This window comes from Pteronotus mesoamericanus, unplaced genomic scaffold (assembly GCF_021234165.1).
Source record: "Pteronotus mesoamericanus isolate MK-2021 breed Mesoamerican mustached bat unplaced genomic scaffold, CSHL_Meso_final scaffold_21, whole genome shotgun sequence".
Taxonomy (NCBI): domain Eukaryota; kingdom Metazoa; phylum Chordata; class Mammalia; order Chiroptera; family Mormoopidae; genus Pteronotus; species Pteronotus mesoamericanus.
In genome coordinates, this window is record NW_026555310.1 from 6753176 (window position 1) to 6825264 (window position 72089).

General features: G+C 41.1%; 1 protein-coding gene and 1 pseudogene across 1 annotated transcript; both read right to left on the minus strand.

Moving 5' to 3' along the window:
• Positions 1-37321: 37321 nt before the first annotated feature.
• Positions 37322-37818, minus strand: LOC129084685 (60S ribosomal protein L23a-like; annotated as a pseudogene).
• Positions 37819-41513: 3695 nt separating this feature from the next.
• On the minus strand, positions 41514-49600 carry PCED1B (PC-esterase domain containing 1B). Its single transcript, XM_054590881.1, has 2 exons — positions 49552-49600; positions 41514-43090 (listed from the first exon to the last, which is right to left on the minus strand). The coding sequence occupies exon 2, from the start codon at positions 43030-43032 to the stop codon at positions 41731-41733; it is 1302 nt and encodes a 433-aa protein (XP_054446856.1). The 5' UTR covers positions 43033-43090; positions 49552-49600; the 3' UTR covers positions 41514-41730.
• Positions 49601-72089: the final 22489 nt, after the last annotated feature.

Here is a 72089-nt window from a genome sequence, read left to right on the forward strand (position 1 = left end):
TAATAGGTAGGACCATGGTGAGAATTAAATGGGGTACATGGTAATTTATCAGAGAGGAAAGACATAGGAATGAGGGAGGATAGTCAACTTTTAGAATCATGCTTAGTTTCTTAGAATTTATCTAACATGTATCTGCTGTAATGCTTAGCCTATGTGAACTATTTAAAAAGAACCAAAAAATAAATAAATAAATAAGAACAAAAGGCATTTATTCAATATAGAACATTTCAAAATATGCTTGGTTCAAGATGTTCTAATATATTAAGATTCAGGATAATGTGAATTACTATTCAAGAGAAACATAGAGCATAAAGTTTAAATGATAGCATTAATATTTTTAGAGTGAACACGTTTTTATATTACCAATAGAAATAATTATTCTCAATGCGATAGAATCTTATTTATCTGGAACCATGAGTAAATTAAGAGTTTATACCACATAAATAAAATTTCTAAATTACTTAAACAAAACCCTTAAAGATCAAAACCTTAACAATATTTTTTAAATGTATTTTATATCTATTATTTATTATAATACACACACACACACATAACACATTTATATAACATTTTAGTTGGCCATATTTGACGATTTGCCTTATTCTTAGCATTTTCTTCTTGGCTTTGCTTCACCGGTCTGAACATCAGTTATTGCACAATGCTGGAATGGTAATTGCCCTCAGGAGCCCCTAAAGCTCGTAAGATAGAAACTCACCAATCCAAACGGCCTTGCACTAAAGAATATTTCAAAAGGGACAATTAGAATCCCTTTTTAGTATTTTAGAGGAGGAAATCCTTTTCCATGCCCCTTTTCAGTCCCTGGCTGGGCCTGAAAATTTAAACTAACAAGACAGATTAACAGGAGAAAAGCATACACATTTGTTTAATTAACATGAGTGCCATGTGCCATGGGACCCTCCGTGAGGAAATGAAGACCTGAGGAAAAGGTTAACCCTGACTGTTTTTATATTATGTTTAATGAAGAGTAGAAAGTCCTGGAAAACATGTGGTAGGACAAAAGGGTAAGAGGTCAGGGTAGGAACCTGGGGAAACTTAGCAAGACCTGTTTGTTCAGACTCCTTCTATCTTCAGAGTTGAGGATATACCTTTTCTCCAAGTACAGGGAGGGCACCTCTCACAAGAGGGCCCACAGCCTGCTTCAGAGGAGAAGGGGGAGGTCAGAGAGCCCTTCCTGAATCTGTCGCTCCTCAAATTTTTTATGCGTAAAATATCCACTGTGCCACGGTGCCGTATTTTGAGGTTGTATGTCCTGGACCCCTTCAACATCCTTATCCTCCAGCCAAAGGGGGAGAAAAATAGATTATTTTTTGACAGACAAATGGGAAAAGTGAGGTGCACAGATGCCCCGTCCCACACTGGCTGTGTTCCTCAAAGTCAGTCACACCTCTGTACAGGCCTGTGACCTCCAGAGCACCCCCAATTCTCATGTCTGAGCTTCCTCCAACCCAACTATTTAGAGTGGCCTTTTCCTATGCACAGGATTCATTAACAGGGAATGCAGCTGGCAGTGAGGGAGAATTCTAAATCTCTTTCCAAGTCTTTGCCTGTTAAAATCCTGCCTAGGTGGAAATCTGAACCGATAATCAAAGGCCAGCACATCATGGTTTCCATGGCCATAAACTACTACTACTACCATTAGCAAAGATAGAAAGTCACCAGTCAAAATGGCCTATGGCTTTTTAATGACAGTGACATAGCAGACATTCAATGTGTCTAAGTTGAGTTGAGTTCAAGTGTGATTTATTATTTTCTTTTTTAGAAAAAGAAAATATACATAACAACGTGCACACTTATGTAGCAATTATTATGTGTTAAGCAGTTTTCTGAGTGCTTCATGGATATTAACTAACTTAATCCTCACAACCTGTGAGGTCCACAGGCCTTGCCATACCCATTTTACAAATGTTTATTTATGATCATTTTAGAAAAAGAAATGTAGTAGTTTGCTCAAGGTCACTCAGGTTATGAGATGAATTCAAACAAGGCAGACTTCATTCTTTTATCGCTAATCTATACCATGCCCATTTTTATGTAGTAAAACTGATGTATATACACCAAAAATTGCATATGCAATGAAAGGTTGCATATGCCAAATGTATACAGTAAGTTCTATTAGTTCTTTCTTATCTATTTTTTTGATTAAACAAATTTTCTACTTTTTAATTGAAATATTTCATTTAGGTCTGGATGAGGTGAAATAAGAATAAACCATTCCATGTCTCCACTAAATGCAGTTATAGAATCTGCACAGAATGTGCAGTGCAGGTGGTTGATGACTGAAAAGCAAACAGTGGCTGGAGGGCGAGGAAAGTGGACCAGGATTCAAAGCCCCACCAAACAGGCAGTCAGTTTGCTGTTTTAACTCTGGTTTCTCCTTGAACTCAAGCAAGCCTGAACCTGGAAGGACATAAACAGGGAGCGCTCTAGAAACCTTCTAGCTGTGCTTGAAGAGCAAGCCTAGGAATTTCTGATCCTCAGAGAGAGTGGGAAACTTCATTTTTGTTTTTTTCCCTTTTTTCCTGCATTTTCTTGCTCTCCAATCCCCCAGCAATCCTGCAACAGCGACGGGGACAGGGACCTAAAACTGAGCAAGAGGAAACTTCTCTCCCATTGAAGAAGCTGAGATCTCAGGAAGGGTAGAACAAACCTTTCTTTCTCTCCTGAATTCCCTCCCCATCTGTGCCAAGAACAGATGTCCTCACAGGAAGTGCACAGAAGAACAGAGGCGCTAAGGGCCCAAGCTTCTGGCCTAAGGACTGAAAGGGGGAAGCCCAGGGCACTTAATAGCACCAGGGAGCATGCAAAGAGAGGAGTTTTGGAATATAACGCCATAAAATTTCTTTATGAACTCCTAGGCTTCCCTCTGAACACAGGTTTAATCCGTAACACCGTAACTAAGGGGTGGCCTCTCCGCAGACCCCAGGCTGGCCAGCCCGGGGCACAGCCACTATTATCTGAAGAGCACAGCAAAGGCTTTGATACAAGAACGGACGGTGAAGCCGCAACCAGCACAACTTGCTGCCTTAACCAACCAAAAATACCAACGTCATGCACAGGATGGAAAAAAGACCCAGTCTCGTAGCATGACATTCAAAATGTTCAGTGTACGATCCAAAATTACTCAACATACGAAGAACCAGGAAAATCTCAACTCGCATGGGAAAAAAAGAATCAACTAGGCACCAACACTGAGATGGCCTAGATGTTGAAATTATCTGACAAATGGAATTTGCTTATCTCCTGAATTTTGGTTTTCTCACCGGCACAGTAAGTGTCTGTGGTGGTGGGGGGGAGTGGGGGGGGGCTAGAAAGTGCCTTGGCTGTGAGAGAGGCCCTTCCTAGGGCCAGACCCAGGAGCATCAGCCAGCAGTCTCCTTAGCCTGTTCTCAGCTTCGAACCAAAACCCTTTCTGACTGAAAAACAGTGTCAAAAATTCGTCTTAATTACCTAAAATCTTTTTATATAAGTTCCTTAGAAGATCATTTATAGCAAAGTCATTTAATATCATTAATATTAATCCCATATGCAGTTCTTAAAAACTTATTTTAAATTCCAGTGATGGCTCAGAATGTCTTTCCTAATTTTTAGGTTTTACTTGCTTAAAACAATGGTTAAAATAAAAATTTGATTCAAAGGTCTGGTAGGAATTTTGAAAAACAAATATGGAATTATGAGTGGGTAAAAGTTTCATAACTAAATCCTAATTTATCTCAAACACAAAGCTGTGTAGGCAGCCTTCAGCAAAAGTGCACATAATAACCTCACTTTTTTTCCCCAGAGTGGAGAAAAATGACTTAAAGCTTGAATTTTTATTATGAGGACACAGTTTATTTTAAATTTAAAAAGGGTGCTCTGGCCAGGTGGCTCAGTTGGTTGGGGCATCCTCCCAGGCACCTAAAGATTGTGGTTTGATTCCCACTCAGGGCACATAGCCAGGTTGTGGATTTGTTCTCTGGTTGGGGCGCTTATGAGAGGCAACCAATCAACATTTCTCTCTCATGGATGTCTCTCCCTCCCTCTTTCTCTCTTTCTCTCTCTCCTCTCTTTCTGTCTCCCCCACCCTCTTCCTCTCTCCCCTACCCTCTTCCTCTCTCCCCCACCCTCTTCCTCTCTCCCCCACCCTCTTCCTCTCTTTCTCTCTAAAAAATCAATAAACTATCCTCAGGTGAGAATTAAAATAAAGGTTAAAAAAAAATAATAAGTTCTTACTTTGAAAGAGATCTGGGGTTTTCTAAAGTAATATGATATAATAGCTTGTTTTTGTGTTTTGTTACACATGATAAAGTTTTAAATTTGTATGTAGTAAAATGTAGAATGCTCTTCTTTGTGATTCCTTTTTATCTTTTCTGTGCCTAGAAAGTAGTTCCCCATACATTTCTCACTCATGTAATTTATCTAATTTATTTACTTAATAAATATGGAGCATCTATTATACAAAACATTGTTCTAGGTAGACATCAGAAAATAAAAGACAATATTTCCTGCTGTCATGGAGCTTAGAAGAAGAACTTCTTCTTCATGGAACTACAGAAGAAGGAGACAAAAAAGGTAATAAGTATATTAGATGATATATAGAAGGTAATAAGGGCCATGGGGCGGGGCTAGAGCAGGATTATAAAGATCAGTGGTACTGGGACCGTGGCTGAGAGGCAGGCGCTTGTTGCTTCATAAACAAGGGATCAGAGTAGAATGCATTTAAGGAAATGACATTTGAAAAATGTACTTAAAAGAGGTGACTGAGTAAGGCAGGTCGATATTTGGGGGAAGAACATTCTAGGTGATGGGAACAGCATGTGCACAGGCTCCTGGAGTGCTCAAGGAACAGCATGGAGGCCACAACTGCTGAGCAGAGGGAGCAAGGGGGAGAGTGGTCAGAGAGGCTGGGGACTCTCGTGTGACACTGCGAGAACGCCGCCATTTAGTCTGAAAAGAATGGGAGCCACTGGAAAGGTCGTGATCTCAGATTTTGACAGGATTGCTAGTGCTGTGTTGAAAATACAGTAGTCCCACCTTATCAGCACTATTGCTATCCAAGGTTTCAGTTACCCGCTGTCGACTGCAGTATGAACATATTAAATGACAAGTTCCAGAAAGAAACTATTTGTAAGTTTTACATTGTGCACCGTTCTGAGTAGAATGCGATGTGAGCTTGCTCCGTCTGGCTTCATCCTGCCCTGTTCAGGGATCATCCCTTTGTCCAGTGTATCTACTCTGTATATACCACCCCTCCTTAGTCACTTAGGAGGCCTTGTGGTTATCAGATCAACTGTGACAGTATCACAGGACTTGTATTCAAGTAATGCTTATTTTGCTGAATGGTGGCCCCAAAACTCAAGGAGAGTGATACTGACAATTCAGATATGCCAAAGAAAAGCCACAGAGTGCTTCCCTTAGGTGAAAAGGTGAAAGTTCACAATAAGGAAAGAAAAAAAAAATATGCTGAGGTTGCTGAGCTCTATGCAAACAATGAATCTTCTCTCTGTGAAATTGCCTAATTTATTAAATTAAACTTATAAGCACATTTACGTAGAAAAAAACATAATATATATAGGGTTCAGTACTGTAGGCCATTTCAGGCTTTCATTGGTGGCTTTGGAACGTATCCCTTGTCGATAAAGGGGGACTACTCTTCACTCTAGGGTGACAAGGGTAGAAGTAGAGTGACCTGTTAAGAGGCTCTCACAATAATCCTGGTGAGAGGCGGTGGTCACTTGTACCACAATGTAACAGTGGGAGTTGTAACAGGAACAGTCAGATTTTGGATAATGAGGAGGAGATATTAGGGTTTCCATTGGAAGGATGGATTTGTCATCAACTAAAGATGAAGAGTAGAGATAGAGTAGGATGGACAAGATTAGTTCAGTTTTTGACATGTTAAATTAGATGCCCATTTGACATTAAATAACAATGTTTAGTAATGTACTGGGTTAAGTAGCATCCCCCCTAAATCACGCCCAACCAGAACCTAAGGATGTAAACTTATTGGGAAGTAGGATCTTTGCAAATATAATTATTTAAATTAAGATGAGGTCATACTGGATTAGAATGAGCTCTAAATCCAATGACTAGTGCTCTGATAAGAAGGCCATGGACACACAGAGACACACAGAGAAGAGTGCCGTCTGCAGACGGGGCAGAGATTGGAGTGATGTGTCTAAAACCAGGACATGCCAAGAATTGGTACAACCATCAGAAACTAGGGGAGAGTCATAGAACACCTTCTCCCTCAAAGCTTCCAGAAGGAACCAATCCTGCTAAAATCTTGATTTTTAAATTTCTGGCCTTCTGAACTATGAGGAAATAAGTTTCTGTTTTATGCCACTCAGTTTGTGGTAGTTTGTTATGGTAGCCCCAGGAAACTGTTGGGTTGGCTAACAAGTTCATTATATTTTTGCCATACATGGCTCTAGTAGTACTTAATTGTCTAACTTCATTCAAAACAATTTTTTTATTAGATTGTATCAGTGTGCATTTTTAAAAAGTCATCAAAATTGAATTTTTGCGCAGCTATTTTAATATTGAAAGTGGAAAAATATATGCAACATTTTCAGTATATTTTTCTTTATTATTTCAAGAAAGGTAAAAACAGCACTGAAACGCAAAGAAGGATTTGTGCAGTGTATGGAGAAGGTGCAGTGACTGATCGAATGTGTTAAAAGTGTTTGCTAAGTTCCTTGGTATTATTGACATTTTGGCCAAGTAATTCTTTGCCGTGGGGCTGTCTTATGCATTGGAAGCCATTTAGCAGCACCCCTGGCCTCTACCCACTAGATGCCAACAGTGGGAGATGGCTGTCATACTCAAAATAACCAAATCAATAAAGTTATTCATGCAAATGAAGACTGTGTCTTTCATTTTACAGAAAAAAAGTAAGCAGGCAACTGAAAACATGAGAGTGTAGTTTAGGAAAAAGGTCTAGAGATACAAATTTGTGTGTTAGAACCTATAGACAGTATTCAGAACCATGAAATTGAATTTATATAAATAGAGAAGAGGACCAGGTACTGAACCCTGGGACCCTTACTGTCAAGAGTTTGGGAAGATGAGACAGTACCAGGTAAGGAGTATGACCAATGAGATACGTGGAAAAGCAGGAGGGTGATATCATTTTCCTCACGAGGACACCAATGTGCACATAAAAACAATACGTAACATTTGTATGGTTTTTTTTCCTGTTAATCTCTCTTACGTCAGTTTATTTCTCAGGCCCAGCCACAGAACCCGAAGCGGGGCGGTTTCCCGCCTGCGTGCTCTGCAACAGACTCTGCGTGTCAAGGCCATCGCTGCCCTCCCTTCCCTTTCACAAGCATCTTCCACATACTTGCTTGTTGTGACTGCAGATGAAATTTTAAGACATTATGTCAAGTTCCAAAAATTGTTCAGTAGAGATTTTGTCTGGAATTACTCTAAGGATTTAAGTTAATTTGGAAAAGAGTGACATCTCTTCAATGTCCTGTTTTGTCATTCAGTGTCTTAGCATACTTTTCCACTTATTCCAATCATTTTTCTCTCTCTGTAATTTTATAATTTCCCTTATATAGATGCCATGCATTTTTTCTTCTTTCTTGGAATTTTTGATTTGGGGCATGTTATTGCTATAACAGATGCAATACTTTTTAAAATATTTTTCCCCGTTTTTACTTGGTGAGTTCTAGTGTATTAGAAAACTCTGAAGTGTTGTATATGAAGTTTGTATTTTCTCTCTACAACTTGTAAGAGACCTACTATGTTCCAGGCCATGTGCAAGTGCTAATCTTCACAACACCATGAGGAAACTGAGATTAATTCATTATTCTAATAGTGTTTTCATTGATTCCTCAAAGTTTTCTTTATGTGCTATTATATTGTCTACACAAAATAATAACCATGTCTCTATCTTTTTGATAGTTACATTTATTTCCTTTCTTGGCCTCATTCAGGCCAAACTGAACATCATTTAGCCTCTTTTAATGACTCGGGCACATCATTATTGGGGATTAGCAATGCAAATAAATTATATTGGGATGTTTTTGTCCCTAATTGAGATTATTGCCGCTGCTATTATTTTCTTGGGTATCACATCTGTTTATTAGCCTCTAGCTACTCTACCTCACCTATTCTGTAGTTTCTAATCTGATAAATAATGAACTGTTAAGTTAGTAGACTTAATTTTAGATTAATTTCCAGTCAGTGTGGTTGGAGGGTTCCATTGGTGTTCCTGATGGCTGTTTTACATTCAGAGACCCCTTCCTGCTTGCTCTGAGCGGTTGAGGTTATCACAAACCTGCCCTTGGGACCAGGGATGCTCTTGCATGACTAAGTTCTAGTAAAAAATCACCAGCATGAGAGTTAGGAGACATGGATTCCCAGTTCTATTTACTTGCAATACTTGTCACTTCTGCCCTTTGGGCCTCACCTGTAAAATGGCTAGAAGTAAGACTACAATACTAATATTGTCCATTCCTATAAATACGTGATAGGTTTCTACACTTTTTCATACCCATTATTTTATCTGTTCCTTCTAATACCTTTTAAAAGTGATCTGCCCAGGGACTATCATTCCCATTTCACAGAAGGGGAAACTGAAGCCAAGGGGACTGGACTGTACAGACTCACAGAGGTTTCTAGAGGTTAAGCCTGAGCTAGAACCTTGGTCATGTGTTTTCTAGCTCACTGCTCTTTCCTCTACCTCGTGCCCTCTTTATGCACAGGTGCCTTACATTCTATCAGAGCATTTTCCTTTAGTGTGTCTAGTTAGTAAACCCACCATGACAGCTGATTTTCAGGCTTGCAGGGGGATATAAAGTACACTGCCCCCTGGTCCCCCACCAGCACCCTAAACTGGGGTACTCACGGTCTCAGTATGGATCCTCTCCCAAGAGCAAACCAGTTCCTTATTCCTAGGGCCTGGGGTCTGAGAGGGTGCATGTGAGGAATTGAGAGCCAATTGCAAAATTAAAGGACACAGTCTCAGGGTTGTCCTCACTCCTGACACTAAATGCAAGTTCTTGAGGTTCCCAAAACCACCCTCTGGCTTAGTATTCTCTAGAAAGAACTCACTAAAAGCAGCACATTTATAGTTATGGTTTATTACAGCTAAGTGATACAGATACCGGGAGTGAGAGAGGAGACGTTGCCTGACATCAGTGTGTGACAGTACACACAGAGCATTGCCAACCAGGGAAACTCACCCAAGCCTCTGCATTTGGTTTGTATCGGGGCTCCACTACATAGACATGATTGACTGAACAGTTGTCCACGTAGCTGATTTGGTCTCCAAGCCACCAACGCCCCTGCCTTAAGTCACATTGTAGGTCTTTTGGGTGTGGCCAGCCCCTACCCTGAACCACATTGTTAGACCATCTCCACCTGCCCCCCTCCCCCCTCCCAGTGTTTAGAAGAAAAACACTAAAGATTCCCTTCCAGAAGCTGAGGACAAAGATCAGACTTATTTCACTATGCTGTGCAGCTGACATTTCTTTGTTTCCTGTGTAGTTAGGAAGAGAGCTCAAGAGGAGTTAGGATTTCCTAACTCAGGAGATCCAGACTTTTTGAAGAGTGAGTTTGTTTTGGCTCTGCCAGAAAGGCACTGCTCTCCAATTCTCCAAGGGAAAATGAACTCACCGCGCGCTGGGAAACAGCCTTTAACCAATCCGTAACACAAACAGAATACTCCAGGAGGCCTCAGTTCACTAATCAGCAACCTGAATCATGCTGAGGAAATTGCCCTTAATGTGTCATCCGCATTTTATGTAGACCCAAATTTTCCATTTAAATGTAAAACAAAGATAACAGAGTGTGTCCTAGTGAAATGCCCCTCTCTTCCAATCACAGTGCTCTTTCCCTGGCACTCAAAATTCAAACCCTGCTGCGAAGTAACCCTACAGCAGCTTTCCAGCCAGCAAAACACTCATCAGAGGAAGCCAACTGTTTTTGAAATGTTTCTTCAGTGCATTTCAGATACAAGCTTAGTCAGTCCATGACCAAGAATCTACTTGGCTGCAGTAGTAGCCAGCACTGGAGAGTGCAGAGGGGAGTCAGCTGTGCCTCCTGCCCCCTGGGATCCAAGGGTCTAGAAAGACAAGGAACACACACACAAATAACCCAAGGGTTGAGGAAGAAATGGTACCACACGGACTTGCAGGGACAGGAAATGAGAAGTTCCTGCCTCAGAGCCTGGGACACAGGCCTATATCTTGTCCTTTCTAAGGCTGAGCAGCCTTTCTCTGTGGACTAGTCCAGAACGTCTATTTCCCTTGGAAATCAGGCTTCTTTTTGGAAAGTCTAGCTGAGAAGTCCAATATGGACCCATTCTATTTATTGGAATGCATTTCCACAGGGGTCAGGTTTTCTTAGCCATCAGCAGTGCTGGTGGTAGAGAAATCATGAGGAAATGCCAACAGCACTAGGGTTTGAAGGAAGCCCTGGAGCTTTCTCACTTGATCTGCCTCACAGCTGCAAGCTTGGGAGAGTCGTGAGAGGCAAAGGAGTTTGTGTTTCTGGAAAAATAAGGCAAAGCGTTGAGCAGTTAGCAAAGATGCTTCTTCCCTTCTGGCTTCATGGATGATAAAATTAAGTTCAAGGGTACAGGGAATTGTTCTAATTATTAAATTCTTCAGTGGAATTTGTGTAGTAGATGATCTTCTTAAAAAAAACAAGACTTTTTTTTTTTTTAAGTAATATGAAATATGGTTAGGGTGAGAGTGTGGGATGAGGCCATGGTGAGCTACTGCTAGTATTGAAAACAAGAGACCCAGAAGTCCACCTTCATCCATATGTAAGTTGTGGGAAGTCACTGAGCTGCTGCCTCAGTTTTTCCACCTATAAGAAGCAGCCCATAGCCAGGCCACTCACTCACCCCCACACTAACTGTGCAAATGGCCACATCAGCTTTCCAAAGTCTCAATTTACACTTGGGCTAGTCTTTGGTCTTAAATAGCTGATATTTTTCCTTCCTATGGCCTCAGTCTAGCTTTCAAAGCTGAGCCCACCTATGTGCTCAACCCCGTAAACTAACCCAGTTCTACCACCCAACCTCACTTCTCTACCCCCCTCAGTGTTATGCATTTTCACCAAAGTCAGTGCCCTCCAGCGACAACCACCAGGAACAGGCCTGCACAGGCCCCGCTGATTACTCCCAGTATGGAGAGCACATCCCGTGAGGAGCCGTGGGTCACTCAGCACCAGGATGCCAGAAAGACAAACAAGACTTAGGTTTGTGTTTGTCGATTTGCGGGGGGCGGGGGGTGGCATTTGAAGAAGCAGGGCTGCTTTCAGTTGGATGCTGTCAGAAACCCAGGTCATCCTACGATTGGTATCGTGAAAATGGTTAGGTATTGGCAGGACAGACTGGAGGGAGACTAAAGCTGTCATTGGACAAGAACAGCTGTCACTCATTTGACCTAGGAGAGATGTTTGATATTGCTTAGCTTGGACAAGGTTTATGTTCTGTCTGAATTCAGACATGATTACAGAATGGTCTTGTTTTTATGTTGATCCTTCAGGATCATAGAATGGCCTTGTATGATGTTGATGTTCTGTGAAATTGTTGTCCTTCAACAGGAGCCTGGTTGTTTGCGTCAGGCAGGCTCCTGAATGTCAGGGCTGCTTTATCCATTCTGTTTGGAGGGTGGACTTGGTTTCCTCTGACCAAGTTGGTTCATGCCCATCCTCTGAGCTGGGACTAGGCTGAGGCAAGTGAGGTAAGAGGTGCCCATAACTGAAGGGGGCACTTCCTCTCAGGGACCAGCCGTGCCCTGTGCCACCCTGACAGGGAGAGAGCTTCTTTAACTTTCACGCTCCGCTCCCCTCGATTGCCTCACCTCTGTCCTGCTCTGTCAAATCCTCTGCCCTTCCTTCTTCTCTCATCCCAAGTCCTATTCAAACCAGACACAGACATACAGAGACCAGCAGTGGTGTTCAGGACAGGCTACCCCTACATAGGCACCTTGGCAGGTTGAGTACTTGAAGCTGATGGAGTGTGAGAAAAGGGCAGAAACAGGACTTTCCCTCCACTTCTTCCCCTGAAACAGGTCATAAAACCCTCGTGTGAGATAAGGTGAGATGTGCCCTGCCTATAGATGGAGGAAAGGAGCATCCTTATCTCCTAAGACAAAGGGTCACCAGGAAGAATCGTAACAGGCCGTGCTAAGAGTCTCCCACTTTACTACACTTATCTCATACTCTCTGACCTACCATATTCCTCACATCTGTCCACTCTTCATCGTCCCGCATAAGATTACTCAGGTCTGACTTTTTCTTTGGGTCTTCATTTCTCCATCAAAGCTTTCATGTCATGTAAAACTCATACTAAATACATTTGTATGTTTTTCTGCTGTTAATCTGCCTGTGTCCGTTTACTTTCCTGACCCAGTCAGGGACCCTAAGAGGACCAAGGACAACTTTTTCCTCCCCTACATCAGATGGCTTCCGCGCCTCTCTGACTGTTAATGCTTTCGGGATCATCCCCAGATAGTGCAATACCTAATAGTTTGCTAATTGCTTCACATGGATTTGCTTGGTTTCTCTGATTGCACTATAGATCTTGTCCTGACGGGTCCTTTCTCATCATTCATGTCTCAGCTTAAATATGCCCCTGAGAAAGGGGCAGCCCACCCTAGCTAAAATACACCCATCCTCAGTCATTCTCTGCCTTTAGTTTTATTTTCTTCATCATTGATCACTATCTGAAATGATGTTTATATATTTTTATATTATTTTCTGTCTTCACCAGCCACCCCAGTGTTAGTTCTATGAAGGCAAGTACAATATCTTCTCTGTCTTGTCCATCCTTCTATCTCCGGGGCCTTGTCACACATGTGTTTTCAATAGTCAACATGCCTTTGTTGCAAGCTCATATATGAGGTATAGTAAGTACCCTGTGAGTATATATGTGCTGGAGGGCAAGGGAGAGATGCTGAAGTAGAACAACACAGAATCCTTGCCTTCATATGGTTTATAATCCAAGTTTAACCCATGCCTGAATGATTTTGGATTATGCAAATAGGTGTTACAGATTAGAAAGCACATGTTCCTATATAAACACTGCTAATCGATGCCCTGATTACCAATCATTTAAGAAGTCTCATGATCTTATTTCAAGTTACTACATATAATTAGTAATTAAACTACACTTTGGAAAAGAGAATTTTGAAATTCAGGATTTTCTTTTCTAAGTTTTCCAAATTCATGGAGTTTTAAATTCTAACTTGGTGAAAATTCTATGCCGTTCAATTCCTGATTCAACTCTTTTGAACAGATTTAGGCGATGAGGCTGGAATGGAAATAACACTTGTGGAGGGGGGAGGCTGACAAAATTCTCATGTGTTTGTTTAGATCCTCCTTTTCCTATGATCATGTCATGTGACTTTCTATACATGTTTGTGGTGGGAAAACTTCCATTTTCATCAGCTGATCAAGTCTGCTGTGCTTGCTTAATTCAGCTGCTATTTATTAGGCAATGTGTACAGAGTTTACAGCACAAATGTAGCAGGACCTGAGCCGAGGATCGTCTCTGCTCCTGGGATAAGGGCCTCTGTCACCTGTGTGCCTTTTTCTACTTTGGCCTAATGATTCCTTCGGCCTTTGAATTATCTGCTTAATTGTTTAGACTGTGTTGGCGTTCAATATCTGAGTGGAAATTCGTTGCAGGTATTTCTGAAATGAGAAAATCTCACCCATCTACTTCAGTTTATTGATTCCAGATTGCAAAGTACTGATGATGGCTGCTTATTTACACAAAACAATATAATGTAATTGTCTCTATAGAAATGGGTCTAAAAGGCTACCCAGAATGACCTCAGGGGAATAAGAAGAATTTGGAACACGGAGTCAAAGGTAGACTTTGGGTTTATCAGTACTGTTTGAAATGTTTACAGTGAGAATGCAGTTGGATGTTATTTCTATAATTAAGATAATTCTGAGAAGTTTAATTGACAGAAAAATACACAACAAATACTACATTTTCAGATTCTATACCAAGGCTGGAAGAGAAAAAAATCTCAACTGTCAGTAAGATTGTACATATTTTCATGAAAGTCACAACCAGAGAAAGTGTTCCTGTAAGTCTTCAGTGATTTCCTTGTAGGAAGCTGTCTCTTCAGAGCAGATGTTTAATTGATGACTCATGGTGTGCAACTCATTCTCCCAAGCACTCTCAATTCCTTATTGAAAGTCTTTCTGTCTCTTCCTAGTTCTGCCTTTCCACAGCTCTACACAGCTATCACCTTCTACCAGTGCCATTTGGGGATCTTTCCCTACTGCTGCTGACCTGGGATCGATGGGAGATCAATTTTCATTACTGTCTGCCAAGTCCCTAGCCTTTCCTAAAGGAGCTAGGTATACCCACATCCCTTCTGGGGTGGCAAGACCCCATTGGATCCCTAACTCAAGAGCAGTCATAACCTATAGGCTCATGAAATATTCTGGCATGAAAAACTCTTCCAAACAAGGCTAAGTTGGCTTCGGCAGTCTAGTTCCCATAGTTAGAATTAAGAAACACTGAGAAGATAAGGCAGTTAGCTGTGAGAGTTGTTCAGAATACATAAAAGAAAGAAACCTTGAAGTAGAGTTGGGCCCATGACAAGCCAGAGCAAGTTAAAATTAAGAGAAAGCAGCATCAACAGGCACACAGGTGCTATAAGAAAAGATTGTGAGCCCTGACCCATGTGGCTCAGTTGTTTGGGCATCATCCCACAGAGTGAAAAGTCACCAGTTCAATTCCTAGTCAGACCACATGCCTGGGTTGCAGGTTCAGTCCATGGTCAGGGCATGTATGAGAGGCAGCCAATCAATGTTTCTCTCTCACATCAATGTTTCTCTCCCTCTCTTTCTCTGTCCTTTCCCTTCTCTCTAAAAATAAATAAAATCTTTAAAAAAAGGAAAGAAAAGATTGTGAGTAAAAGGTAGGAAAGCCCATTGATAATGAAAGAGAATCAGACAACCCTAGCAAACACAGCAAACCTGCAGAGAGTGAATGGGTCATGTTAATGGTGGCTGGCCGTCCAGAAGACACAGAAGTGCCACCACCTGAACTCCCAGAATGGTCTTTGCATCTAGATGACTTTCTCATTCCTGTCTCTTTGAGACTGGCTTTGATACCATTCTACCCTTTCTGAAGTCTGGTTGTTCTGCTTTTCCTGGTTTCTCTGTGACTGAGTATGAGGCTGACATCACTATTTCCTCATTACTAAGGAATATATATAGCACATTCTTCATTACTTGGGGGGACCTGAGTCTTATTCTTAAAATCGGGAGATCCTAACTCAAAGGGCCAGCTTGCCGTGGAGGCATCCCTTCACCACAGAAGACGGCATGGACACAACTGAACACAGTGAAAAAGGCACTCTTCTGAGCTGACTGGGCTGAACTGCAGTCCAGGAGCTGCCAAGTGTGAGTCGTGAGGCTTTGGGCAAGTTCCTTTACTTCTGGGACTCGTCCTCTCTACGGTGAAGTGCCTCTGGCTTAGGATTACTGTGAGACCCCAGAATGGTTTACGTAAGCAGCTGGGTTAGCACTCACTATATGTTCACGCCTTTTTGCCTTCTCTATGAACACTTCTGTCTTTCACAGTAAAGCCCAGCCCACCTGTCCCCCTTCAGTAGCAGCAGCATGGGTAAAATTGTCTGCTTCCTGTCTTCCTGTCTTTCTGTTTAACTCTTTTGTGCTCATGTGGTTAAAGAGTAGAAGTCAATCTGGCCAAGCTATAAACATGGGTTTGGAGTCAGAGTTTGAGCCCATTTCATTTGATATCTACTGAGAGTTCATTAGAAGAAAATGGTAAGAAGCCCCCTAACAATGCAATCACTTGTGCATGGGGGTTGGTGGTTACATTTTTTATACCTACACCCAGTCAGCCTTCCATCAACAAATACTTGAGCTGCTATTCTGTGCAAAGGTACTGTCAAGATAGGAGGAGCACAACACTGCTTTCCGATGAAATTGTGGTACAAAGCAACTGAATCACAGTGTTTATTTTGGGAGTTTTACTTATTTAGGATTTGCCAACATTTACTAATATTTAAACAACATAATAAATAGCATAAGGGTATTGCTCAGCTCTCTTACCCAGGACTAACTAGGATTTAACCTAAAAGTGTCCCCTGCATATTGCCACAGTGTTTTGTGCTTAGAAAGAGCTTAATAGTTGGACAAGTGACTCAGTAGCTGCTCTAGATGCTGCAGTAATCAGCAACCATACGTAAGTCTTGCTGAACTAGGATATTACTATGTAGAAAAACATAGTGGTATTGTAATTATAATGGCGTCAAATTGTCATAAAAATCACAAGTTCAAGAGGCATCTAAACATATCTAAGAAGGTAATCTGCTTATTTTCCCTGCTTGGCCCTCATTTTCCTATAAGCTTATAGATGATAATTTTAGAAAAGGGATCTGTATAGCCTTGGCTGGTTTGGCTCAGTGGATTGAGCACTGGCCTGTGAACCAAAGAATCGCCAGTTTGATTCCCGGTCAGGGCACATGCCTGGGTTGCAGACCAGGTCCCCAGTAGGGGGTGTATGTGAGGCAACCACACAAGGATGTTTTCTCTCCCTCTCTTTCTCCCTCCCTTCCCCTCTCTAAAAAATAAATAAATAAATAAATAAAGTCTTTAAAAAAAGAAAAAAGATCCTTCCCTTTCCCTCTCTAAAACAAGTAAATAAAGCAAAGGAATCTGTACAAATCTTTCTGGAGCTGTTCACAATAAATTATTTTCTAATAGCCTTGGAGAATTTGCTTTCTGGGACCTGTTGACCTCCTTCTATCAAAACAAAACAAAACAAAACAAAACAACACAAAACAAAAAGAAAACATAGACCAGAAAACTGAGCATCTTCAATAATCTAATTGGGCAGTGTGAAATATGGACATCCCACAAGGACCACCAATTATTTTTTAGGCATAAAAGACAAATGCAAGTGACAAATTATTCCAACAACTTATAGATCTACCTTGGGAAAATACAAATCACAGCATTAGCAATTCTATAAGGACAATGAAATAAGAGAAATATTTTACGAAAAATCAATGAGAAAACTTGATAGATAATTCACTCTTCCTACCACACACAAATGCTCCTGTAAAGCATAAGTTAAGTCAGTCAGCATAAATTCCAACTTCAGTAAAGAATAATATGTGTTCTGCCGGAAGGTCACTATGGCTCTCAGCCAAGAAATCAAAAGTCAGATGAAGTAGAGACAAATCTAGAACATAAAATGAAATTCCTTTTTCTGGGAGCACTTGTCATCTGTCATGTCATATCAACAATGTGTTCTGTACCTTGTCTAGAGAGTTGGGCAGAACATGTTTAAATCAGCATAAATATTGTTAATTACAAAAATGAAATGATGAACTGGCCTTTCACATTGAAACCCTTCATTTGAAAAGTTCCACAGGAAGGAACAACCCAAAATAGCTTGCCTAGGTGCCATCAAAATGTTAGTACTCGAGGGGAGAAAATACTCCATCAAGAAAAGGTCAAGTTAAAGTAGGAGAGTAAGACATGGTATATAATTACCATTTCCTGATTTGACATTTAGTTGCTAGGTAAGTACCATCAGACAAGATAACTGAGGGAAAGGAACAACTTAAAGGCAAGAAAAATAAAAATTGCCAAAATTGTTCAAGAATGAGAATGACTAGAATATGATCTTTAGGATCCATATCTTGAATGTGGTGTCATTAGAAGGTTACATTAAATGAAATCCAGCTATTTCTCACGATTAAGGGACTTGGAATGGGAGCCAAGATACCATTTTCTTTTATTTGATTTTATTACATTTTTAAGAAGACAATGTTTCCTTTCATCATCATCTTCTTCATCATCATCATTATCAAACATTTATGAAATAACTGTGTTTCAAATAACTGTGTTTCAAAAGAGAGTGGGCCGGAGTGTTTACTTTACTTGCTAACATAGTAAGGTTCTTATCCTGTTCTCCAGTTCTTACCATTCCTTCTTTTCTTTGAAAAAAGACCCGCCTGTTCCCTTTGGCAATCCACCCTGTACTGTCATGGGTGCGGAATGCTCCATGTGACTCTCTGATGCCTGAAGCGATTCCTGGTCTTCTACTCAAGCCCTGCTTTTCTCAACTTTTCCAGGACAGCACTGAGCATATCATGGGCTTTTGACAGACATCCGTAGATGTGAAATCAGTCAAGCACTTGGGTTCTTCTCTCATCTGGGACATTTTCTGTGCAGAATTTTTGCTCTTCCTTTTCTGTGTTTCGGCAATGGTAATGCCATCGTTCCCATCCAGAATCCATACAATGAAAACCTTTTTTTTCAGGCAAGCCATCCTGAATTTTTCCTTGAAGTCCCTTTGTTTTCTTAGAATTCTTTTGTTTTGTTTCTTCAAGTAGCCTTCAATAACTGAGTGTGCATGTCTGTTTATTGTACTGTTTCTATGGCACCCACCTCTTTACCTTGGAGCTTCTTTTGAGCTAAGAGAGTCTCTATACAAAATACTGTGGTTGGACAGATACACTGCCTGGCATGATGAAAAGCTCTATGAAAGGCAAACTTTATTTTCATTCAATGAGATTAATCTGATTAATTATAATGCTATCATTTTAAAAAACAACACCTCAAGGAGACAGTAGAATGTGATAAGTAATGCTTTATGGGGTTTTAGAGTTACAAAGTATATTCACAACCTAATTATTATCTCCTGGAAATTAAAGTTCAGAAAGCCATTCTTTGCCTCCTAATTGCTGCGTTTCCCCCACATCAGACCATACAGAATATGCCCTTTGCCCCATAGAGTGGACCCTCTGTTCATTTCTCTCTGCCTAGGTGTGTTATTAACTAAATTAGCTCAATGACTCGTTAATCTGTTTATTTAATGCCTGCTCCCAAACCCCACTGCTCATCCCCAAAAGAATTTAATGTAGATTGTTATCATTCATGGGGAAAAAACAAAAGGACAATCTCATCCTTCAACATTTCTTCGCAAAGCCCGTTGTCCTCAAGCTGGGCTTCTGCTCCTTATCTCTCTTGGCTGAGATTCCAGGTCTGTGTTTTTGGAGACAACCACACCTTTTTCTTTTAAAGCAGCTTTGGAATAGCTGGTTAGAACAGGAGCAACATGTCCTTCCCTACTAGGGCTTCACTCTGAAAATAAATGGTTTATAAGTACAGCTGTGTGCTACTTAATGGTGGAAATGCCTTCTGAGAAATGCCTTGTGGGGTGATTTGTCACGTGCAAACATCACAGAGTGCACTTATACAGACCTATGTGGTCTTGTTACCGAACAATTGGACCTGTGTTGGGGGGGGTGCCCAGATGCTATTACCGAAATGACTCCCCCTTCTCCAGGGTCCCTCGGTTGTAGGTCCTTTGCCCGCTGCCCTTGGAATTATGGCTCTGAATGGCAGAATTTGGTGAAAAGGAAAGGAACTATTTATTCAAAAGTTACACAGGTTTGATTAATGGCTAAATGTCACCCATAAACCTTAAAATTCCTTTAAAACAATCACCAGCCCACACACAGTCCTGCCTCCCCCTCTTTGCCCAGTGAGGCCAGTCAGGCCTGTCAGGGGTACCGTCTTTCAGAAAAAGAACAGAAGTCCAGGGCTCGGCTAGGCAGGTCTCCCGCAGTTCTCAGTACCATCCGCTGTGTTGCCGCGATCTCCAGCTCTTAATCCATAACCATGTGGCACATTCTCATGGCCCACTAGCCAGACTCCTTTCTCCCCTCTTCCTTCCCATGTGGTCTTCACAATGTTCCCCAGAGTCTGTGTCCCTTTGTCTCTCCTGCAGGCCGCTGTTTCTCCTCCTTCCTCTCCCAGTTACAGTCTGTATTAAGTCTTTTAAACCTTCCTGATTAACCTTGGTGATATGCAAAATAACCCTCTTTGCATATGAGGAATGAAGCTATCCTGTTATTGACATGCAAAATAACTCTCAATGGCCCTGCTCAAGGCTCCCATCCCCCATGGTGACCCGCCCTGGGGTGGGGAGAATATATTTTTCTTGGACACCCCATTTTCTGGACCCTGTTACAAATACCCTTTGGGGGGCCCTGGCTGTGCCCCGTTACAGTCTAGCTCACTACACACCTAGGCCATCCGGTACAGCCTGTTGCTCCTGGGCTACAAGCCTGTACCGCATGGTACTGTACAAAACATGAGATTAAATCATGCACAAGGGAAAATGATGCACTCAGACACTTGGTAAAAAAGATGAAGGGATTAAGAAGTACAAATTGGCAATTATGAAATCGTCACAGGGATGGAAAGGACAGCATAGGGAATGCAGTCAATAATATTTTAATACCTGTGTATAGTATTGGGAGGTACTAGGCTTAAGGAGGGATCATTTTGTAACTTACATAAATGTCTAACCACTGTGCTGTACATTTAAAACCAATATAATATTGAATGTCTACTATAATTAAAATTTTTTAAAAAATTTGTAAACAGATCTGTTACACATGAGATGTAGGAGGCTGCTGCCGGTGTTCATGGCACAATGCTTTACAGCAAACTTTTTTTTATAAATAGACAGTACGCTCTAAAATATAATAAAAATACAAAATAGTAAATACATAACCAGTAACAGTCATTTATTATCAAGTATGATGTACTGTATCTGACTGTATCACACCAGCATCACCACAAACACATGAGTAATGCAGTACAATGTCACTACATGATAGGAATTTTTCAGCTTCATCATAATCTTATGAGAGCACTATCATTCATGCTCTCGATTTGACTGAAATGTCGTCATGTGACACACGACTGTAAATCCTTCGAGCTTAAAAAATTTGATTAAAAAAAAGAAATTTCAGGCAGCCTCCCAGTGGTCTTCCCTAGAGAGTGTTTGTGCATTTAACATGAATCTGTATCATAACAAATTGTGTTATGGGCTGGGCGCATGAGAGCTTGTTCACAGACATTGAAACTGACAAATGGAAATCTATCTATACATTTTTCACATGTTTATTCATTTCATGTATAATAATTCTAGAATGACAACTTTTAGAGAAGAAATATGTGGCTTTTTAAACTTTTCCCCTTTCAATTGCCATGAGTTTTAAGTTTCTCTTGCCTGAAATCTAACTGTACCATACAAGTTTCTCTCATATCTCCGTCTGCTTTAGGAAAGAGTCTCTGGTTTTTCTGGGGGTGTTTTTCCCATAGAAAGAATTCAAAGAAAGAAAATAACTCAGTGGATCAACGTGATCATCTTCCACTCCAGCATGGACATACTCTTTGCCATATGTCAGGAATTATGAAGAGATTCTTTATCGTCTCATTGCACTCAGCTGTTGTTTACTTTTTACGAATTAAAGTTGACAAATATAGTTTCAGGGCTTTTTTTTAACAGCATATGCTGAACAAGATAAAATATTTAGAACAACTTACTTTGGACTTAGTAATTATGCTACATTCTTTCAGCCCATTTATGACTAAATTAGAACATTTAGTAATGTTTGGTGACAACTCCCACACTTTGTAAGCACCAAGGAAAAAAAAATATAATTTATTCAATTGGTTTTCATTTGGAAGGGAAATAACCCCATTTCAAGCATCTCAGCGTTAGAAAAGGCATTATATATTCCCCACGAAAATACGCAGATGCTCATACATTTGGGAAATTAACATATATCTTCTACAAGGAAACTTATGAAGGCTATTTCATTACATTACAACCATTTCTTTCAACCCCAGATTTTTTCAGAATCTGTCAGTCATGTCCTCTTCCCTTTACATATTCTTTACCAGGAGCCCTGAACTTCAGACAGATATGAGGTAATTAAGTTATTGTTGGTTCCCAGGGCCACCACAGACAGACGAAATGGCATCATTCACTTAATGAGCTCTTAAGAAATGCCTACCCTATGCCAGGCTTGTGCTGGGAACTAGGACTCCGAGTTGAACTAAATGAGGTCCCTTCTTCAAAGAACTCATGACTTAAAGGCAGAGACAAAGAAAAACATGCACAATTACAATGTGTAGGACGGAGGGGGCATGGAGGGCACCTTAATGAGCCAGAAAGGGGAGAGGGTGGCGGCAGGGAGGCTGAGAAATGTTACCAAGAGCAGGCGATGTTTGAGTGACTAAGAGGGAGAGAGGAGCTTCATGCAATGATGCCCTGCTGACCCAGAGGCAGGAGAATGTGCCTCTAATAGTTATTAGCTCACTGGGGAGCTGAGGGGAGAGGGGATTTAAACTGAAAAGTTAGGTGCAGAGCAAATGGTGCTGGGCTTTGCACTTGAACTTTTATTCTGAAGGCAGTAGGAAGCGCCTGAAGGATTCTGCATTTTCTCTGGTGTAAAACCCAGGAGATGGACAGAGGGCAGTCTATGCTGTATGAACCTAAATCAGGACTGTGGCAAAGGTGTGCAGAGGGAAGGGCAGGCTGGAGTAAGCTTTCCAGGTGGATTAATATGTTTGAAGTGTGGAAAACCTTGTTTGTCGGAAGCCTAGACAGAAACACTGAAGTAAAGTCAAAAATGCTTCATCCCCTTTCCACGCTGCTATGGCTGGACTCTAGTTCTACCACGGAGGGACATATCCTACTCAAATAACAGGTGATTATCTTTCACTTAATGTGACCAGATCTGGTGCTAAGCACTTTAGATTAAAGGGGATCAGGATATATCACCCCAAAATATGCCACTTTGGCATAAAAATTACTTTGAGCTGAAGGCAACCAAGAATCAACAGACACAGGAAGAGTTCTCTGCACTCCCCTTACCTGCCTAAAAGCAGGCCACAAATTCCCCTTAGTGATGGTCCCCCTGCCCTGGAAGAGAAGAGCAACATGAAGTTGTCTGCATTAACAGACCTTCTTTCCCTTACTTTCCATTACTTTTTAATGGAAATTAGTTTCCTCAAACATGTCTTAATCACTTTCCCACAATCCATCAACCCTTGAAGCCCAGACCTCCTTTCCTTTGTTAAAATGGTATATAAACCCTTGAGTCTAACCACTTTTTTGGGTTTCACTTCTTTTCTGTGAACTCCTGTGCATGTATACATATTAATAAAAATTGTGGGATGTTTTTTTCCTTTTAATCTATCTTTTCTTGGTTTAATTTGCAAGGCTCTAAACACTGAACTAAAGAAGGTAGAGGAAAAGCTTTTTTTCCCTGATAAAATACATCATTCCCCATAATGAGAAAAGTGGTATTATTATCGCATTATCTAAGAGATGTCAAGGAGCTGGTCAAGGAGCTAATAGGTAGCAAATCTGGGATTTGGACCCATGGCTATATGACCACACAGCCCGATCGTTTAACACCTATCCTGTAATCCCAACATGGTGGAAAAAACAGTCTAACACAGCTAGCAAAATTGGATTAGGGTGCCAAGAAATCCATATTCTAATCCTCGTCTTGCTACCATCACCAATAAAGTTAACCATGTAAATATTTGTGTTGTTCTCTGTAGTTCATATAGTAACCATTGCATGAGATGAGGTGTGACTTTGAATTATGGGATGAATGTGTTCCCCTCAAAATTCATATGTTGAAGTCTTAACCCCTAGTACCTCAGAATGTGGCCTTATTTGGAGATAGGATCTTTAAAGAGGTATTTAAGTTAAAAGGAAATTATTAGGGTGGGCCCTGATCCAGTCTGACCAGTGTCCTTATAAAAAGAGATTAGAACACAGGTTTACACAGAGGGAAGAACATGTTAAGACACAGGGAGAAGAAAGACAAACATTTACATGCAAGAGGAGGAGCCTCAGAAGAAACTAACCCTGCAACATGTTGGTCTCAGACTCCTAGCTTCCAGAATTGTGGGAAAATAAATTTCTGTTGTTTAAGCCCGCGGTCCCCAACCTTTTTGGCACCAGAGAGCTGTTTCGAGGAAGAAAATTTTTCCACAGACCAGGGATGGGGAGATGGTTTGGGGATGATTCAAGTGCATTACCTTCAAACTCACCTCCTGCTGTGTGGCCTGGCTCCTAACAGGCCCTGACAGGACCAGTCCACTGCCTGGTGGTTGGGGACCCCTGGTTTAAGCAACCCAATCTGTGGTATTTTGTTATGAGAGCCCTAGCAAATTAATAAAATCATGTGTAATTTATTTGTGTTTTATCAACACAATTTTTTAAATTCCTATTATGTCCTAGGGACTATTCTAATTTTGTCATCTACATTGAAAGAGCAATGATTACCACCCTTCATCAGTGAGTCCACAAGCTAAATCACAGATAATTAAATTCTATGGTTCCAAAGAAAATAAAACTAAGTCCTTTCTGTTATATGCAAAATAAATGACTATGCAGGCCGTAGGCATTAACTGAGTGGTCAATAGCTATAACTGGAAAGAGGAAAGGTAAGCAGCAGAGCTCCTGCCGATGACCTTATTATGAGCTGGTCTCTCTGCTTAGTTGGGTAACTCAGCTGCCTCAGGCTTGAGTAAACCTGTATGACCACGTTGGTCGCACCAATACCATTTACCGCACCACAAAGCCCTAAGCAGTTGCCAAGGGAGGCCCCAAGGAGAGCGAGCCATCTTGATAACCGAGAAAGTGACGAGAGGAAACTGAAGTCCCTAGCTCAGGACAAAGCTCCTGTGGGGGGATTCTGAGAGAGTCTGGGGGAGCAGTGGATGACAGCCAGTCGAGTAGAGGCAGAGCCGAGGTGGGAAGGGAAGCTGGAGAGAGACATGGCAGCTGGTGCGGGAGAGAAATTTGGGGAATCGATGAAGAGGCACTTAGAAAGATTTTGGTGTGTGATTTGTGACATGAACTCCTCTTTAACCTATCTACAAAAACGATGCTAAAACTCTTCCTTGTTGAAGGTTGGGCTGGCTGTTTGCCTGCTTACTCTCAGACCCATCCCCTGCCTGTGCTCTGTCTGGCTGCTGTGAGCTGTGATTCCCAGGCTCCCTTGACCACCAGCACTAGGCCAGGTTTGCAGTGGGGAGCACTGGTAGAAACTGGAGTTCGGGAGGAAAGGAGAAGCCAAGGTGATCTTGCCCTTTCCCTCTGCTTTGGGAGGTGTATCTGGCAGCAGCTGCTACTCCTCTTTGACTCTAGCTCTTGCCCAAAAAGGCCCCTTATGATGCCAGTGTCAACCAAGTGTCCCCAGCCCCTGGGCTCAGGTAACATCATCTTCTTCATTTGTCCCTCCTGTCCTGAGGATGGATAATGGCTTCCCAGCTGCTAATCTTTGGGATGACTCATCTACCCAGGTTATTCTTATGGTTCCTCTAACACCGTTGTAACTAATTCCTTGTGCTTAACACCCTTTATTCAATAACCCTGGTGTGGATTTTGTTTTCCTGGCAGAACCCTGATTGATACAGAGAGGCACATTTTCTCCTCTCCTGGCTTGTATAAGGAGGATTTACCTAAATGCAGGCTTTGTCTCTTTTTGCCCCTTTACCCTTTCCACCCCTGGGGCTCTGAAGTGAGTCATCTGATCAAAATTTTGGAAGAATTGCTGGGACTATTGAATCAGCTCTGCTTCTTCCTTTTCAGAGTGAGCCTTCCAAGAGAGCACAGTGTCTCCCTGTACTCTAAGTCTTGTCTGTTCCTGCCTACCCTGGCCTAGCAAGTGCCTGCTGAAGGGCAAGTCTGCCTAATTTCAGCCCGTTTGACAACCAGACCTAAAGCCTAGTCTTCCACACTGGTCTCTAGCCATAACAAAGGTGATTTGTATTTGTTCTACCTTTGTTTTATTTCCTCAACTTACTCAGAACCCAGGTGGGAAAGAGGAATACTATTTATTGAGGATTTTTGAGAGATCTTAACATTATTCATCAGTTCTTTTGGAACTGGATTTATGGAGTGTTTTCTTTTTTTTAAAGGTTCTACAATAGCAGAAAAAGGCCTAAAAGCAAGGGCATCAGGGCTTCGCTGATTAAACATGTTCCCTTCCACAACAATTTCTTGAACTCTCTAGTGGGACTCACATGTGTCTGTAAATCAGCCCTGCTTATGGCTCACTCCCCAGCTTCTCTCACCTGATTGTCTGCAGTGGGGCCACTGAGCTGGAATACGTTTCCTAATGCTAGCTTTGTGTGGCCAAAATTAATGTCTGCCCACAAGATTGGAATCCTACCACCTGTTGCTCTTAGAAGTAGAGTCCTGCTGCACTTGGGTGTCAGCAGAGCTGATTTCTAGTATAAGGTGCCTCATTTCTAGAACCACAAAGCCTTCCTTCCTCATGGCACATTCTTCCTTGGTGGTCCCTGTCATTCACTGTCCCCGTAATCTGGTCGTTTTGGAACCACTGGCATTCTTTACACACACACACGCTCACGCACATGTACACACACATGCACACGCACACACACGCACACATGCTCCTAATCCCCTTGGGTGTGCATGATTCAAGTCTTTTTCCTAGTAAGCTCCTTAGCTCCCATGTAAATCAAGGATTCAAATATACGTACCAGGGAAGGTTATTCCCAAACTTCACTCTCCAGAAGCATCTGAGTCTTGGCCATGGCCTTGTATCAATGTGTATTTAGAAAGGTGAGCCCCAGGTGAAGAGTCCTGCCCCAAGATACCCCCTGGGCTATTTTTATATTCTCTGTTCTCTTTGATCAATTCACATGAATGTAGTGAGAAACTTTGAGTTCTTGGAATGAAGTCAGATAAGAACATCTTACAAAAGAGCATATTTCTTCATAGTTTTATTTGAATCTCATGATGAGGCCAGGATTCCAGGATGAGAAATAACAAGATTGAGAAACAGATCAGGACTCTGCTGTAGAAGATGTACTTTGGCCTCCAGAGCGATGGAATCTGGGATAAAATGAGGTCATTAGTGACAATTCAACAGAGAACCACTGTAGGCTGACTTGAAGCTCCTTGCATTTGTAACAAAATTCCAGCGATACAGACCAATTGGGAGTGTGGACTCTCATTTCCTTCTTGTACACTTTTGCCCAGCACTAATGCAGGGGACACTCAGTAGGTGAGCAATCAATAATGAATGATGCATTCATTTATTCCCGATAGATCATAGAGCTCTGATAGAGAAGACAGCCAAACCTGGTATAGCAACAAGACTATTTGTCTTAACCTTTCCTCTCTTTTTCCTCAAACCCTATTTTTTTTTCATTCTCTTTAAATCTTTGTTCTCCTTTTTTACCTTATTTCTCCTTTTAGACTCTTATCTGTGGACAACAAACTCCTTGTTATATGATATGACAAAAGTAGAGGACATTCTTTTCTGGTTAACAGGCTCCAGAAAAGGTGGAGCAACTCTCCCTGCCACTACCATCCTGCCTGTTGCTAGGCAAGCTGTTTCCCCAGTCTGGGGCTCCAATTCCTCACTCCAGAGTGAGGTTAGAGCAGTTTTATGAATCTCCTGGCAAAGCATGAATAAAAGATAAAAGTGCAGCTGAAAATACTTCATTGAAAGTTAAGAGCCCTATATTTTATGTGCCCCATGTAACCAAAAGAGGCCAACTGTAATAACTAAGTGCAGTGAAAGCTTGTTGGAGTAAAGCTTCTTTCTCTGAGGTCCCGGGATCCCCAGACGTCCTGTAGGTATGCATTTGTCATCAGCATCTCATTCTTAGAATGAGAGACATAGGAAAACACATCCCTGAGAGAAAGAAGCAGACAGAGATGGGCAAAGGTGTGGTTCTGTTGACGGTTCAGGAAGGAAACACCTTTCCTCCAACGTAACTGGGGGTTACCTGGGAACGGGGAGGAAAAGTCCCCGTGTGTCCCCCATGATCTTCTGGGCAGGGCTGTGTGGTATGGCTGCATCCTTATTGTAGGCAGAAGAGAAGAAACAACGAAGGGAGAAAAATTAAAGATACATGTGAAAATGGGAGAAATGGATGGTGTGACGATAATGACAACTGTCATGAAGTGTTTACCAAATGCTAAGTGTTTTACAAAGCTCGGTGATATACTTGTGTCTCATCTTCCCACAGCACTAGGAATTAGGTGTCTTTATTCTTATTTTTCAGATCAGGACATTAGCTCAGAAACAGTCTCTAACTTGCTCAGAGTCATTTAACTACTAAGTGGCAGAACAATGATTTGAGCCCAGATCAACTTTAACTCTTAAGCCTGTAATTTTTGTTTTTTATTTTAACTTGCATAGACTGAATCTTTGAAGCTCTACAAAATATGGAGGCCACTGGTCTTTGAAAGAAAGAGAGAGGAGAGAAGGACGAAAGGATGGTAAGCATACTAAGAAATGCCCAAATGCTCCCTTCGTGCCCACAGGGAAGGAGCTGTTGTCTGTTTCCACTGTTGTGTCCTTAGCATCTAGCAGTCCTAGCATAAAACAGATGTTCAAGAAATATTTTTGGATGAATGAATGAGTAAATGAATAAAAAATAAGTATCACAGAGACCTTTTGAAGGGTACAGAAGAGAACATGAAGAACTTTGGATTGATTTCACCCTGTCTCTTTTGTCTTGAGAGAAGATGTGAGAATTAAAAAAAAAAGTAGATGAGATTCCAAATAGCCATTTGGGGAGCATGATAGAGAAGTCAACAAAAGATGAAGTCAAGAATGGATAAGCAGCGAGGACAATGGTCCTGAAGTGTGTATGAATTTGTCAATTATTTCTGAGTGGCAGTCTCTTGGTGAGGAGGCTATAGGAAAGACTTAGGGTTTCTCTCTAATCTCACATAATCTGTTTTGGTATCATTTAAAAAACTAATAAAAAACCTCCCATATACAAGGTATGTTATAAAATGATGACATTGAAAATTATGATTTCAGTTAAGTGGTTGAGGAAGCTAATGAGTAGTGCTAGACAGAGCCAGAAGTGAAGTCAATTATGCTTTAAATGCACATCTAAGTATCTATTTAAAATAGTAACTATCGTACATATATCTTCCATTTCACCCATATATATGAGAGAACCACAATACAATTATCACACCAAAAAATTAATTATGATTTTAATGGCATCAACTATCCAGTCAATGTTCAAATTTCCGTGAATTTAATTTGTATAGGTTTTTGATCAAATCAGAATACAAATATGATGCATACATATATTGCACTTAGTTTATATTTTCTAGCAAGAACACTTCATAAGAGGTAATATGTACTTCTAGATGAGAAAATCTGGACATTTCTTTTGAGAAGTTTGCATTCAATGATGATCATGGCTTAGATTACTTACTTCACTGAGGAATGCAAAATGATTATGTTCTAATTCTATTAGCCATGCCTTTATTAGTTGAATTCTTCTAAAAAGAGAGGTTTCCTCTCATCTACAAGTTTTCTTGAGGTACAATTTATACACATAAAGGCAGGATAAACGCATGATTCTTCCTCTATTTGTCCATTTTTAAAAATAGTGGCATGACTCTCTGGCATCCTCCATGGGTGACGAGTGAGGGTGCTTGTTGTGGCTGTTCAGTTGTATGATTTGTGTTTTCTGAGTAGATTCTGGAGCCCGACCGCCTGCAGTCAGAATCCTAGTTTTGCCACATGACGTTGAGCGAAGCATTTCACCTGTCCGGGCCTCACTTTCCTCACTTGTAACTTGGGGACACTTAATGGTGTCTTAATGAGAGGGTTATTTTTGAGGATTAAATGAAAAAACATATATATACACACACATACATAAAAATGAGAAAAACGTTTGGAACATTGTTACCCTAATATAAGTGTATGCTATCACTAGTATTGCTATTGTTATTTTTAAGTGGTCTTGAGTGCAGGCTAGGCAGTAATATTGTTTGAAATGTTCCTAAGCAGTTCCAATGTGAAGCCAAGGGGGAGAACAAGATTGTGAGATATAAAGAGATAATGTTTACAAAGTAGGGAGTGAAATGACTACCTTAGGATTTTAAAAAGATAGCCCAGAGATTGACTCCCTGCACCTTCCATTCACTAATAGTATGGGGTTTGGTGAGGAAATTTCTCTTTCCTAAGCCTCAGTTTCTTCATCAGAAGGAATATTAATAACAGGCAGGGCTCATTGTATGCCTGTGAGGATCGGTAATTCTGCACACACCTGGCCATAGGAAGTGCATCATGAGTATTCGCCGTGATATGTAAAAATATTGCTTGGCAGGCTACAGTCTATGTGCCAAACGGACACTCCTCTCCCTGCCAACATGCGTCTCTCCATAGAATGAGTCTGTTCTATCTTTTCACCATTTCCTTATTCAAATCAAAAAAGCAAGCACCAGGAATTTGAGAAAAATATATTCCATACAACCAGCTGCAATAGAAAGGTATCTGCTCAGTGTAATGAATAGCTTTGTAAACTTACACTCCAGTAGTTACCAGAACATTTTAATTTAAACTATATTTTAAGAGGGAAACTTCAAATTGGCTAAGCACATAGATAAAGGCCATTTGACCAGTTCCATGCTTAAGTCCAAATGGATTTTCTGTTATCTTATTTGTGCTTCCTGCCTTACCAGATTTTTCCTCTCTCTGCCTGTGGCACAGCTCTCAGCCATTTGTTTTTGTTATCTACACAGTACAAATTTGGGGCATTTCATTGGAGATGCTGTGTACTTTAAAAAAAATGTATTTTTGTTTTTCCAATATCCTAAGTCATCATCCGTAAAGACAGCAGACCAGATTGTCTTTAAGAGACAGATGCTAAGGGATGAATTATTGATCAAACCATAGACAAGCTGGAAGATGAAATGCATTTGCTAAATCATTTTTAAAAATCTTTTCTAAACATTTTATCCTCCTACACTAGAGATGTGTCGATAATAGAGAAAAATACCATATATATAGGTAGGACCAACAGAGGCCATATTTTTTAAGGCAGTGGCTCCAAATATTTTCAACACTGAGATCCCCTTTTATGGTTTCCCATCCCCATGGGCTTTGTGTTTTGAAAAACTGAATACCAAACTGCATTGATCAATATTTAATTATTTCCCCGTTTTTTAATAAATCAAAGTCATTTTTAAAACACCCAGTATGAGTCATCCAGTCTCACCTGGTATTACTAGACTGTATTGTTAGAATTCCAGCAAAAAGCAAGAAAATATTTGAGTTGACACCATTTTTAATTAGAAAACACACTGTGTCCCCCCCCAGCCCCCGGCAGGAAGAATGGGGATGACAGTCCCAACATTCAGGGCCCTTTGATCTTTGGTTCCAACCTATGGGAAGCAGAGTGGCCCCTCAAAGATGCCTGTTCCCTAGAACCTGGAAATATGCTAGGATTCAGGACAAAGGAGAATTAAGGTTGCAGATGGAATTATGGTTGCTAATTACCGGGTTTGAGATGAAGAGATTATTCTGAATTACCCAGGTGGGCTCAATACAATCCCAAGTGTCCTTAAATGTGCAAGCGAGAGACAGAGGACTCAGTATCAGAGAGATGTGATATGATGGAATGCGATAAAGGCTCAATGGGCCATTGCTGGCTTTGAAGATGGACAGGCCAGGGAGCCAAGGAATCTAGGAATGTGAGCATCTTTCAGCTAGAAAAGATAAGAAAATGGATTCTTTTTTAGAGTCTCCAGAAAAAGAACATAGCCTTGCCAACACCCTGATTTTCACCAGTGAGACCGATTGCAGATTTCTGGCCTCCAGAGTTGTAAGATAATGCATTTGTGTTATCTTAAACCACCAGCTTTGGCAGTTTGTGATGGCAAAGCAAGAAAACTACTACATTATCTTTTCCTGCAAGTTATTGACCTCTACGCCTCTTCTGGGCCCCATGTTCTGTGCCTAGGCCTGCTCCTCTCTCTACCTACTTCCGGATCCTTGTTTATGCACCCCCCGACCCCCACCCCATGAGGATGTCATGCCACCTCACGTGGGCAGAGGCAAATCTTGTCCATCTTCCAGATGGCTCCTCTGCCACAGGCTGCATTGTTCTTGCACCTGTTGGATGCGCACAGTCTCTTCCTCCTTAGAACTCCTACGGTATTGTCACTGTCTCTCTCCTGGTGCTTGCTACATTTACTGCTGGAATAGACCTACTTGTGCACATGCCTTATCTTCTCCACTGGATTTTAAGCTCCTTGATGACAAGGCTAGTGTTTGATTAATCTCTAAATCTTTTACACTGTCTAACCCAATACATTTATGTTCTATAAACCTAACATATGATCATAGTCCTTTATATGTGTGTATATAGGTGTATGCAAATAACAGCATAGAACCACCATATGCCCTCACAGGAACATGAGAAAAAAGAAAACTAAGGTTGTTCACCAGCTGCCACAAAAATGTTAAGCACCCCAGGTACCCCTACTGTTTTTAGGACTAGCCGAAGCAATTGCGCCTTCACAAAATGGAGGTTGCAGAATGGATGAGTGTAGGGGAGTTTATTCCCTGACTGAGGAGATGCATATAACAGAGACCTGTACCAGAGATACCTCAGAGTTCACACAAGGATCTGAGCTAAGTGAGGAATGTGAGGTCCATTAGCAACAGTAGGTAGGTCTGGGGCCAACAGCTTAATTCTTCATTTTATTGGGGATCCAGTCACCGGAGAAAATTGCAAAACATTTTTTTCATGCAGATATTGATAAATATCTTTCTTTCTAGAAAGAAATGAAGAGTGATATTAAACAAGCCACCATATCAAATGGCTGATGGCACATGTGGCTTGTCCATCTGCAAGATAAGGCTATTCTTTAAAAAAAAAAAAAGAAAAGGAATGTTTTGTCTCCAAGATAAGCAGATATCTTTGTGGCATCATAATTTCCAGTTCTGTGAAAATAGAAAATTGTTGTTGTTAATGTTTTGCCTGTTATAGCAACTATTTTAGCTGTTTAGCTTTTGTCTTTCTAAAATAAACATTAGTACTAGGAAGACACATCCCTCCAAAGGCTATTCAAATCCTGGTACATTTTTAGTTCTTTTTCTCCAAGTCAGGAAATGATAGATAACAGATACATTTTTTAATTGGTTGTATTTTTTTTGATATTTTCTATATGTCAGACATTATGCTAAGTGCTTTATAGATAGTCTTCCATTTAAAACCCGTAATCCTGAGATGTAGGCATAATTATTTTCATTTGAAGTTTAGGTGGCTGAGCCATGGAGAGTTTAGGTTCTTGAACAAGCTCTCATCCTCCATAAGGTGCCTGCTTGCAGCTGCGTGCTCAAGGGTTTTTCATAAATAAACTTGCCATCTCATTTCCACTACACATGTTGTCTCTTGACTGAATTCTTCTCTTGTGAGGAGACAAGAACCAACGAGGGGGAGCCCTCTAATTTGGGCCTCCCCAGTAACATGTACTCTCATATCTCTTATCGTATTCTATCTCATTTTTTAAAAAATTCTGATGAGCAGGAACTAGCTTGTTTTCACAATTCACTAATGTGTCATTCATTACCTTTATTCTGAAAAAACACAGCACCATTGCATAGCTAGTCTGTCTTAAACAATCACCTTTTTTAAGAGAACTCTACGGCCTTAGGGAAGTTTAACTCCTGAGTCCTCAAGTTTTCTCATCTGCAAAATAAGGAGGTTGAGCCTGACTCTTAATCTTGGTTGCACATTAGAAATATTTAAGGCTTTTTTTAAAAATCACATTTAAATAAAAAAAAAGGAAAATATTTAGAGAGCTTTTAAATACACAGATGCCCAGGTTTTTGCCTCAGAATTACTGATTTAATTGTTTTTGGGTAGGGCCTGTATGCTTGTATCAAAAACAACAACAACAAACTCCCAAGGTTACTACAACATGCCACCAGTTAGGGGTTAAGGAACTTGATTATTGCTAAATTTTCTTCCAACCAAAAATTCTAGGCTATTCTGATATGGTGAGCAGGTTAAATTTTTTTTTTGTTTTTTTTTTAAAGGGGAAAAGGTCATTAACCTTGAGCAATATCCCTTATAACACTTGTTTTCACATTCTGTTTACACAAGGAACTGGCCCGCCCCCAACAATTCTGACTGTGTACGCACATCCTGGGTGGGGCTACACACTGCATTTTTAATAAACATCTTAGGTGACTCTGATGGAAGTGGTCTCAGGAACATTGCACATCATCTGAGCAACTGTTTATAGTTCCCACAGTCCTTGGTGCTTGGCACTGGAACTGTGGCTGGTGCTCTGAACTGTGTGCTGAATGGCTGTACCCAACCTGCCTGGACACTCCCCTGCCTCGAGCCAGCTCCACAGCCTCATGCCCATTTTCCTTCGTTCTTTGATCCCTTTTCTAACTCATTCCAAACATTCACATTCTCCTTTTTCTCCTTCTCCAACTATAATTATGGGCTTCATTATTAAAATCAGATTCAAACTGGGTTAGTAATACCCTGATTATATGGTGGTAGCTAAAACAATGGAATGAATTTGGAAAAAAACTTTTTTAAATTTAATTTTATTTAACAAATATTTTTATAGTGCTAACTATGTGTCAGTCACAGTTGTAAGGGCTTTATAAATATTAACTCAGTTGATGTCCACCCATGATAATCCGATGAGGTAGGTGCTCTCATCCTATTTTACCTACTAAGAACCTGAATTCCACTCTAATTTGTAGCACTGATTTTACTTAATGTTTTGAAGAGCGCTATTTTTTAATAAAACACATAATGATAGAGTTGAACGTAGAATTTTAGTTAATATTTTAACATGAGGCATGAAATAAAATTTTTGTGGTAGCCTGCTGCAGGCTGACCTCCTGTCAGAGACAAACTCCATGTCTTCCACCACTGGAAGTAGCTCAGTGGAAAATAATGGAGAATGTAGTATTAAAGGAATTAGTTTGTAAAGCATTCTTAACTCATCCAAGTAGGAATTGCCTTGAATAATCTTATATAAGATGGCTTATCTAAATTTTATCTCTGACCAAGAAAATTTAATGTATTGCCTAATAAGTATTTTTTGTGTTAACAAATGCTATTTGCCAATAAACTAATAAGAGACTAATATATTATCTGCCAATAAACACCTTCACTTCAGTGTGTAATCACTTATTTATTGACCAATTAGAAAAGATACATTCCTCAAATGAGGTTGACTTCACAAGCAAAGGAGTCATTTCCATTTTTAATGTCCATTTATTGACTGCCTCTCTAGGTCGATTTTATAGTCTTACCCAGTCCTTGGACTTTTCCTCCTTCACATCTGCAAAACCAAGCCCTCCAGCTGAAGGCTCATCTCCTCCTGGTCTACATCCTCACTGCCTGTCTAGCACTGAGCGTACTTCCCCTTACTGGGGAGAATACTGGGGCTCTTGGGTTGTTGCAAAGACCTGGTTTCTACCTAGTGCCACATTTCAGATGGTCAGTGTGTCACATCTCTTCCTGTGCCTGGGTCCTTGTTCGCAGAGTCCCAGTTGATCGAGAGGACGGGTCTGAGATGCCAGCTGTACCCACTGTCATGACTCAGGGTGGCCAGGTTTTTCTATAGGTAACATGTCTCGGAGTAACCAAATAGCTCCAATAGATGGAAAAAAATCTCTTCTTTACAGAAGAATGTCAACTAAAAAATGTACAAAGAATAGTAAAATCAGAAAATTACCAATTTCCCACCCTCGCTGAACTCACAGCTTCAAGAGAGGCTCATGAGTGGGTGAGTGAAAGCTTGATGAGGAACTGGAGTACTGACTTGGTACTAATGCATCACCCACTGGACACTTACAGGTTGCAAGGAGGAAAACATAACTTTAAAATGCAGGCTTCCAACTGTCACCCTTTATTAGGCCATCAATCTTAGCATAGAATATTGGGAAACCAGCTGACATACCTCCTGTTGTGGCCCAACACCTTGCATGTGACATATTCTACCAAAAATGTTTAACTTGTGACTGATCAAACCTTTGGATCTAACATTCACTTTAGAGGAAATGCAGGGGATAAAGTAAAAGTTAGGTGGCATCATGACAAAATAATTAGACAAACTCAGAGACAGGAACATTATACGGGACAAATCTTTTCAATGGTCAATGTCATGAAAAAAGGAAAGGGTGTGTTTTGAGCTGTCTTCTAGATTAAAAAAACATTCAGAGACATAATGAACAACGCAATGTGTGATTCTTTAGTGGATCCCAATTTGAATAGCTGTAGAAAACAGTTTTGAGATTGAGTACTGTTGTAGTTTGGGCTGCTATAACAAAGTACCATAAACTGAGTAGTTTATAAACAATAGAAGTTTATTTCTCACAGTTTTGGGGGCTGGAAAGCAAGAGCAGGGTGTTAGCACGGTTGGATTCTGATGAGAACCCTCTTTTTCTAACTTTTTGTATCTTCGTGTGGGAGAAGCAAGCTCTTGTGACTCTTCAAGGGCTCTAATGCTCTGTATGAGGGCTCCACCCGCACATATGACCTCATCTAATCCTAATGATCTCCACTTCCTAATACCATCACTTCATGGGGTAGGGTTTCAACATATGAATTTGTAGTGGCAGAACGGGGGGGAGGGGGGCGGGGGAGGGGGACACCAGACACAAATATTCAGTCCATGAGAGTGTCATTGTCAGATGGTAACAGCAAGTTATTGAAGTTTTGTTAGATGTGATACTTATGTTGTGCTTACGTAGGAAACTGTCCTTATGCCCCACACATGAAATATTTAAGGATGAAATATTATGAATTTACTTCACTTCAATAACCTTTCAACAGCCAACGACAGATAAAGAAAATATGGCAAAATGTTAAAAATGGTTATAAATTCAGGTTATGGCTACATGAATAAAATTACATGGTTCTTTTTACACTTTTGTTTCTTTGGTGGTTTTCGAAGTGTGTCACTTACTAGAAAGGGAGCTTCTTGGGCCCCTGTTCTGGACCTACTGAATCAGAAACTTGGTGGGAGAACACAACACTAGTGCTTTACCGAGCCCACGAGGATATTTTGATGCATTCTAGATCAAGTCTGAGAAATACTGCCTTAGGACATGGTGCAGTTAGGGAAGAGTGGATAGCAGGGAAAAAATCTGGCAGTGTGAGGCGATTACTGCTGAAAGGGCCCAGACCACATGGCATAGCTATATCTTCTCTTCAGTGGAAGTGTCTGTCTCTGCCACTGCAGTGCCTACTAGTACTCTTATTCTTTGAAAGACAGGAACTGTGATAGAGATTTATTCCTGCTCCTAACAATGTTGTGGAGTGTTGACAGAGGGTGCTGTGTTGATGACTGTCTGCTCAGTTTCAGAGTGCTGTTTATTCTCTACTTCCCATTCTTCCCATTACTACGCTCCACTGGGATGTATCTTGGGAGGTCCTTTGCCGAGTATCAAACACCATGTTCTGCTGCTGGCCTGGACCTGCTCCAATACTTCCCCTACCTTAGAGGAAGAGGGCAATCATTTCTGGTTCATTTCATCCTATTTTGGTTAACTAGCCAAGCTCATCCTTGCCCCAGGTTCACCTAGTGAATATTAGCTCATATTTGGGCATAGGTTATTATAATGATTTATTTTATTTATTATTTATTTTTTCAGTGTAAAATTTTATGTTTAGAATTTTTATGGGACCCAGTTTAGATGATCCCAGTTTTGTTGGCAATGTCCAAAGCATCATAGTCGGGATCCAGGTGAACATACACCTTTTTCTCTCCATCAGGCCTGCTCAGTGTTGACCTTGACCATGTCAATGTCACAGAGCTTCTTCATAGCCTGTTTAATCTGGTGGTTGCTGACCTTGACCTCCACAATGAACACAAGTGTCCTGTTTGTCTTATTCCTTCTTCATGGCCGACTTGGTTGTTGGGAACTTGAGAATGGCATAATGGTCAAGCCTGTTTCTCCTGGGAGCGCTCTTCCAAGGATATTTAGGCTGCCTTCAGAGCCCCAGTGTTGTTGGCCATTGAAAGGTGGCTGACGTACGGATCTTCTTGTGTGTGTGTGTGTGTGTGTGTCTGTGGATGCCTTTCAGTACTGCTTTCTTTGCCTTCAAAGCCTTTGCTTTGGGTTTGGGTTTGGCTTCGGCTTTGGGAGCGGTAGGGGCTTCCTTCTTTGTTTTTGGCATCATCTTTGTGAAAAGGCTATAATGCTCCATGTTTAAAAAGCTTCAAGTATAAAATGTCACTAACAAATTTTTTCTCCTCTTCGCTTACCCCAACCATTTTATCTGGCATTCTCTAGAACAACAGCATTTCCCAAGACATGTTTTTAAAAGATAGTGCATATGAAAATGGCCTGGGGTTAAATAAATCTGGGAAATGCTAGGTTAAACACATTTAATCATATTTATTTTACACATAACTTTTTAGAGTCTCTCATCTATGAAAACTCATTATGAATTTCCACATGGGGCAATTACAGAATGAATCCTTTTGTAAGCATCCTTGCCCATCAAACATATGAGTAAAGATTATGGCTCAAGGCACATGTTTTAGAAAATGTATCTTTAAAGATTAATGGGGAAAGTCTTGTAAAAAAATCTACAAATTAAGCATGCAGTGATGGAGGGCTTCCTTAAAGTTGTGGGAATGAGAATATTATTTCTAGTGTTTACAGATACAAACATACAAGTTTAAAACAATAGTAAAGCCTTCCTCTGACATGAGTCTTAATGATCTAAGTTTTCAAAACAACTCACCTTTGCAGAATTCATGAACATAAAGCTGTGAGAGATGGAGCTGCTGCTGTGTGTGTACCTCTCCAGAATGTAATGTGAATGTCCCCTCTGGAGTCAAGTGATGCTAAAGCCCAGAGAGCAAGAGCTCAGCGGCTGCCAGGGAGGAGCCTGGTCCTGTTGCTCTAGAAGGATGCAAGATTCCATTTGTTTTCAAGTGCTGAGCTTTGCTTTGTTTGTACTTATGGAAAAATATAGTCACAGCTTTAAAGTTTCAGTCTTTGGTATATAACATAGTTTATCTTATCGTAGAAATTGTGAGACACATATGCTGCTTGGATAATGTCAATTTAATCATTCATTTTACTCTCCCCTCCGACCCCCCTTTTTCCAGAAAACTTGAGACAAGAGTGAAGTATAAAAAGCTTTGAGTGCTGTCATTTCTTGATGCCGGAGAATTTCTCGAACCCTGCATTTTAAGCCTTCACAATAGAGCAATAACTTCTCTCATAAATGTTAAATAATTTTGGCTCTTTTTCACCAGACAATAGCTTGATTGCATCGCTAGGTTTCTTGATTCAAAAAGCAAGGTGGCAATAGCCAAAATGGGAAGAGAAGAAGCCTCTAAGGTGGAAGATAAAGACGAGCGTATGTATGAAATTAAATGCAAGCATGCACTGAATTGTTCAGCCTCTTATCCTCAGTGGGGCTGGAAAGACCCAGGGGTCATTAGCCACCCAGGTGACTTACATAAAGTGGAAATCATGAAGGGCAATGAAGAGAGTTCCAGTAGAGTATGGGTGCACAACAATGTGAATGTACTTAATGCCACTGAACTGTGTACTTAAAAAAATGGTTAAGATGTTAAATCTTATGTTGTGTGTACTTTACCACAACTAAAAAAAAAAAGAACATTGCAGAGACAGGGAGAAGCCTGATTGTGTAAGACAGAGTGGGAAGCAATAAGGATTGTGCTCTAAGGTTATGGAGTTTGGACTTTTGAGCTCCAGAACTGTAAGAGAATAAATATGTGTCATTTTAAGCCACCAAGTTTGTAGCATTTGTTATAGCAGCCATAGGAAATTAGCACATCTGCTAAGAAAAGATTGTCCCTGTCTGAGTCTACTTGCACTCCTACCCATGTGTGAGAAACAGGACTATTAAGTGATGGTGCAATTCAATCCATAATAGAGCGGATTCTTCACCGATTCAGTGTCTGGTCCTCAATCCTGTATATCTAAGAACTCCTTTTCCGGGGTTCATCAGGTATGATCAGCTTAAGGAGGAATACAGATTAACTTAACTCACAGGAGAGATATAAACAACACCACCCATTTATTGGTTTATTCATGGAAATATAAACATTAAATGCATCAGTTTACTCAGCTTAGCAGCCCAATGCAGCTTTGTCTTGCTTGGGAAATGTAAAGTCAGAATGAAGGCTACTAGTGTGTCTAGACGGCTGATGTACAGCCTGGTGCACTAATCTCCTCCACTGATTAGAACAGGGGTCCCCAACGCTGGCCTGTTCAGAAGCAGGCTAAAAGAAATGCTCCCGTGAGCTCTGCCTCCAGTACAATCCCACCCGCACCGCCACCACACCCCCCCCCCCCCCCCCCCCCCCCACAGCAGGGGAGTAAAGCTCACCTGAGCTCTGCTTCCTGCTCCCCTACCCCTCTCCACCTTCCACAAAACCTGTCCATGGTGCTAAAAAGGTTGGGGAACGCTGGATTAGAACACTGAGATTGGTCAGACCAGTCCCCCTCTCCTGACTTTGCTGAGACATTCTGGCAAATTCCGACTTGTACTCACTACCTTTCTAGAGTCCTTGAAAGTCATCATAATGCTGTTTTGGCAATATTCCTTCAGATGTCCTATAAGGATTAAATGTCCATTTATAGGATCTCCTTAGAGACCTGGGTTGCCTTCCCGCCAGGAACACATTCATACACCACCTCATCATTCATTCACTGAATCATTCAAGAAACACTTCATATTTTCTAAGTGCTAGACACTGTGTTAGGATTTGAGACCCAAAGACAAGATAAAGGCCTTACTTTCCAGCAGTCTTATAATTCTTTTCCGTAGATTAAAAGCTGTTGTTATTTCTTCTGTAGCCGATCTTATCCATTTCCTGTGATTTCATGAACTTCATTTTTGCAGGATATTGTTTCGTGACTCTCATTGTCAAATTTAGGAATGGTCCAGTTGAGGAACTATAAGCCAGTCCGATCAATTCAATAAAAAAGCCCACTATTCAGACAATATGATTTTGACTAGCTTATCTATGTATTAACATTTCCCTAATCTAGTGTGACAAAGAGCCTAGCATTTAAACACTATGCATGGTGTTAACATCCCTACAAAACAGAGGGGAGAGCGCCACTGCCGTTTGTCAGAGTTGGGTACCGGGCATCCCTTCCATCTCAGTTTTGTTTAATGGCAACTCATTTTGTCATTACGAGCGACTCTGCTCTAATTTTTTCAAGTCCAAAATTCAAAACCATTTGAAAATTCACTCTAGTTTACACTCTAGTTTATATCCATAGTTCATTGCACATCTAACCTCTAAATGTCTGATTATTGAGCATATAGGGGTTTTCCTGTCTGGATTTTCATAGATGGAACATGTTTGGTAAACATTCTTTCTTGGTTTGGTATCACTGTAAATTAGTGTTGTGGTTTGAACATTAATATAAACTAGAAACCAGTGTCAACTAGGGAAGCCCAGGAGAGGATTGATATTCTGTGTGAGCTGGGACAAGACAGTCATCTCTCCTGGCCTCAGTTTCCTTGTTTGTAAATGGTAGTTCAATTTTATGTCTATAGTTTCTCAGTCCTAACATACAATAGATTCTTTAAGAATCTTTGGAAAACATCATGGCAAAAAGTTAAAGTTTTTTTTTAAAAAAAATTATCCAATCCACTTCATGGAAATCTTCAGAATTATTTTAGACAAATTCACTTTGAGTAGTTGATCAAGTAGATGTCATGACTACTTAGTCATCCTTGCTTTTACAAAGTTAATTGTTTAATGGAAAGGAGAGGCACCATTAAATACAGCTACACACAAAACCCGCAATTACTTCTGTGAAACAACTTTTTAATTTCCATTTCCTGTTTACAAAAAGACAACAAGTATATGGAGTGGGGAAGTAGTAATACGTGGTCACCCCCAGAGCGTGGAGGGAGAGGCCCACAGCCAACAAGATTGGGTCAGGCTGCTCTTCCCTGCCATTATCAGTAACAGCAAAGAACCAAAAGAAGTCCGAGTGTGGGTCAAAGGCTTATGTTAAAAAGATCAGTCTATTAGGCACAGTCAGATGATCTGTCAAGTCCATGTCTATGAAGAGGAAAAAGGCCCAAGTCTGCTTAATGAGGCCTTGGCTCGGGGCGGGCTCGGGCCTGTCTCCTGTAAGATCTGGGCGGCCGTCTCCAGGGCACATAGGGGTCGTGACGTACATTCTGGGGAAAGCCCCTGTGAACCACAGGGGCTGGCTGCTGATGATACGGTGTGGAGAAGGGGACCCTGGGAGGCTGGGAATCAAACATAAATTCACCTTCAGAGTCAAATCCTATCTGGGTAGATGAGGGGACATCTGAATGCAAATAGTTTAAGAAGAATTGACCTGACTGAAAATGCTGGTCGGAGGAAAAACAGGTGTCTTGGGGACCGTAAGAGGGGTGGGGGCTCATGGTCGGGTGATAGGCAATGGGAGGAAGTTGTGGGGGCTGTGGTGGGGGCAGGGGTAGGTGGGGAGCTGGGAGAGGGAGCAGGGTGCGGTGCCTGGGAGAAGGAAATGATGGGGGCAGGGGTAAGGCCTGCTCATTTCTGCTGGTCTGATACTGTCTCTCAGCCCCCTGTCCAGGTCCAGCCCTGATCCACTGGTTCACATGTTGGCGGCGGGGCAGGTCCACACCCCAGGCATCGGCCACGTGGGCCAGCAGCAGCTGGGAGAGGTGTCGGTGCGCCCGTTGGTCCCAATGTACCCCGTCTCCCTGCCGGTGCTCTTCTGCATGGCGGAAGTGGAAGTGCAAGTCCAACACATCAAAGTTGTGCTTCTTTGCCTCGACAAAGCTGTAGAAGTTGGCTTCAATCACCTTCTTTTTTAGGCCCAAGGACAAGGACGACTGCTCCAGTGGGAGGAAGCCCCCGGTGATCTTCTCGCCCACAGGCATGGCTGTGTTCCACACCAGGAGGCAGGACTTTGGCAGCACCTGGCCCAGGTGCCCAAACAGGTTCTCCAGGTTCTTCCGGTAGCTGCTAAAAGAGTCCTGCCCATACCTGGAGATGTCCCAGAGACAGGAGTTAATGATGACCACATCTGGGGTGTGCTCGTGGGACTGCAGCTCTTTCAAGACGTCTTGGACATAGACGCTGTACACACGCGTGAGGAAGTAGAAGCGCACCAGATGGTGGTTGGTGCAGAACTCGCGGACTTCACGGTAGGTGGTGCCGTTGTGCATGGCATCCTTCTGGCCTCCATTCACCAGCTTGTCCTGTTCAAAGCTCAGCTCCCCCTTGACCCTGAGCTGCTTGGGACTGAGCAGGCAATCCTTCTGCAGCAGGAGCACCAGGTCCTTGTACACGGACCTCTGGACAGAGTCTCCCAGGATGACGATGAACTTGTTGTGGAGCAGCTGCCGCACTTCGAAGGACCGCAGGTGGGCCATGATGCCCAGGTCAAGTGGCCTAGCTCCTTCCTTTGCACGCGGGTTGGTCTGGAGATAGCTAGGACAGAAGGAAAGAGCAGCTGGGAGGAGCGAGCAGCCTGGGCAGGCAGGCCCTCTGTGTGGTTAGGACTCGGCCAGGGATGAAGTTTTGGCCCGGGAAAGCCTCAGGGCAGAACTCCACCACCTTAAGGCTGAGGGAGGAGAGACAGAGCAAGGAGGGAGCTTGTAGTCAGAAGCCCTGCTTGGCCTGGTCTTAGCTTAGGCCTGGGACTTGACCTCTGAACCGCCTGTGGCTGCTCTTGGAGGCCCAGGTTCCATCTAGCCAGGTGGGGCCAACCCGGCCCGCCCTCCCCTATTAGAGGTGCAAAGGGCCACTGGGAAGGCAGCCCAGACGTCTGACAACTGGGGAAAGGTTAGACTAACTTTGCAGCTGCTAAACAATGGGGAGTGTGAATAAGCAAAAGCATGGAGAATGCTTGTAATATGTAAAGATGAGGAAGTTACAGACCACATGTGTGCCCCGTATCACTGAAACGATATGAAATAGATACGCATAGATAACACTGAAAGAAAACATGCAAAAAGTTTTTAATAGTAGGATAAATGAAATCACTTTCCCCTTTTTTGGTAAATATATTTTATCTTACATTACTTTTAGTAACTTAAGAATTCAAATGGAAAGCAACATAAAGTACGAGTACCTGTATCAACAGGTCTTATACAAAAGAAATAACATTGGGAATAATTCATGTGTTTCTGTTATAATACTCTTTGCTTTCCATTTGAAGGAGATCAGAATATGCCACTCCCAAATATGCCACTTTGGTATAAGGATGATTTTGAGCTGAAGGCACTTAAGAATCAACAGACACAGGAAGGGTTCTCTGTTCTCCCCTCATCTGCCTAAAAGCAGTGTATAAATTCCCTTTTGAGGAAATTGCCCCTTCTCCAACCAAAGAGGAGTCACGGAAGAAGGCAGGGAGGGGTTAACACCAGGACAAGTTTCCGTGTAGAGACCTTACCAAAATAGCCCATATTTTCCATCAGTTTCCCCATATAGTCGCTGGTCACTTCCCCACAATTTCTCATCCCCTGAAGCCCAAACACTTTTTCCTTTGTTAAAATGGTATGTAAACTCCTGAATGTTTCTTTGAGTTTCATATATTTTCTATGAACTCTAGTGCACTTAAATATCAATAAAAATCATGGTCCTTTTCTCTGGCTAACCTGTCTTTTGTTAGTTTAATCACCGGGCCCCAGGAACTGAACCTAAGGGGCAGGGGAAAGTTTTCCTGCCCCAGCATATTGAATAAAATGTTGAGTTGTGAAACTCATATTCAAAACTTGAGATGAAGTTTATTTCAAGCTGCCATTTACAACCATAGCTAGTGATGAATAAAAGGTAGAAACACACTTCAATGCTACTAACAAATCTCGGATGGGGAGGAAGATGGCATCCACTGTGTATACTTACACAGAAGCTGTTAACATCCCCTGCGGTGTGATCTCTGTAGGCTTTTATGCATTAGTAAATATTTTAATAGGTGTGGGTGGACAACTATTATTAAATGACACACTCAGCTTTTAAAAGCAAATACTATTTCTAGTTTTAAATGAGTACAAACAGAAAAATAAAACCACGAAAATGGACAGAATATAAGAGTTGCCCTAAGACAACAGAAAATATTGGCTTAATTCCCCGCAAAGAACCTCCATTAAAAAAAAAGTGCCCTGACTTGTGCGGCCCAGTTGGTTGGGCATCATCCTGCAAACCAAAAGATCTTGGGCTTGACTCCTGGTCAGAGCACAAATCTTAAAAACAAAAAACAAACAAACAAACAAAACCCCTGAAAAATAGAATTTAGCTTACGATGGTACAACAAAATAAAACTTAATTAAAGTAAGCTTCCTATCCCACTTATTAACAATCATTTATTCATCTAACTCACACTAACTCCTACTAAATGCACCACATGGGGGATGTAAAATGAGTAAAGCTTGGTCTTTTCCTTCATGAGCAGATTGGAAATATTCATTGATAAGTGTAACACAAAGTGGAGAGTGTAAGTGCCATGAAAACAGAATGAGCAGGTGCCATAGACTTTCAGATGTCTTTGTGAATGGTATTCTATACCCCAGACCCAAGTCTCCAAAGCACAACGTGCTGGGGAAGACTCTTCCCAGTGTTTCCAGGGTGCCCATGCCATCCAGCTGTGTGCCGCCTTTGGGCTGGCACTCGGTCATAGTCTCTGCCCAGTCCTCTAGGGCACTGAACATCAAAAACCTCTGCCACTAGAGTTTTCTCCCCTAGGTCGGCAGATCTGATAACCTACTGCTGTCTCTTTCAGTGCTATTTTTTAAAAGATTTTATTTATTTATTTTTAGAGAGAGGGGAAGCAAGGGAGAAAAGAGGGAGAGAAACATCAATGTGCAAAACATTGATCAGTTGCCTTTTGTACAACCCAACCAGGGATCCGGCCTGCAACCCAGGCACATGCCCAGACTGGGAATCAAACCGGAGAGAGACCTTTTGGTTTGCAGGATGACGTCCAATCCACTGAGCCACACCAGTCATGAGGGTTCCTTCAGTGCTATTTTGCTTACATAGTCTAATGGATTCTTTCTCTAGATGTGAAGAGCCTTACACTTGGACTCACAGAAGAGTCCAAATGCAGTGGGAAATGGAGGCACTTAAGTATACTGGTGAAGATCACTGTTCTTGAAACCAAACTCTAGGTTTCAATCCAGCTCTTCGATTTGCTGAGAGCTCTCAGTCTTCGAGCAAGTTATTTAGCCACTCTCTGATGTAAGTTTCTTCGTCTGTAAAATGGGGCTTACATTACCCACTTCATAAATTTGATGTGAGGATTAAATATAATGTTTATAACAATGCCTGACAAGTAGTAAGCATGGATAAGAGCTACTCTTTTTACTCAGCACGTTTCAGAATACCACATTAACCATCTGTGAAAAGGAGATTACAGGATTTCTGCTGCTTGTCTAGCAGGGTACTGCAAAGATCATACGAAATGATGGAAGTGAAAGATTTTGAATAAAACGAAATTACTGTTTACTAAACGGCTACTGGGTGCTAGGTGCTTAACAAATGTTACCCTATTTATAGGATAATTCTGATTATTCATCTTTGATAGGGAAGAATATTGATGCGATGGAGCCAAGACTTAAAACCACTGACTCTCAAATCTGTCTCTGTAGAAACCTCCTTCGGACCAGAACCCCCTGCAGGCTAGTCTGAATCCTACAGCGTGGCTCAGGTCAGGAGGGTGAGATAGGGTGCGGGTCTTTGGTGTGCCTCTGCATATAGGCAGGCCACCATTTACTCTGCCTGCTCAGGGCAGGAGGTCCACATGCACTCGGCTGTGTGTGCGTAGTGGGGGCTCAGTAAGGGTGGAAGTGGGGGTGTATGTAAATGAGAGCATATTTTTTTCATCCCATTCCATAATCTCAAGCAGGAGACATGAAAAAATTTAAAAATCTGGATTTTAGAAAAACCAAAACAAAATTCTAAAGATTCCTGGGCAGCCCTGTAATCTTGACCAGAGAACTTAATCCACCCAGATGCTGTTCCAAGGGTTCAGAGTCAAAATCAGGCAAAAATGTCCATCTAAGAATGTATTGTTTTTCTGCAGTGGAATATGTAGATAGGACTGTAGAAAAGAAGGGAAGGGGAAATGACTGAGCAGAAGCCTTCCAGTTAGGAAGTTCATGAACTTCTTGGTGGAGAATGCTGCAACTGTAACAGGATTAACAAGTCAGACACCCTCGGGACTATTGTTGTGGGAAAGAATCCTTTAAGCTAAGATGGCAAACATTAAAAACAAAACCAACTAAAAAAAAAAAAAAAAAAAAGAAAGGGGGATTTTTTGGGGGGATGTGAGTAGAGAATAAATTGGAGAGCTAAATCTTCTTTCACCTTAAAAAACTGTTGGTTACCTCTAAGTATTTTCAAAACTCTTTTGTATTTAAAAAACTGAAACATAAAGGGATTTGAAATCAGGTCAGTGTTCTTTTTAGCTGATGCTTCTTTCCTTCCTTCAAATTTGCTAAACTCACTTATCAGTTTTGGTAGCTATTTTATAGGTAGATTGCCTCGTTCATTCGTTCATTCATTCATTCAATAAGGATCAGCAAGAACCAGATATTGTGCCAGGCGTAAAGATGAGGTATAAAAATGCAGTCTCTTCTCTCAAGAGGAGGGGTATGGAAAAGGACAGGAAAAACATCAAAGAAAGAGCTAGCAGCTAGAACTGATGTATGTAAATGAAGCACCAAAGCCTGTGGGAAAGGTCAAGGGAGAGAGGGAAGGTTGGCGGGATGATCATTGCAATCTGGGATTCCAACATCAAATGAAAACCAGTGTTTAAAGAGTGTCATCATGATTCCTCAAGTCATAATTATAGGTAGTGGGATGTTTTTCTGTTTTCAAAGTAAAATTTGGCTTTTGGATAAAGCTCTGACAGAACTATGCATTAATAATGGCTTTTACTATATAATAAGTTACTTTCAAGCATCCTGCTTAGATTTCTGTTTTGGGATAATTAATTTTTTAATAGCTTCGTAAGCCATGACTTATAAATCATTGAGTATTGCTTTATAACTATCACAAAACAAACATATAGCATTTGTTTTCCATAAATCAATGTGTTGTAGTAATTAGGTTAATTTTTTCTTTTCTTATTGATGTTTCGTTACAGGAAGAGTGACACATTTAATAGGGCAGTAGCTCCAGAGGCCCTGCAGAGAAGTCTTAAATCACAGAGGTAATCACGATCAATTAGGATGTTGCTTCAATTGATTAGTTGTAGGAAATGCTTGTAACTGGTTTAAAAGTTTCTCGCATATGACTACCCATCTTAATGCAACATTATATTGGGAATATAAATAGTTCATCTCCTTCAAACTGCATTTTGGTGATCAAATCAATGCTTTGAACTTTCCAAGATTCCCTTAAATTTTATGGAATAGATGGTACAAAGAAGAATATAATTATTTTTCATGAACTTAACTCTACAACTTAGGTGTTGGCATTGGTTAGTTTTCTAAGTGGAATTTAAACTTGTCAAAAATTAAATTGCGTGGCACATAAAGTTTTCAAAAAAAAAAAAAGCAAATGATTCTTAACTCTTTTGAGAAAGCTTAATGAATGGCCTGTGGATTGGGGGTTGATTTGGGATAAGTCAGTTAATATTCACTCCTCCTCTACATAACTTGGAAATGGGGAGGATTCAGGCCTACTGTTTTAAAAAGTGGTTTTAAGAACACATTTTTAAAAATACATAAAAGTACTATGAGATACTATGTGAAATAATGCAACAAAAATATTATCTCCAAAAAGCCATTGGAAAGATCGATTCCAAATCCCTACCCTCAATAATCTCACCGCTAAAACAGCCTCAGTTCTGCAGCCCATTAAGTAATCCAGTAAAAATTTAGAGAACACATGTGTCTACCTGGGGCTGTGATAGCTGTCGCTGTGCAAATCTGACTCACCCCGCAAACAGCCATGGTGGTTCCTCTACCACATCCCTAAATTACCCAACTCCACCCTACCGTAGGGCCCCAATTTCTAACTTGGCTGTTTAGTTCGTTCTAAACATAATCTAAAATCTCAGATATATGGGACATAAATGGAAAATTAAAACTGCTATAGTGATCTTCAAACTGGACTCCGGTAACCATGGGTTTTTCTTGTCGAGGCAGGAGTCTCTAAGGACCTATTCTATCTGTTTATCTATTCTGTCTCTACCAGGTCACAATCTTAAATTTGTGACTCTTTTCAATAAAAAAACAACAGAGGAATTTCTCATACTCTGACAATCTAAAATGCAGTAGACATCCTTTATAAATGAAGTGGGATTCAAAATACCTAGTATGCAAACAACTTCTGTAAAAGTAAAAAATAAACTACGGAGCCTTTAATTGAATAGCCCCATTTAAAAGCAAACAAACAAACCTTTTTAACAAAAGGATTTCTTAAAGTGAAAAATCAATTCACATAAACAACATGATAGCGGTCATGTACTGGTTACAACAAATTTCTACACTATGGTCTCAAACCATTAATTAAAGTACATTTGTTAACCTCCTTCCTATTACTCTCTAACATGAATGAAAGATATTGGAAGGCAGTGACCCGGCTTTCACTTCCAGGAAACACTGAAGTCAGACTTGAACTCTGGCTCTCAACAGCTGTGTGCTCTTGGGTTAGCTGCCCAACATTCTGAGCCAGTTTTCTTTGGCATCAAAACAGGGGTTTCATCACCGACTTCAATGAGTAACAGTAAAGAAAAAAGGGATCACGTCAAAGTCTATCAGGGACTTAATACAGGGCCTGCCACGCATTAGGCACCTTTAAACCTCTGTCACTGCAACCGCTCCCTGCTGGGACTCCAGAGAAAACTAAAGTCTACAGACAGCAAGCACCTCGCTTAGTTCCCTCCCTCAAACCTTCAGACCTGCAGACCCCCTTTCCTCCCTCCCACAGAGGGAGAGCTGTACCTCCTCAGACGCAAAGGTAATCCTCAGCTCAGGTAGCTCTTCTTCCAGTGTCTCAGACACTTTGCTCCAGGAGGTCCCTGTGGCGAGGGAATAATTATGCATTCCACTTTTTCTTCAGTCTCCTCAGGCTGGCTTCTTGCGTAAGCATTAAATACATTCTAGTTTCTTTCTTCAAGAAAAAAGGAAACTTCTTGGACTCCACCTCCAGGACAGTCCTATCTTTTGCCTCCCCTTCAAGGTCACTTCTTAAAAAGAGTTGTTTGCATGGGCTGTTTCTGGGCCCTCACCTCCTACTTAGTCTTTTTTTTTTTTTTAACTTTTATTTGGCTTCCAGCTCCATCAAACCAAAGAAATGTTTGTCAGTAAATCACCTATGACTTCCTTGCTGCTCCTTTCAATGGCCATTTCTAGGTCTTGGTCGAATTCCCAGCCCTGGGGGCTGGAACGCTGGTGGTCACTCCCCCCTGAAAAACTATGGAGAGTCTGACACCCACCTCTCCTCTCTCACCTTCCCCAGCGTCCTTTGTGAGTTACTCTTTCTCCAGCAATTCCCCAAATGTTGGTCTTTCTCAAGGTCCACTAATCGACTCCTTTCTTCTTTTCTTCAACATTCTTTCCCTTGGTAAATTCACCCACTCTCACAGCATCTGTCAATAAGGTTCACAAGTCCCTGTTTGCCCCGAAGTGTTCTGTTTACTGCTGTTTTCACAGCATAATTCATAGCTCCCCTCTCCCCCCCACTCAAAATCCCCAGTTTGGATGCAAATAAATTATATGGTCCTCTTATCAATTACCATTTGTATGCAGATGACTCTGAATCGAGGCAATAAAGCACAGGGGCCGAGAGGGTGGGCCCTGGGGTCGGCCCCCTGGGTTTATATCCTGCCCCACTATTCACTAGCCTCTGAGATCCTGGCAGGCCAGGTAATCCCTCTGCACGTTAGATTCCTCATCCAAAAAATTAGGAACTGCACTAGGGGTTTCTCAAGAAGTGAAGGGTACAGGAGCATGAGGTCTGCCCCATTTGTAAGTGCTCAATAAATCTGGCTAGCCCGAACTTGCCTCCTGAGTTCCAGACACATTCAGGTTAAGTACAACAAAGTTTCAAGGTAGTGGGGAGGGGAAGGGGAAGGCGTAAACTAGCCTATGCAGGTCTCTTATCACTTCTAAATTCTCTAGATGCCCATTTATCCTCCCAACAAACTGTGGCTGAATTCCTAAGATAATTCTCTTGTGACCTTTAAACTCTCTTCCTAAAGGTAAATATTGGTCCTCAGTGGGAATGAAGGCAGCGTTTTTTTGCTGTACACTTTTGAAGAGCCTGCTATATAATTTACACTTAAAATGCTGGCAATAAATAGTTGTAAATAAATTCTGCTTCTGAACTGCCTGAATCAAGTCATTTTTATTTTTCATGACTGTGGCTGTTTCCATTATTCCAAAAACATCAAAATGGTATAGAATGATAGCCTGGCTATAGAACAGTTCACCCATTTCTTGGCAATAAAAAAATAAGACACAATTCTTGAAAATATATTTTAGGGAGGAGGATGGTATAATGTATTTGGGGAGCTTAGCTTAGTGAACACTTCCACCTCTGTTTTAGATTTTTATGGTTAATTTCTCTTTCTATAAATTACTCTCAAACCCTAAGAAAGTGTCTTAATTTGAAATTCTTTCTAACATGGTATTTTTATTTTATCTGTGTTTTCAAATTTTATATCTTCACTTTCATTTGAAAAGCTAGCATAACTCCAACAGTTTGCAGTTATAAACTTTGTTTTTTAACCTAGGCTATGATCCTTCCTTCTCTGCAGCTCCCCAAAGCCCAATTACAAAGGTGAATGACAGAGCTTGTGCATACTCAGAGAGCTTTTTCTCACCTCTTCATGTTTGCTCTGCAAATCAGTATTAAATGTTCCCTAACTCCTTCCTCTACCGGAATTCTGCTCATTCTTCTTCTTCTTCTTCTTTAAAGATTTTATTTAATTATTTTTAGAGAGAGGGGAAGGGAGAGAATTATCAATGTGCAGTTGCCTCTTGAGCACCCCCTACTGGGTACCTGGCCTACAACCCAGGCGTGGACCCTGACTGAGAATCGAACCAGAGACCCTTTGGTTCGCAGGCCAGCACTCAGTCCAATGAGCTACACCAGCCAGAGCTCTGCTTGTTCTTTAAGATCTAGTTTAAAATGGAATTCTGTCTGTGAGCTTTCCCTATTTTCCCATTCAGAAAAATCTCTTGGTCCCCTGACGGATGCCTCTATTAAGCATGTGGTTCCATTTTGTACTATGACTAAATGCCCATTCATCTTTTTACCACAGTGTATCCTAGTCTTGGATGGCCGAAATGGGTTTTACTCATCCTTGTACCCCTCACAGACCAGTGTTTTACACATCATGGTTAGCACTCATTGAGCATTTACTCTATGCCAGGCTTATTTAATTCTCACAAACTAATGAGTTAGCAACTATTATTATCTTTCTGATATGGATAAGTAAACTGAGGCCTGGAGAGGTTATGTAAATAGCCCAGAGCTGTTCAGCGAGTAAAAGGAAGAACTGGTCTTTTACTGACTGTGAGTCTTCTGATTGATTAGGTAAGGTTAAGATTTTGTTTTGTTTCTTTAGGAGGAAATATGGCTCCAGAGCCTGAGCTTTTAACCTCAGCTATAAATATTTGTTGAAACCTTGAGAAAAAAAATAGTCTTTTCTAGAAAAAGATATTTGCATGTAGTTCTCCTTTTTATTATCTGTTGGAAAACAAAACAAAGTGAAGCAATGTTTTGTGCGCAACTTTAAATGTTTCCACAAGAAAACAGAGCAGGTATGAAGTCAACTTAGGACAGTTTTTATCACAATGTCCTACGTTATCTTAGGACATTGATAGCCAATTTCTATCAATGTGTAAATGAAAAACTCAGTTACTGCACTAAAGCTATATTTTTATACTTACGCTGGCTACTCTAGATTCTAATCAATGGTTGAATGAAAGGTTCCCATGGTTGAAAAGGAGTGTGATGGAGAGCTAATCATGACTAAGTTGCTTCCAGCCGATGAACAGGTTGGATTCTGAAATTCTCTCTCCAGGGATGGGCACAAAAGCCCATTTAACCAGTGAACATTAGGCTGAGTCAGCAGGCTGGGGTTTCTGTCACCTCCAGGGCTCGCTTCTCCTCTGTTTTCATCTTTTAAATGGGAGAGATGATCTGTATGCTTCTCTGAAGAGATTACACAAAAGAGCTTGTACAAACAAAGAAGAACAGAGACAGAAGCACAGATACAGAGAGCGTTTTGGTGGCCAGATGGGAGGGGAGTGTGGGGAGTCGGTAAAGAGGAGAGGGAGTTAAGAAGTACAAATAGGCAGTTACAGAATAGCTCTGAGGATGTAAAGTACAGCGTAGGAAATGGAGCAGCCAAAGAACCCACATGCATGACCCGTGGACATGAGCAGTGGTGGGGGGATGGCCTGAGGGGGGTCCTGGGTGGAGGGGGACCAAAGGCGGAAACCTCAGGACAACTGTAATAGCATATTCAATAAAATGTAATTTTTTAAAATAGAGCTTGTAAAATGGATATTATTTTATTGTTGTTGTTACTATTAATGATGCAGTTTCTAAGAGCCAGTCTGCCTGCCTTGCTCGCTACCCGTATTATTTCTTAGAAGGAGCTGGAGGACCTGGGTTCCCAGTGCTGTGTGTGGTGGCAGCGGGACTGAGGGTGGCCCTGTTTTCAAGCTAGAGGCCTGGGCACACGAGGCGGGGAAAAGGTCCGGGAAGTGAGGAAGCTGACAGAACAAGAGTCCATGCTGGGGAAATAACGCACGAGGGCCCTAGGCTTTCCCCAAGCCCTGTTTCCTCCCTTCTGCTCAAAGTGTGGACCTATGCGCTTCTCCTTCGCCGAGTCCTGTACAGCTTCAATCCCTCGGGAACAAAAATAAGTCAACAGCTCACCACTGCCCACCTTAGGGTGAACTGTGGAAATCAAAGGAAACTTTGCTCCATAAACTTTACAAATGTTAATTATTGTTTTTCTGAGCCACCTCAGCATTTTGGGGGGATGAGCTTCAGCAATTAAGGGAACTTTCCAGTAAATGAAATATTTAACTTATTACTTAGTAACAATAATGTAACTTATTTAGTAACAGTAGTTGGTACCCACTGCTTATGTTAATATGTTTTACCTGCTTACCTAATCATTCCTCGTAAGAACCCTGTGAAATTGGTACTTCTTTGTCTTCATTTTACACATTCGAAAATGAAGTTTGGCAGACTGAGTCATCTGCCCGAGGTCATCCATTTTATAAAAAGCAGAGCTGGGAGTCAAAATGATGCCAAGCCTTTGTGGTCAACCACAACATACAAGATTGCATATATTACAGATGCTTTACATCCTTTCTTGTTCACAACCTACCATTTCCTCTCCCTTTACATGTTTAGAGGTTCAGTAGTTTATCAGTCCCTCTCATTATGAAATAACAGTTGTCTCTGTGGGGCTGTTTGGTTAAGTGCCGCTGGCACGGAGCGGGCTAGGGCGGTGATTCCTGCCTGCAGAGAGCACCCAAGAAATGAGAATGCCAAGAAAGGCTGGTCAGAAATGCAAAAGTAATGCCTCAAATAAAATGGAAAAACTGAAAAGTACTTACTCATTAAAGTAACTGGTGATTTAAAAATGTACCTCTTCGTTGATTCTACATCTCTTGCTTAGAGACTCCTTTCTTGGCTGTAGGTCAGAGTACCGGGGTGAGGAGAGAGCCCAGAGCCTGGGCTACAAGGCAGATAACATTTACTTCTGGGTGCTGCTACATTTGTGAGCCAGCGTCAGGGGAGAGGATGCCATTTCCGGTGGCATCTGGGGCAAATGACACGAGTCAGCATTTATTTTCTTGCATTAGGAAGCGGAAGGCTAATGACCGAAGCTTTGAGACTTTGGCAAATATGAAAACACAGTGATTAGTAAGTCCACGATTTAGCATCTTCCAGGAATTTGGCTCTGAGCTTATTTTCATTTCACATTTCTCAGTAACTTGTGTGTAGCTGCTACGATCTTCCTTTGTTTTCTTTTCACAATTCGGATCCTCTGCTCTTAGCACCCTAGCTTGTGTGGTGTGTTCACAGCTGAAAAAACCCACTAGAGGGGGATGGAGGGGAAGGTGGTGAGTGGAGAGAAAGGGGAAGTGAGAAAAGAGAAATGGGGAAATGACAAAAGGAAGATTGCTCTCCTTTCTAATTTTTAGGAGTAATAATCCTGTTCCTTTGTGCAGTGCTTCTCCCAACCCCCTGTGGGGGGAATGAGAACTCCCTCTGCAGCTTCAGAGAGCCACAGGCCTAAGCGGTAGGTCCCAGGTAAATGCAGGAAGCGGCAGGCCAGGACCGTTTTCTGATTCCTCCTCCTGTTCCATTTGAAACCAAGAGGTAACAGGAAGGCAGGAAGGAGACAGGAAGTGGTATTCTGATTGATTAGATATAGATAAGCTTGGAACTTTGTTTTCTTTCCTTTGGAAGGATAGGATTTGGAGGAGGAGGAATCTCACCTCTCCTACAAATACCAAGATGAAAGACAAGGAAATAAATCAGAAGAAAAGAAAAAAGAAATGAGGAAATAAAGCTTTGGAAAAAAGTTTTTCCCAAGCAGTGAACCTTCCACAGTGTTTTAAATACTTTAGGATACAGCATTTCTCCATTACATTAAATGGTATAAAATAATTAACAAATAAGAATAACAGATTCCAAAACAGCCCTGAAATGCATATGCATGCGTGCCCTATGTGCTTAGTGTTTTTTTGTTTTGTGTGTTTTTTTTAATACTATGCTACACAGGGAAACTGGCCTATAAAGCAAACATGGTTGTCTTTTCTCAGAAAATGTCATTTTATTTTACTTCATCGACTACTCAATGTGTGGCTTAAAAATTAGTTCCACACATCACGCATTGTTTTTATCCTCTCATCTACAGCCATTAAATCAAGTTATTTTGCCTCTTCTCATGAATTTTAATATTTACAATTATTATTGTGTCTCAAGGCAGGGCTTCATCTAGAACCCAATTGATAACTTTAGTATTTTAAAATTTAGATCAGTCTATTACATAACTTTGAAAAAATTGCCATTCTTTGATTCTGGCAAACCTGTGAGTTGCAAATCTTTCCAGTTCTTTAGATCGCAGCTAGTCTGTATACTGTGAGAATAAAAGAACAATCTAGGGGAGGACAGCTAAAATTTGCATAATCATCCCAAGGCCAGAGAACAGCCTCGCCATAATAATGCAAATGACAATCTTGATTATATTCATTAAATTTAAAGTTGTTCGAGACCAGGACACAGATTTTCTTGCTTCCAAGAATACATTAGAATATACGGAGACAGCTACTGTTGTTCTTCTGGCCCCGTCTCATGTGCCATAGCTCAGTGTGCTGGCTTCCTTTCTTATCCACGAAACTTGGCTTTTTCCTAAAGGGTAATGAAAACTTATGTCTGTTTCACGCTTTACACCCAGAATGTGCTCTCTCACAACAGTTCCCCCTTCATAAACTAAGGCGAGCTCTAATTATTGTCTTAATTTTGCAGGTGGTGAAACTGAGGCTCTGGGAAAGCTTGAATGACTGTCACCTTGATGGAGCTGTGCAGGGACTGGAGTCCTTCCTGCTGCAGCGTGTCATCTTTGCTGGCCTCTCCACGGGATGCCAGACAGGGCGCACGGCCGTCGTCCTCATTCTTAAATTATCTTGTTTATTTTTAGAAGGCATTTAACGCACATGGCACAAAACTTCAAAAGGTACAAGGGGTACGGGTGACAAGTAAGTCTCCCTCTCTTTCTTGTTCCCTAATCACTCTCATTATTCCTTGTAGAAGCAATACTGTCATCAGCTTCTTATCTTGTATAGAATACCAGAAATAGTCTACAGATATTCCAAGTCTCTCTGAAATATTTTATTATCTCTTTCTTCTTTCATAGGAGTGATAGTTACCTGGGGGAATTAAAAGGTCTGATTGTGGATGTAATCTGAAGGTAGAGGTGATAGGATTTGCCTGAGTGTGAGAAAAGGAGAGGAGACAAGGCTAGCTCCACGGTTTTTGGCCTGAGCAACAGGAAGGATGAGGTTGCCATTTACATGGATGGAGAAAACTTGGGATAAATAGGTTTGGGGAGTGGAGGTCAGGTGTTAGCTTTCGGGCTGGTTACGTGTGAGATGCCTTGGACACGTCAGAATCGAAATGCTGAGAGGGAATTCAGAGAGATAAGTCTGGAGGTGAGGGGAGAGGCTGGAGATATTAACTTGGTATGGATGCTATGGCTAATGGAGAAGGCAAAGCTAGAGCAGAAAGGAGGTCTGAGAATTGAGCCCTGGGGCACTCCAGGTAGAGGTGGTTGGGAAGATGGGGAGAGGCCTGTAAAGGAGACTGAGAAGGAAGAGTCCATGAAACAGGGGAAAACCAGGAGAGTGTGAAGTTCTAGAAGCCAAGAGCAGAAAGTGTTTCAAGGGAGGGTGCATGGGAGGGGCTGTCTGTGTCAGAGATGGTTCATAAGCCAGGGAGGATATTTGACCATTGGCTGTAATACCCTGTGGGACTTGGGAGACCTTGATAGAGTGGTGGGGACAAAGACTGATTAGAGTGGTTAAGAGAGAACTGGAGACAGCACAACCCTCCATGGGTTTTACTATACAGAGAAGAAGAGAATGAGAAGTTAGCTGGAGGGGAAAGCGGGGTTAGGAGAGTTTTATTTTCTTTTATGGTGGGAACAATAATAGCATGTTTGCATGTTCATGGGAATGATTCAGTAAATAGGGAAAAAAAAAGGTGATGCAGGAGGAATAGGGGGAAATTGCTGAAGCAATGTCCTTGTGTTGGTGAAAGCGGTTGGTCTAGTGCTCAAGTAGAGGGGTTTGTCCTGGGTACGTGGTAGGACAGATGAAGCAGAAAAAGCGGGGCGAAGACCCAGTACAGGAGCATAATGCTGGTGTATGGGTAGGTGTGGAGTGCCAGCTTGAGGGGCATTTCCTGGTTCTGTTTTGTCAGTGGAACAAGCAAAAAGGTCAAGGTCACCAGCTGAGAGTGAACCTGGGGGAGGTGGTGTTAGAGGTGTGAGGAACAAGAAGATATGAAATAGTTAACTAGGAGATGGGAGAGGCTGTACTCATTGAGCATCAGGTAGACCCCCTTAAGCTGGGAGCCCTTATTTGAACTGAGGGTGCTCAGCAGGAATGTTAGGTTTTCTCTAGTCAACTTCAGCCACATGGGTGCAGGTCTAGAGTAGGCAAAAATTACACCTTGTCAGGACTGGAGTTTTGCCTTTTGGTTTCTATTCATGTATGTTAATATGTCATTACAAATTTATAATTTATTTTAAGCCATAATTTATTTAAAACCAAGCCCATAAAAGCCAGATATTTTAATTAGACAGTGAAAAATACTCTAAACATAAAGGCAAAAATAATGTTCTTTAAATATTAATAACCCTTTAATAGTTCCAGCCACAGATCAATTTAAACTTATCTTTAAAAGCCATTATCGTTTTATCCACATTTTCTATTTCAAGGAACACTTATTTTTCTTATCTTCTTGGTACAGGGTACATCAAGTGGGCCAGAATCAGACCACTAAAATATTTACTTATAAATAAACTTAGTTCGGCCAGCTGGTGTGTGTTTGTGTTCTATGCCTGGCTACCTTTAAAAAAATACTCACAAAACAATATGTGTTTTATTTGCAACAGTTTACATATTTTTGATAATTTCTCTTCAAAAGCATTTGCATTTAGCACTCTGAGCACATATGAATAATTTGTTTCTACTGGAGCACAAGGTCTTCTCTGATAGTATATTAAGAATTTCAAGACTTGCAATTAAACCTTCTCATGAGTTCAATTTAGTAACTGAACTAAATTCTCTACTAAGTCAGCACATGCAAAATTTTGTGCTGTTGAGCAGCAAGGCTAGAGATGTTGGGATTTGGGAGGTTATATGCTGAGAGGAGCCAAATTGGTGGTTTTGCCAAGATGGATAGATTTCGAGAAGTGAATTTATAAAAGACCTCATTCTGTTAGATTTCTTAAACTTTTCTATAAACTTTCTTAGAATGCTTACGTTTCATGCAAGTTCTATATTGCTCCAGTTTAGCTTAGAGTTCAGAGCATGGCCTTTGCAGGCAGAAAAATTGAGTTCAGAATCCCAAGTCTATAGCCCATGAGCTGTGTCATTGGAAAAGTTACTTAATACTCTCTGGCCCAATTCCAGTTGTGGACACTGAATGTGCAAAGTGCTAAGCAGAGTGCAAGGCATTTAATAAATGCTCAATTTATTGTAGGAATTAGTATACATACACCCATGCTTTTGTAAAATAAAATATAATTACTAAACTGTATTACTGATTTAGTAATATAAAAATAAACTTTAAATGGCTACCACGGAATAAAATGTAAACACTGGAAAGTGCCCTGTTTGATGGGCACAATCCTATGGGCCGGTGTGCTCCTATCCCTGCAGCGACAGGCTCTAACAGCGGGAGGGGTGAGAGAGACCATCCTCAGGCCAAGCGGAGGCCCAGGGCGGCCGAGCGGCCCCCTGAGTCACACACCAGGGAAAGGGCTCAGTGGGGATTAAGAACTGGAATCCTGAATCTTGGTCCCACTGTCCCAAAGCCACAGTTCATGAATTTTAGTAAAAAAGAAAAAGTTATAAGCCCATTTACAAAGAATAATTTAATACCCTGGGAGAATTTGGCCTTGAGTTATTTAGCATTGTTCCTCACCTCTAAATAATAGTAAATTCTATTAGAAGACTCCAAACCACGGGCTTAGTTTTCTGACTCCAGTTCTGTCTCCCTTTCTCTCTTTCTCTTTCTTATTACCATCTTAACCATTTTAAGTATATGTTCACTAGTGTTAAGCATATTCACATTGTTGTGAAACAGGTCTCTAGAACTTTTTCATCTTGTAGATCTTAAACTGTATGTCCATTAAACAAGAATTCTTTTGTCTCTCTTCCCAGCCCTTGGCAACCACCACTCTTCTTTCTGTTTATATGAGTTTGACTGCTTCACATACCTCATGGAAGGAAATCATACCGTATTTGTCTTTTTGTGGTTCGTTTATTTCACTTAGTAAAATGTTCTCGAGGTTCATTCATGTTGCAGTATGTGACAGTTTCCTTCTTTTTAAAGGCTGGATAATATTTCATCGCCCAGTTCTCTAAAGTTTACCTGATTACCACATCTCTAAGAGCATAGCTTTATCAAACCCTAGGATAGCAGTTCTCAATTTGATGTAGGTTTTGTGTTACCAATTGGTTGACTTAGCTACTTACTAGTCACAACTTTTCCTTTCCTCAATCCATATTAGCATAAACTATGCAAATGAGAAAGCTGCATTCTAGACTCTAAGTTTGCCAGAGGCCTCTTCCCTTTTCTCATCAGAGAGGCTGGCAGGGAGTCTTCCTTTACCTTTCACATTCATGATCTGCATTTTAAAGATCTCTTCAGGACTTTTGGTCAAGAGGGCAGCACAGGTAAATGCAGTATGTGAATCCTTCCACAACTTCATAAAAACTACAACTAAACTACAGAACAATCATCCTTGAGAACCACCTGAAATCTAGCTGAATGGCAGTCCTACAAGTAGGAATTTAAAGAAGCCATGTTGAGACTGGTAGGAGGGGTAGAGACACAGAAAAGCTGGTCCCACATCCACATGTATTGGATAAAAATTGGGAAGGACAGCTCAGCTGTTGAGGTCACCCCTGAGGAGTGACGGGTCCCAGCCACATACCAAGTTCCCCAGCCCAGGGTTTCAGTACAAAAAAGAGAAGTCCCCATAACCTCTGGCTGTAGAGTGTGGTTGAGTGTAAAGGAGGCTTCTGGAGTCCCAGGCAGTTCCTCTTAAAGGGCCCACGCATGGACTTACACGGACTTGCTCCCTCTGAGCTCCAGCCCTGGGGCAGCAGCTTGAAAGGCACCAGGGACATACAGGAAGGAACTAAATTGTCTGACGTCAGGGTGAGAGCTAGAGGGGCAGCTTTCTGTCAGACAAAAGTGCTGGCAGAGGTCATTGTTCTTTTTCTGAGACTCTGCCAAACACATACACAGAACACATAAGACCTGGCAGGTGGGCGCCATATCTGAGTGTCCATCAGCCTGGCTAACACTATTGACCTCACCCTGGTGATTCCCTGTGACCCCGCCCCATACAATTTATGGGCCCACCCAAGCCACTTCCAGTGGCTTTTCCATACAAACTTCCTGTTTTGGCTCCTACTGTAGACTTGCTGAAAATCTCTCAAAGGTTCACAAATTGCAAACAAGCAGCATCTGGCCTTGGCATGCCCTGTACCTCTCACTAAGTAGCCCCAGGCCCAGCATTAGTGGCAGCCAGCCTTGGTTCACAGCTTGGCCTTTCCAAGCCCAGCACAAGTAACAGCCATCCGCAGATCACTCTGCAGCTCACGCTGGGTGGCTCTAGGCAGGACATAGTTGGTGGCTGACTTTACACCTCCCTGGAGGTCCCAGAACCAGTACACCCAGTGGGCAGCGTCAGACCACGCCAGATTACAAACCTACCACCTCCACGAGCGACACACTCAAGGAGCAGACCCAGTGAGCACCAGAGCCCACCGAAGCAAGTCCTGCTCCGTAGGGTTGGCTCCTGCATGGCAGCTCCTCTGCTATAGCCGCAAGTGGTCTTCACAGCCAATAGGCCTGGGGGTCAATTGCTCCCAGTGATGCTAACAGCAATCAAAACACAACTACAACAAGACAGTGCATGCAGCCCACACAGGGCACACCTGGAGTGCCCAGCTTGGGTGACTGGGGATGCAGAGTAACTGAGCCCTACGAGACATCTGGCTACCAAGTCTGGTAAACATAGCAGCTCCACCTAATACATAGAAGCAAACACAGGGAAGCAGCCAAAATGTGGAGAGAAAGAAACAGGTCCCAAATGAAAGCACAGGAGAAATCTCCAGAAAAGGAACTAAATAAAATGGAGGCAAGTAGACTACAAGATACAGGGTTCAAAACAATGGTTATAAGGATGCTCACAAACTTAGTGAGAAGTTTGAGGAACTTAGAACTTCAAAAACATGAAAAAGGACAGAAACCATTAAAAAAGGAACCAGTCAAAAATGAAGGATATACCAGCTGAAATGAAGAATAATCTCCAGGAAATCAACAGTAGAGTAGATGAAGCCAAGAATCAAGTCAGTGATTTGGAATATAAGGAAGAAAAAAAACCAATTAGAACAGTAAAAAAGAAAAAAGAACCCCCCAAAATGAAGATAGTGTCAGGAGCATCTGGGATAATTTCAGGTACACCAACATTTGCATCATGGGGGTGCTAGAAGGAAAGGAGAGAAAACAAGAAATTGAAAACCTGTTTTGAAATTCAGGAGTGATATCTCAGGAGCGAGGAGTCCCAGCTCCACACTAGCGCTCCCCCCCCCCCCCCCCCCCCCTCGCCAACAAGGGTTCCAGTGCCAGGAAGGTAAGTCTCCACAACTTCTGGTTGCAAAAACCAGCCAGGACTGAATCAGTGGAAGACAAGGGTGGAGCCCTAAGCAGTTCCTCTCAAAGAACCCACACACGGACTCACCCACTCAGACTCACTCCCTCTGAGCTGTAGTAGTGGGGTAGCAGCTTAAAAGGCACCAGTGATACTCAGGGAGAAACTGAAGTGTCTGGCATCATGGCAAGCAGAGGTCATTGTCCCATTCTGAACCCTCACCCCACTGAGCCAGCAAGCTGTTGCCATATCTGAGACTCCATCAACCTGGCTAACACTGTTTGCCTTGTCCTGGAGATCCCCTGAGACTCCACCCCACCCAGCTCACAGGCCCACCCCAAGCTGCTTTTCCATCTGAAAGGCTGCTCTTAGCTCACACTTCACAACCTTCAAAATCCTCTCAAACAAGCAACAGCTGGCCTGTGAGACCCAAGCCAGCCCAGGCCCGGGCACGAGCAGCAGCCAGCTTACATTCACAGCTTGGCTCCGCCTGGGAATCTCCAAGCCCAGCACAAGTAGCAGCCATCTCAGATTGCTTTATAGCCCAGGCAGGGTGGCTCCCAGCAAAACACAGGTAGGGGCTGACCTTGGCCTCCACCACCCAGGAAACCCCAGAGCCTGCGTACCCAGTGGGCAGCTACAGACCATGTTGCAGCACCACCACCCTGCCCCTGCATAACTGATCCTATGGGTGGTAATTAGTGGTCACAGCCAATCTTTGCAGCTGACTAGCCTGGGTAATTCCTCCCACTGATCTGCCAATGGCAACAAAGTCTCAGCTACAAGAGAAGGGTGTACTCAGCCCACACCAGTGGCGCAGCTTGAGTACCCAGTTTGGGTGATAAAGGGAGGTTGTGCCACTAGACCCTACAGGACACCTATTACATTAGGCCACACTACCAAGACACAGAGTCAAAGAGCTCTACTTAATACGAAGAAACAAGCACAGGGAGGCTGCCAAAAGAAGGAGACAAAGAAACATGGCCCAAATGAAAGAATAGATCAAAACTCCAGAAACGAGCAAAATGAAATGGAGATAAGCAATCTATCGGATGTAGAGTTCAGGACACTGGTTATAAAGATGCTCAAGGAACTTAGTAAGGAACTCAACAACATAAAAAAGATCTAGTCAGAAACGAAGGATAAACTAATTGAAATAAAGAACAATTTACAGGGAAAAAAAACAGTACAGTGGATTAAGCTGAGAATCAGAATTAATGATTTGAAACATAAGGAAGCAAAAAACAACCAATCAGAACAACATGTTAAAAAAGAATCCAAAAAAATAAGAATAGTATAAGCAGCCTCTGGGACAATGTCAAGTGGTTCAAAATTTGCATCATTAGGGGTGCCAGAAGGAAGGAGAAAGAGCATGAAATTGGAAATTTATTTTAAAGAATAATGAAATAAAACTTCCCTAATTTGGCAAAGGAAATAAACATGCAAGTCCAGGAAGCACAGAGAATCCCAAACAAGTTGGATGCAAAGAGGCCCACTTCAAGACACATCAAATGCCATTAAAATGCCAAAGGTAAAGAGAAAATCTTAAAAGCAGCAAAAAAAAGAAGGTGGTTACCTACAGGGAAGTTCCCATAAGACTGTCAGCTGATTTCTCAAAAGAAACTTCGCAGGCTAGAAAGGGCAGGCAAGAAATATCCAAAGTCATGAAAAGCAGAGACCTATAGCCAAGATTGCTCTACCCCGCAAAGCTATCATTTAGAATCAAAGGGCAGATAAAGAGCTTCCCAGACAAGAAAAAACTAAAGGAGGTCATCATCACCAAACCATTATTATATGAAATGTTAAAGGGACTTATTTAAGAAAAATAAGGAGATCAAAATTATGAACAATAAAATGGCAATAAATACCTATCTATCAACAATTGAATCTAAGAGAAAATAAACAAGTAGAACAGAAGTAGACTCATAGATAGAACATTCTGACAGCTGCCAGAGGGGAGGGGTGTTGGGGTGATGGGTGAAAAAGGTGAAGAGATTAAGAAGCACAAATTGCTTGTTACAGAATAGTCATGGGGATATAAAGTACAGCACAGGGAATACACTATAGTCAATAATATCCTGATACCTGTGTATGGTGTTGGATGGGTATGAGATATATTGATATGATCAATAAGTAGGTTAAATAATGTCTAACCACTGGAACGTATACCTGAAACTAATATAATATTGTATGTCAACTATAATTGAATAATAAAAAATGATTAAGTGACAAAAATAAAAATATTAATATATAAAATTAAATTAAATTTCTCTTTAAAATGCCTTATTTTTTTCCTCACCTTGTCATATATGAAAGCACTACCCACAACACTGTCAGTTTTTAAAATCTGGATATTTAAAAAAAATGCATGTATGCTTGTAAGCGGCATTATAAATTAATTCTAACAATGGTAACATTATATTTTGCTAAAATCAAAATGCTAATGGTGGGATTATGGATGTAATCATTTTCTTTATTTTTTCTTTTTTTAAAAAAAGTAAAAAAAAATTTATTTGCTTATTTTTAGAGAGGGGGGAGGGGAGGGAGAAAGAGAGGGAGAGAAACATTGATGTGGGAGAGAAACATCGATGTATCCTTTCACCACCCTCTGCTCAGCCTACAGCCTCTCCCTCAGTGCAGATCTGAACTCCTGCTGCTGTGGCTTCCTAATTCATCTTCCCACATATGTTCTTTCCTTCCTCCACACATTCTCTAACCTGCAGTCTTTGCTCTTTCTAAGATGCAGATCATCTAGTTTTACTTCCTTTTCATAGGATGAATTTAACTTGATAAATTCAGTCCACAGTCTTGCTGAAGCCCTGACAAGTGTGGTTTAGTTGGTTAAGCATTGTCCTGCAAAGTGAAAGGTGGCCGGTTCAGTTCCCGGTCAGGACACACACCTGGGTTGCAGGCCCACTCTGGTTCGGGTGCATGCGAGAGGCAACTGATGGATGTTTCTCTCACACATTGGTGTTTCTCTCCCACTCTTTTCCCCTCCCTTCCCCTCTCTCTAAAAATAAATAAATAAGATCTTTAAAAAAATCTTTCTGAAAATACCATTCTGCCTTTTCTTAATCAGGCATATTAGCCAAATACATAGTATTCCATCAGCGAGGGCTGAAGATCCCAAATTGACAAGGCATCTAGGTTCCCTTGAATCACAATAATAAATAATGAACACTGACTGAGTATAATTCTGAGCATTTTAAGTGTATTAACTCTTTTTACAAAATCAACAATAATTATTGCTATCATTTATTGGGAGTCCATTTTATATTCCAGGCATCTTATGTCCATTAGTTCTTACCTTTTAATCCACCCTGCAGGGTAGGTATTACTATCTCCATGAGGAATATGAAATAGGGGAAAGGGCTTTCAAGGGTCAGGGTTTGCTCGGGCCGGCCAACTAGGAGGCAGCAAGGTCCAGTTCCAGCCCACACAGGTCAGCCTGCCCCTGCTCTCCGCCGGTCCCCAACACTGGCACCACACTGCCTTCTGGACAGGCGCCACTTCCATGCCTACAGTGGTGCCCCAGTGAGAATGGTGATGTAGACGAAAATGAAAACATTGTGGCAAAGTCGAGCAGGCTGTTTTGTTATTGCGTGGAGGGGAACAAAGGCTGGCACTGAGTGGAAAGCACTAAGCCCATCACTTAACTTGCCGCTGCTTTGGTTTCAGGTTATGTGTCTAGTGATAGCAGCTTCAGAAGTCCTTGGCATTTGGTGGAGCCACAGAATCAAGACCCTGGGAAAATTTATTATACCTATTTACTTAAAATTTTATTTTGATTACTTACACTCCTTAGGAAAACAACAGCAGCAACAAAATGGGGGGTATTGTTCAGAGAGCTATGTTAGCCCACAGTTTGAAGGAGAAACTGTCTTTTGCAGTTTGATGAACCACAGACTTAAATTTCAGGAGGAAGTAGGCAAAGAAAAATCCACAAACCATGCCTGTCATAGGCTTAGTTTGTTAAAGAAAACTAAAGAGCGTGCTTACAATTTCTTTAAATGGAAAAAAAAAATGTTTTGTCTGGATAAGTTCTTTCAGTGGATATCTCAAGAAGAGGGGGGATGTCATAGATGGGCAGGGCCAGCCCCAGCTCACAAGCCTGATGCAAGTTCTTTACCTTGTGGTTGTGCCTGATGATAAGGAATGCATACTTACATGTTTATGTAAGGATGATTTCCTTATTGTCATGTCTCTTCATGGCTCAGTCCAGAGGAGGAAGGAAGAGGTCAGTGGGTATGTCCCAATGTCACCCGTGCTAAGTGGAGAAAAAGGCAGCTGGGAGCTCCTCTTGGCCTCCTGCCAATCTGCTGGGTCATTCTTGCCCTATCAGGAGAGAGACAGCACTTCCTTCAGCGGGTTTGGGTCGGGGCAGCAGCTTCAGCCAGTTGGCGGGCATGCCCTCGTAGCCTCACACTGCTCCGAAGAGGTGGTTCAGGGCTTCCTCTTTCAGGAGCTAATTAGTATAGGCTGTCAGCTCCCCCACTTCACCTCAGCCAATCCAACATGCTTATTCGAACCAACATTGTTATTATACCAATCATTTCTTTCACATATTTGGGACCAAGACAAACTAATTTAGCCCTCTGTCTTTTACCTTCAGGCCAAAGGCCTTTTATTTTGGCCCTTTGACCATTGGGTACCACCTAGGACCCGAAAACATTTTTCCTTGAAGGCCACCAGGGTAATCTCATTTACACCTTCTCCAAGTGAGATTTTTGGCAATTGTTTGCTAACATCCCATTCATTTTACTCCAATGCAATGCAGTTGGCTCCAGTTTCAGTTTTCCTGGATGAGTCTGTCCAAGTTCCTCCCATTCAGATCCCATCTACTTATGAGGGGAGCCAACACTAGCTAAGTCATCTGGTCACTTGGGGGTGCTGGCATTGGGGGTGCACCGTGGAAAGTGGAGCTAGAGGAGCACCCATGACCACACTAAAATCTATTTTCTCACTTTTCTTTCCAACATACAAGGTCCTTTAAAAAATCTAGGATTTAAAAAATAAGTTCATGCAAAGGAAGAGTGAAAACAAATGGAAATCAACATGAACCAAGGTAGGGGGATGGCCTGAGGGAGTGGGGCGTGCTGGGCGGAGGGGGACAAAGGGGGAAAAATTGGGACAACTGTAATAGCATAATCAATAAAATATAAGTTAAAACGATTATAAAAATTATAATAGTTCCAAAACCTAGAAAAAAAAAGGAACTGTACTTTTGGCTTGTCTCCAGTAGGCTGAAGGAATTGCCGAGGAAAGAGGAGGTACAGCAAAACACTCTAGGCCTCATGCCAACTATTGATAATAATAGTATGGCTAACATTTATTGAGTGTGGTTTTTGTTTCTTTTTCTTTATTCCCCCTCCTTCCTTCCCTTTCTCCTTTTTCATTAAAAAACAAAACAGACCAAAACAAAAACTATAGGCTAAATTAGTTGATGATTATAACATAATCTATATGGGACCTCAATTACAAGGAAGATAAAATGATTAGGGAGGAAACTGAAGTAGGATATCCAGATCCTTTTACACTGAAAATCATTGAACATATAGCATTTATTGCTAAATTAGAAGGAAATGTTATGGCCCACCTATAGAAATCAGTTTATCTGCAGACAATGAGTCAGGCAAATGAGGAGAGCCAATTAGAGCCACCAGAACCTTTACTCATTTAGGTGTAACACCCGCCTGTCCTGCTTTGTAGGCAGTAGTGGATTAAGAAAACGAGGCGGCAAGCTAGGCCTGGGGATAAATCCAGAGCACAGTACTGTGTGGAATCAGGGACCACACAGAGTCTGATCAAAATGGGGCAGTGGGCAGAAGACAGGCTAACATAAGCTACAGCAGGGCCTGGGAGAGAGGATTCTGAACCTATCCTTGCCTCAGAACACGTTCCCTTCCAGCTGCAACAAAAGCCAGTTTCCCAGGCAACATCCAGTTTGGCATAGCCTGAAAACATGTGTTTTTGCAATACAGCATCACGTCTTGATAGGCAAATGCTGGCACAGGTTCCCATGGTCTTACCAACCCAAGAATGGAAGGTGAGATGGTGCTAATGAGCAGCAGTTTCCTGTCATGGTGAATTTTAATCCTTTTGTTAAGTACAGAGTTCTTCATGACTTTTGATTTCTATGTAGCTCATTGCAACCAGGTTCTCAAAACTTAATGATTATAAGCTTCTTTCAGTTGTTTTTATCTTGTTTTGGGTGTTTGCAGTGAATACAGGTAATTGGATATTTGTAGCCCCAATAAACTGATATTGTAATTGATCTGATGGCTTTTAATATTTTTTCACAATTAGGCAGAGCTCAATGGCCTGTTTTCAGATAGATGCTCTGGTTGACTCAAAGATGGACTTAAAAATACCAATATTTGTTTCCTTTGTTAAGGAATAATAATAAAATACTGTTAGGACAAAATTAAAAATCACACTATTTATAACTTTAAAAAGTCAAAAAATCTTCCAAATAACTTCAAACAAATTTCTATTTTGTGTTTAAGAACAGTGGGGAGATAGAATTTAAATAACAACTGTGCCTTTTAGTCCACATCTCATGTGTCCTTGGCTGTTTTGGTGTCATTATTTGTTTTTTCCACTGACTCTTTAACAAGCTGAACTAAGACAGATCAGAGTTGTTTTTCTGATGTAGTGGGGGAATGCCTTAGGAACGTTGTGTCCTGATATCAGAAAGGCACTTGGCAACCCTTGTGAGTATAGTCTTATAAGTAAGATGATAAATATGCATGGGCTAGATGACAGCACATTTTAGTGTGTTCACAGCCATCTATGCTCAACATGTGACATGTTATACAACATTGATTTAGCAAAGATTTATTGGATACCTATGATGGATGAGGCACTGCTCTGGCTTACAAGTTGGGAGAGATATGGATATCTTTTTTAAGAGGGCACTGAGAAACAATTAGAGGTTTTAAAGTAGGTACTCCCTTATATACACACACGCAAATTAATATATATGTATATAAATATATATGTAATTTTAAAAAAGATAACCCTAGTCTTGAGTGGAGAACAGATTTCATCTTCACCAACAGTGGGTATTGCAATTAAAAATAATTTTGAAATGTCATAGGTGAAACATGTTATATAATTATATTTAATAATATATTTATAAATTAATAAAATGCTTCTTAGAGCAGTTTTAGTTTTCCAGAGAAAATTGAGCAGAAAGCACAGAGATTCCCATATATACTCCCCAACACCCAAAGATTCTCCTATTACTAAATTTTGCATTAGTGTGGTACATTTGTTACAATTGATGGACCAATATTGATATATTATTTTAACTAAAGTCCTTAGTCTGCATTCGGGTTCACTCTGTGTTGTAAATTTTATGGGTTTGGAAAACTGTATATTTGTATCCACCATATGTCTCGATGTCATGTATTATTGTGTGTCATTGTGTATCATACAATGTATAATACCATTACAGTATTATACAGAATAATTTTACTGCCCTTAACATCCTCTGTGTTGTACCTACTCATCCTTCCCTCTGCTAAAATACATGGCAACCACTGATCTTTGAGTGTGTGTGTGTGTGTGTGTGTGTGCGTGTGCGCGTGCACCTGCACACGCACCTTGACTAGGGATCAAACCTGCAACCCTGCTGTCCTGGGATGACACTCTGACCGACTGAGCAATCCAGTCAGGGCTCCCCTGATCTTTTATTATTTCTGTAGTTTGCCTTTTCCAGAATGTCACATACCGAGCTGGAATCATACAGTATGTTACCTTTTCTGACTTGTTTCTTTCACTTAGAAATATGCATATGAGGTTCACCCATGTCTTTTCATGATTTGATAGCTCATTTTGTCATGAAATACTATTCCATGTGTGTGTGGGTGTACTACAGTTTGTTTATGCGTTCACCTACTGAAGGACATCTTGGTTGCCTCCACATTTTGGAAATGAAGACAGAGCACTCGAATGCAGGTTTTTGTGTGGTCATAATTTTCAACTTACTTGGGGGCATGACTGCTGGACTGTATGGTAAGGCTAAAATTAGCTTTGTAATAAACTGCCTTCTGAAGTGGCTGTATCATTTTGCATTCCCAACAGCAGTGAATGAGGGTCCCTGGTGCTCTGCACCCTCGGCAGCATTTGGTGGTGTCTTTGTTTTTGGTTTTGGCCATTCTAATAGGTGTGTCTTTACTGTTTTACCTTGCAATTCTCTAGTAACACATGATGTTGAGCATCTTTTCACATGCTTATTTACCATCTATACCTTCTTTAGTAAGGCATCTGTATAGATATTTTTGCCCAATTGGTTTTATTTTCTTGTTGAGCTTTGAGAGTTCTCTGTATATTTTGGATATAAGTTGTTAACCAGATGTGTGGTTCGTAAATATTTCTCCTAGTCTGTGGCCTGTCTCCTCATTCTTTTAACAAAATCTTTTGTAGAAGTTCCACTTACCAATTTTTCTTTCATGGATTGTGCCTTTGGTATTGAATGTAAAAACTCATTGCCAAACAGAAGGTCACCTAAATTTTCTTTGAAGAGTTTTATAGTTTTTGCATTTTATATTTAGGTCTGTGGTTCATTTTGAGTTAATTTTTGTGAAAGGCGTAAGGTCTGGATCAATTCCCTCCCTCCCTCCCTTCCTCCTTCCCTCCGTCCCTCCCTCCCTTCTTTCCTTCTTTGATGTCCAGTTGTTCCAGCACCATTTGCTGAAAAGACTGTCATTTCTCCATTGAATTGCCTTTGCTCCCTAGTCAAAGATCAGTTTATTATATTTTGTGGGTCAATTTCTGGGCTCTTTACATTGTGCCATTGATCAATTTCTCTATTTTTCCACAAGTACCATATCACTACAGCTTCATGGTAAGAATCAAAGTCAGATAGTTTCAGTCTTCAAAATTTGTTCTTCTTCAATATTATGTTAGCTATTCTGGGTCTTTTGCCTCTCCATATAAACTTTAGTATCAATTTGTCAACAGCCACAAAGTAATGTGCTGGAATTTTTATTAGGATTGAGTTGAATCTGTAGATCAAATTGGTAGAATGGATATTTTGACAATACTGAGTCTTTTCATCCATGAACATAGAATACCTCTTCACTTATTTAGATCTTTATTATTTCTTCAGAGTTGTGTAGTGTTTATCACATAGATCGTGTACATATTTCTTTAGATTTATACTTAAGTATTTCTTTTTATTTTTGTTATTGGTGCTAATGTAAATGATATTGTGTTTTAAATTTCAAATCCTGGTTGTTCATTGCTGATACATAGGAAAACAATTACTTTAGTATATTAACCTCTATCTCAAAACTAATAAATGTAATTAATTACTTATTAGTTCCAGGTTTTCTGTTGATTCTTGGTATTTTCTACACAGATCATCATGTTTGTGAATAAAGACAGTTTCATTTTTTTCTTCCCAATCTATGTATCTTTTATTTCCTTTTTAAAAAAAAACTTATTGCAAATGAATTAGAACTTCTAGTACAATATTGAAAACAAGTGGTGAGAAGCGATATACTTGCTTTGTTCCTAATCTACGGGAGAAAGTGTCTAGTTCCCGTTAAGTAGGATGTCAGGTGTAGGTATTTTGTAGATATTCTTTATCAAGTTGAGGAAGTTTCTTTTTATTTCTAGTTCACTGAGTTTTTAAAAAAATCATGAATAGGTATTGCATTTTTTTCAAATGCTTTTTTCTACATTTATTGATATAATCATATCCTTTTTTTTTTCTTTAGCCTGTTAACAAGATGAATTATCTTACTGACTTCCAAATGTTGAACCAGCTGCATATACCTGGAATAAATCCCACTTCATCATGGTGTATAAATCTTTTTATACATTGTTGGATTTCATTTGCTAATATTTTGTCAAAGATTTTTGCACCTATGTTTATGAGACACATGGGTCTGTAGCTTTTCTTACTTTCATGTTTTTTGTCTGATTTTGCTGTTAGAGGAATGCTGGACTCACAGACTGAGTCAGAAAGTATTTCCTCAGCTCCTATTTCTGGAAGAGACTGAACAGAATTTGTATTGTTTCTTCTGAGATGTTACT

Excerpts from the sequence above, each read along its gene's own strand:
- PCED1B (XM_054590881.1), bottom strand. The coding sequence starts at position 43,032 with ATGGCCCACCTGCGGTCCTTCGAAGTGCGGCAGCTGCTCCACAACAAG.